Raw genomic sequence first — 72,089 nt, forward strand, 5'->3', positions numbered from 1 at the left:
TTCTCTGGAATACACAATACAGCTGTTTTTAAAGTAAAATATTAAAATAATTCATAATAAAAGTTTGTTTTTTTTCTTGTGGGATTTCAGTGACCATTATAGGTGTTTGTTTTCTGCTGTATGAGTTCACATTATTCAATGGCTGGACTTAATAGTTGGATTTTGAGTATGCAACATGTGCCACTGATGAGTTATTCAATAACTTTATTACTATAGCAAATATTTGCGTGCTTCTTTTCAGTGTTAGCAAAGATACAATACTGATTTTATGAGGTTTTGTTATGTGCTATAGTTAACGATCATACTGTATTGTGCGGCAGCTCACTTTACAATAATAACATTAACTACCCTTTAATCGACAGATGAATAATAATTAAATAATGCTTAATAATTTATATATATTTCATTATATATATTATAGGCATCTCTATGACCAATATCTTCAACACTAAAACAATCTAGCTGGATAAATAGCACAAAGAGTTAAACTATGTATTTTTGATTTTGGGGGTGAACTGTCCCTTCAACATCTCTGCTTTCCCTGAGAAAGTTTTGTTGGACACATCTCTCACCTACTTGTTTTCCACATCAGCACCAAATTTCCTTCTCAGTAGAAGGAGGTTTTTGCCACACGGCGTATCACTGTGGCCACTATACTGCACTGTGATATGTCTTCATACAAAAACTCCACCCTGCACATTGGCACATCACAACACACAAATCCTTTACCTTGAATTAGTTTTGATTTTAGTTCAGTCATCATGAGATCATGGGAAAGGAATCAGCAGGTGAAATATTTCCTGATGATTTATTCATTTTGTATATATTACTTAAAATAACTTCTTTATTACAAGAATAAAACAATATATACGCTGTGCAGTAACATAAATGACATCCACCTAATTTGAATGAGACAGAAAAGTACCGCAGCATAAAACAAGATCAGTAAATGCTGACTGGATGATTCATATTTCTTTCTTTTTTTCCAGGCATATTATCCAAAGGTTGGGTGACGACAGTAATATGTGAAGTGAACAAGTGAAATTACTGCATCAGAGATACAAACACACTCCTCATTTATACTGCATATCCAGACTTTTACTTTACTTGGACTGAGTGTACATGTGGACAGACATGCACCTTTCAGTTACAGTATACAGAGGTTGAGAGGTTTTTGTCACTGCAAGAATCACTGTGCCCACCCCACCCAGCTGTCACACAGTGAAACACCACAGTGCAAAAACCTATGTCACAGTGTAGCTGTCACACCCTTCTCTGCAATATACAATGGAACAGCTGTTCTAATTTAAATAAATCACAATCAGAATAACTGCAGGACTGTTATAAGGCAGGGATAATGATTTAATTTTGAATTTGCAGCATGTGTCAATGATGAAAGTCTTTGGATAAATTTCGAATTTTGTTTTCAACAAAGCGAGAGGGTTTTTTTATATATATACACTGTAGTAATCTATCGTACTGTATGGCATCATTTTACTGTGTGCTGAACTACTCTTCCACTGACAACTAAAATCACAACGGAAGAATTAATTTCCACAGCTTTTACATACTCATAGATGAGGTGTTTTGTTACATGAGCAGTTTGAAGAGATGGGGGAGTAATATTAAAGTAGAAACATCAAATCTTACACACATGCAGGGGGCAGGAAACACCTCTCAGTATAATGAAATACAAAGCTACCACTATTGTTTCATAAATTACCACAGAGTTGTCACAGAGTGAACAAACACTGCATTGCAGAGCAGTTGTATTGAATTGAGTTATATATTTTATAACTGACATATTGTCGGGGAGAGTCGGGGTTAAGAAGACAGATGAGGTTTTTGTTATGGTGTGTAACAATGTGTAATTCCAGCTACTAGCAGCTGCCACAGTGACACAAGCGCTTACCAAAACCTCACCACATTTGCCAAGAAACCACACGGCACAATGGAGTTTGCTGTTGTTTAGGTTTAGAGAAAAGAGAGGGATTGTTTCACAAAAGTAAAAAAAATAAAATAGAGCAATTCTACATGTATATTTTGAATTTCTTTTGAGCATGATATGACTATTAAAGCCTCTAATGAAGCAGGTTCCACTAAAAAAGTGAACACTAATTATGAGCTCAATTTGTAACATTTTATAACAAAGAGCAAACAGATGGTGGCAGTTTGGTCATTAGAATTAAGTTTTGACATTCACTGAGCTACTACTGCATTAGGCAGTTGGGACTCTGCATCCATGAGAATGCATTTGGCTGCAGACATGGGCCACATCAGTGCCATCTGCTCCCATGTCTTCTGGTGTTGGTGTTGTGTTTGTGCTTTTTAACATCATTGCTGGTATTATTTTATGGCAAAACCAAACAGATGCAGTAATAGATGACTCGCCATTTTAACAGATTTTTTTGGAATTCATTCATGTGTTTTGATTTTAGCAGCAGTATACATTTGACGACTACTACGAGCCTGGTGACCTCAGACAAACCTCGCCACAGCATTTGAGCTTTTTATGGATTAACTTCAATACAATACAATACAAATTTATTTATATAGCACATTTAAAAACAACTGCGTTGACCAAAGTGCTGTAAAACAAATATAATATACAAAAAGTCAATAAATAAAACACAAGAAAAGCAAACACAAAATAAGACTACAGGGGCTGAGAAGGCCGACGAAAACAAGTGGGTTTTTAAACAAGATTTAAAAACAGGGAGGGTATTGGCCAGTCTAACCTGGAGGGGCAGCTCATTCCAGAGTTTGGGGGCCACAATTGCAAAGGCTCTGTCTCCCCCCTGCACTAACCTTGTTCTTGGGACAACAAGAAGTGATCTGGCCGCCGATCTCAATGACCGTGATGAAACACATTTTTGCAAAAGAACGGAAAGGTAGGATGGGGCCAGCCCATTCAAAGCCTTAAAAGTAAACAATAAAATCTTAAACTGGATTCTAAAATATACAGGAAACCAGTGGAGGGACTACAATATGGGGGAAATGTGCTCTCGCCTGCGTGCTCCAGTTAATAGTCGAGCAGGAGAATTCTGGACTAACTGGAGATGAGAGAGGGAGGCCTGGGAAACACCAACATAAAGGGCATTGCAATAATCAAGTCGGATGGAGACAAAGGCATGAATAACCCTCTCAGAATTATTAAAAGAAAGGAAAGGCTTAACCTTTGATAAAATCCTTAACTGAAAGAAGCTGGATTTTACAACTGAATTACTCTGCTGATCCATTTTAAAACCATAATTGATTTTAACCCCGAGATTTGTCACAGTGGATTTGACCTAAGGAGCAAGAGGGGCTTTGGAGGCACCACTGGGTCCAAACATGATGACCTAAGTTTTACTGTCATTAAAATTTAAAAAGTTCAGAGCCATCCAAGCTTTAATGTCCTTCACATTTAATCTTGCATGGAAGAAAAGTATTGACTTGCATTGACCTCTATGGGCAGACAGGTTCAAGTGTTTTGCACTTGTAACCACTTCTACCACATCACACTGTACCACCCCCGGTCTACACAGTGTCAAATACTCCGACAAAAACCTCTGCCTGATACGGTGCGTAGTCAGTCTTCAATAATCAGTATGATATCAGTGCCTTTTTTACAGTAAAATTAAATTGTGAAAGAACATTGTGTTCAAATTTTACCCTTTGAAATCTAATTTGTGCTTTAATGCCTTTTTTTATTTTGTGGATATTTATATGATCCCCTTTGTCTTAAGGAAACTGTATCTATGACCCCCTTAACACCTTGCATTAAAACGCATGAAGTACTGGTGTAAATGCACCCAAAACGCATGGAGGATGGATTGTGATCCGATTGGCCAAACCACCTGCGGTGGTGGTCAGGGACGCATTGTGACTCAAGCAAAATTGCGTGTTCAGTCCACATACAACAAGCACGTGGCCAGAGATATGTAAGTGCATGCAACTGTCCCAAACCAGCACCAGACCCTGATTTTGCAGGGTGCACAGCGGTCTTTCTCTGATCTGATGCTCACTTACCTCCTAACTTACTGTGGTGTCTCCCTTCTCCATAATCGATTCTTTCTATTGATCACGGACTACAATAAGTTAGGCCTATTTCATCTTTGTCAACCTCGCTGCTGCATTTGAAATCTTCCGGACTGTCTCTGACGTACCAGCAAGGATTTTTAAAAATATGTTATATTTTCCACCAATATTGGTGATGAAAATACTAAAAAAATACTACAGTAAAATACCATAATAGTTGATGACAGGCGGGGTGGGGCCCATTTGGACTGCATTCGTCTGTTTGAGCTGGACGGATCTCAGTCAGATCTCAAAGGGGACACTGGTGACACTTACCTATACCAGGTGTAAATGTAATCAGATTATATTATATCGAGACACAGTGTGGATACGAGACTTTAATACAAGGTGTAAACAGGGTCACTTTTAAGCTAATGATGATTATATTGTAAGTTTTTATGAAACATCTTTGCACATTCAGGCAGCAGAAGGCAGTCTCACCTTTTGGCTTATTTTCTGTATCAGCAGCATACACAGCATTTCCTTCTCAGCGGGAGGAGGTTTTTGTCAAAGGATATATCACTGTGCTGCCATAGCTGACATAGCCGCTATAATAGTCTACACTGTGCTAAAACGCCATACAAAAACTCCACCCTGCACACTGGCTGTCACGGGACACAAATGCTGTTACTTAAACTATAATGTTTTTTTTAATGTTATTTAAAAAAAAAAAAAAGCTGCAGTGCAAATATTCTGTGATGATCTTTTTTAAATGATTATTTCTTCATTTTGTCATCTTGTACACACGTACAAGAAATAGATTCAAAATAGATTCAAAGTTATGATCATGTTACAATTAAAGAAACACATTACAAATGTTTTTTATCCACATTATGCGGTTAAACTATGGACAAATGACAGACGTGTAATTTAAATGAGAATCAAAACTACTGACGCATTAAAACAAAATCAGAAGGCTCTGACATGATGATACATAATCTACATATATCTATATCTATCTATCTATATCTATCTATCTATATATATATATATATATATATATATTTCTTTCACCATATCCGAAGGTTGGGTGGCCTAACACAAGGTTAGGTTTAACACTGTACGTGTCTCCGTAGGACTACATTTAAAATTGTCGGTTTCAAAAAAGCTTTTCTGAGGTGTTATTATTTTCCTGTGTTTTTAGGCTACAACTGAGATTAAATTCACCCCTCCACTATTCCACTGAAGTAACTTGGTGCTTTGGTTGAATGCAGGTCAGGTTTTTGTATTGGCACATATCACTGTGGTTGCCACTCCATGCACAGTGCCACATGCTCATACAAAAACCCGGTGTGGTGCATTGTTAGTTTTTGAATGCATCACTTTAAAGCCATGCTGTTCTGACACAACCCTTTGTGTAAGATCACATCGTCATCAGTCTTTGTATGTGTGTGCTTTCGTAAGGAAGTTTTGTCGGGCACGTTTTTTGTATTAACACCAGATTTCCTTCTCAGTGGAAGGAGGTTTTTGTCATTTGATGTATCACTGTGGCCGTCATACTGCACTGTGATATAGCTCCATACAAAAACTCCACCCTGCACACTGGCTTTCATGACACACAAATGAAATACAGAACAGTTGCAGTATACAGACCTTTGTGTCGCTCAAGAGGTTTTTGTAACTGCATGAATCACTGTGGCCACCCCAGTTATAACACAGTGAAACAACACAGTGCAAAAACCTATGTCACAGTGTAGCTGTCACATCCTTCTCTGCAATACACAATACAGCTGTTTTTAAAGTAAAATATTAAAATAATTCATAATAACAGTTTGTTTTTTTTCTTGTGGGATTTCAGTGACCATTATAGGTGATTGTTTTCTGCTGTATGAGTTCACATTATTCAATGGCTGGACTTAATAGTTGGATTTTGAGTATGCAACATGTGCCACTCATGAGTCATTCAATAACTTTATTATCACAGCAAATATTTGATGAGGTTTTATTAAGTTTTTTTTATGTGCTATAGTTAACGATCATACTGTATTGTGCGGCAGCTCACTTTACAATAATAACATTAACTACCCTTTAATCGACAGCTGAATAATAATTAAATAATGCTTAATAATTTATATATATTTCATTATATATATTATAGGCATCTCTATGACCAATATCTTCAACACTCTGCAACTAACACCAAAACAATCTAGCTGGATAAATAGCACAAAGAGTTAAACTATGTATTTTTGATTTGGGGGTGAACTGTCCCTTCAACATCTCTGCTTTCCCTGAGAAAGTTTTGTTGGACACATCTCTCACCTACTTGTTTTCCACATCAGCACCAAATTTCCTTCTCAGTGGAAGGAGGTTTTTGCCACACGGCGTATCACTGTGGCCGCTATACTGCACTGTGATATGTCTTCATACAAAAACTCCACCCTGCACATTGGCACATCACAACACACAAATCCTTTACCTTGAATTAGTTTTGATTTTAGTTCAGCCATAATGAGATCATGTGAAAGGAATCAGCAGGTGAAATATTTCCTGATGATTTATTCATTTTTTGTATATATTACTTAAAATAACTTCTTTATAACAAGAATAAAACAATATATATGTTGTGCAGTAACATAAATGACATCCACCTAATTTGAATGAGACAGAAAAATACCGCAGCATAAAACAAGATCAGTAAATGCTGACTGGATGATTCGTATTTCTTTCTTTTTTTCCAGGCATATTATCCAAAGGTTGGGTGACGACAGTAATATGTGAAGTGAACAAGTGAAATTACTGCATCAGAGATACAAACACACTCCTCATTTATACTGCATATCCAGACTTTTACTTTACTTGGACTGAGTGTACATGTGGACAGACATGCACCTTTCAGTTACAGTATACAGAGGTTGAGAGGTTTTTGTCACTGCATGAATCACTGTGCCCACCCCACCCCACCCAGCTGTCACACAGTGAAACACCACAGTGCAAAAACCTATGTCACAGTGTAGCTGTCACACCCTTCTCTGCAATATACAATGGAACAGCTGTTCTAATTTAAATAAATCACAATCAGAATAACTGCAGGACTGTTATAAGGCAGGGATAATGATTTAATTTTGAATTTGCAGCATGTGTCAATGATGAAAGTCTTTGGATAAATTTCGAATTTTGTTTTCAACAAAGCGAGAGGGTTTTTTTATATATATACACTGTAGTAATCTATCGTACTGTATGGCATCATTTTACTGTGTGCTGAACTACTCTTCCACTGACAACTAAAATCACAACGGAAGAATTAATTTCCACAGCTTTTACATACTCATAGATGAGGTGTTTTGTTACATGAGCAGTTTGAAGAGATGGGGGAGTAATATTAAAGTAGAAACATCAAATCTTACATACATGCAGGGGGCAGGAAACACCTCTCAGTATAATGAAATACAAAGCTACCACTATTGTTTCATAAATTACCACAGAGTTGTCACAGAGTGAACAAACACTGCATTGCAGAGCAGTTGTATTGAATTGAGTTATATATTTTATAACTGACATATTGTCGGGGAGAGTCGGGGTTAAGAAGACAGATGAGGTTTTTGTTATGGTGTGTAACAATGTGTAATTCCAGCTACTAGCAGCTGCCACAGTGACACAAGCGCTTACCAAAACCTCACCACATTTGCCAAGAAACCACACGGCACAATGGAGTTTGCTGTTGTTTAGGTTTAGAGAAAAGAGAGGGATTGTTTCACAAAAGTAAAAAAAATAAAATAGAGCAATTCTACATGTATATTTTGAATTTCTTTTGAGCATGATATGACTATTAAAGCCTCTAATGAAGCAGGTTCCACTAAAAAAGTGAACACTAACTATGAGCTCAATTTGTAACATTTTATAACAAAGAGCAAACAGATGGTGGCAGTTTGGTCATTAGAATTAAGTTTTGACATTCACTGAGCTACTACTGCATTAGGCAGTTGGGACTCTGCATCCATGAGAATGCATTTGGCTGCAGACATGGACCACATCAGTGCCATCTGCTCCCATGTCTTCTGGTGTTGGTGTTGTGTTTGTGCTTTTTAACATCATTGCTGGTATTATTTTATGGCAAAACCAAACAGATGCAGTAATAGATGACTCGCCATTTTAACAGATTTTTTTGGAATTCATTCATGTGTTTTGATTTTAGCAGCAGTATACATTTGACGACTACTACGAGCCTGGTGACCTCAGACAAACCTCGCCACAGCATTTGAGCTTTTTATGGATTAACTTCAATACAATACAATACAAATTTATTTATATAGCACATTTAAAAACAACTGCGTTGACCAAAGTGCTGTAAAACAAATATAATATACAAAAAGTCAATAAATAAAACACAAGAAAAGCAAACACAAAATAAGACTACAGGGGCTGAGAAGGCCGACGAAAACAAGTGGGTTTTTAAACAAGATTTAAAAACAGGGAGGGTATTGGCCAGTCTAACCTGGAGGGGCAGCTCATTCCAGAGTTTGGGGGCCACAATTGCAAAGGCTCTGTCTCCCCCCTGCACTAACCTTGTTCTTGGGACAACAAGAAGTGATCTGGCCGCCGATCTCAATGACCGTGATGAAACACATTTTTGCAAAAGAACGGAAAGGTAGGATGGGGCCAGCCCATTCAAAGCCTTAAAAGTAAACAATAAAATCTTAAACTGGATTCTAAAATATACAGGAAACCAGTGGAAGGACTACAATATGGGGGAAATGTGCTCTCGCCTGCGTGCTCCAGTTAATAGTCGAGCAGGAGAATTCTGGACTAACTGGAGATGAGAGAGGGAGGCCTGGGAAACACCAACATAAAGGGCATTGCAATAATCAAGTCGGATGGAGACAAAGGCATGAATAACCCTCTCAGAATTATTAAAAGAAAGGAAAGGCTTAACCTTTGATAAAATCCTTAACTGAAAGAAGCTGGATTTTACAACTGAATTACTCTGCTGATCCATTTTAAAACCATAATTGATTTTAACCCCGAGATTTGTCACAGTGGATTTGACCTAAGGAGCAAGAGGGGCTTTGGAGGCACCACTGGGTCCAAACATGATGACCTAAGTTTTACTGTCATTAAAATTTAAAAAGTTCAGAGCCATCCAAGCTTTAATGTCCTTCACATTTAATCTTGCATGGAAGAAAAGTATTGACTTGCATTGACCTCTATGGGCAGACAGGTTCAAGTGTTTTGCACTTGTAACCACTTCTACCACATCACACTGTACCACCCCCGGTCTACACAGTGTCAAATACTCCGACAAAAACCTCTGCCTGATACGGTGCGTAGTCAGTCTTCAATAATCAGTATGATATCAGTGCCTTTTTTACAGTAAAATTAAATTGTGAAAGAACATTGTGTTCAAATTTTACCCTTTGAAATCTAATTTGTGCTTTAATGCCTTTTTTTATTTTGTGGATATTTATATGATCCCCTTTGTCTTAAGGAAACTGTATCTATGACCCCCTTAACACCTTGCATTAAAACGCATGAAGTACTGGTGTAAATGCACCCAAAACGCATGGAGGATGGATTGTGATCCGATTGGCCAAACCACCTGCGGTGGTGGTCAGGGACGCATTGTGACTCAAGCAAAATTGCGTGTTCAGTCCACATACAACAAGCACGTGGCCAGAGATATGTAAGTGCATGCAACTGTCCCAAACCAGCACCAGACCCTGATTTTGCAGGGTGCACAGCGGTCTTTCTCTGATCTGATGCTCACTTACCTCCTAACTTACTGTGGTGTCTCCCTTCTCCATAATCGATTCTTTCTATTGATCACGGACTACAATAAGTTAGGCCTATTTCATCTTTGTCAACCTCGCTGCTGCATTTGAAATCTTCCGGACTGTCTCTGACGTACCAGCAAGGATTTTTAAAAATATGTTATATTTTCCACCAATATTGGCGATGAAAATACTAAAAAAATACTACAGTAAAATACCATAATAGTTGATGACAGGCGGGGTGGGGCCCATTTGGACTGCATTCGTCTGTTTGAGCTGGACGGATCTCAGTCAGATCTCAAAGGGGACACTGGTGACACATACCTATACCAGGTGTAAATGTAATCAGATTATATTATATTGAGACACAGTGTGGATACGAGACTTTAATACAAGGTGTAAACAGGGTCACTTTTAAGCTAATGATGATTATATTGTCAGTTTTTATGAAAGATCTTTGCACATTCAGGCAGCAGAAGGCAGTCTCACCTTTTGGCTTATTTTCTGTATCAGCAGCATACACAGCATTTCCTTCTCAGCGGGAGGAGGTTTTTGTCAAAGGATATATCACTGTGCTGCCATAGCTGACATAGCCGCTATAATAGTCTACACTGTGCTAAAACGCCATACAAAAACTCCACCCTGCACACTGGCTGTCACGGGACACAAATGCTGTTACTTAAACTATAATGTTTTTTTTAATGTTATTTAAAAAAAAAAAAAGCTGCAGTGCAAATATTCTGTGATGATCTTTTTTAAATGATTATTTCTTCATTTTGTCATCTTGTACACACGTACAAGAAATAGATTCAAAATAGATTCAAAGTTATGATCATGTTACAATTAAAGAAACACATTACAAATGTTTTTTATCCACATTATGCGGTTAAACTATGGACAAATGACAGACGTGTAATTTAAATGAGAATCAAAACTACTGACGCATTAAAACAAAATCAGAAGGCTCTGACATGATGATACATAATCTACATATATCTATATCTATCTATCTATATCTATCTATCTATATATATATATATATATATATATATATATATATATATTCTTTCACCATATCCGAAGGTTGGGTGGCCTAACACAAGGTTAGGTTTAACACTGTACGTGTCTCCGTAGGACTACATTTAAAATTGTCGGTTTCAAAAAAGCTTTTCTGAGGTGTTATTATTTTCCTGTGTTTTTAGGCTACAACTGAGATTAAATTCACCCCTCCACTATTCCACTGAAGTAACTTGGTGCTTTGGTTGAATGCAGGTCAGGTTTTTGTATTAGCACGTATCACTGTGGTTGCCACTCCATGCACAGTGCCACATGCTCATACAAAAACCCGGTGTGGTGCATTGTTAGTTTTTGAATGCATCACTTTAAAGCCATGCTGTTCTGACACAACCCTTTGTGTAAGATCACATCGTCATCAGTCTTTGTATGTGTGTGCTTTCGTAAGGAAGTTTTGTCGGGCACGTTTTTTGTATTAACACCAGATTTCCTTCTCAGTGGAAGGAGGTTTTTGTCATTTGATGTATCACTGTGGCTGTCATACTGCACTGTGATATAGCTCCATACAAAAACTCCACCCTGCACACTGGCTTTCATGACAAACAAATGAAATACAGAACAGTTGCAGTATACAGACCTTTGTGTCGCTCAAGAGGTTTTTGTAACTGCATGAATCACTGTGGCCACCCCAGTTATAACACAGTGAAACAACACAGTGCAAAAACCTATGTCACAGTGTAGCTGTCACATCCTTCTCTGCAATACACAATACAGCTGTTTTTAAAGTAAAATATTAAAATAATTCATAATAACAGTTTGTTTTTTTTCTTGTGGGATTTCAGTGACCATTATAGGTGATTGTTTTCTGCTGTATGAGTTCACATTATTCAATGGCTGGACTTAATAGTTGGATTTTGAGTATGCAACATGTGCCACTCATGAGTCATTCAATAACTTTATTATCACAGCAAATATTTGATGAGGTTTTATGAGGTTTTGTTATGTGCTATAGTTAACGATCATACTGTATTGTGCGGCAGCTCACTTTACAATAATAACATTAACTACCCTTTAATCGACAGCTGAATAATAATTAAATAATGCTTAATAATTTATATATATTTCATTATATATATTATAGGCATCTCTATGACCAATATCTTCAACACTCTGCAACTAACACCAAAACAATCTAGCTGGATAAATAGCACAAAGAGTTAAACTATGTATTTTTGATTTGGGGGTGAACTGTCCCTTCAACATCTCTGCTTTCCCTGAGAAAGTTTTGTTGGACACATCTCTCACCTACTTGTTTTCCACATCAGCACCAAATTTCCTTCTCAGTGGAAGGAGGTTTTTGCCACACGGCGTATCACTGTGGCCGCTATACTGCACTGTGATATGTCTTCATACAAAAACTCCACCCTGCACATTGGCACATCACAACACACAAATCCTTTACCTTGAATTAGTTTTGATTTTAGTTCAGCCATAATGAGATCATGTGAAAGGAATCAGCAGGTGAAATATTTCCTGATGATTTATTCATTTTTTGTATATATTACTTAAAATAACTTCTTTATAACAAGAATAAAACAATATATATGTTCTGCAGTAACATAAATGACATCCACCTAATTTGAATGAGACAGAAAAATACCGCAGCATAAAACAAGATCAGTAAATGCTGACTGGATGATTCGTATTTCTTTCTTTTTTTCCAGGCATATTATCCAAAGGTTGGGTGACGACAGTAATATGTGAAGTGAACAAGTGAAATTACTGCATCAGAGATACAAACACACTCCTCATTTATACTGCATATCCAGACTTTTACTTTACTTGGACTGAGTGTACATGTGGACAGACATGCACCTTTCAGTTACAGTATACAGAGGTTGAGAGGTTTTTGTCACTGCATGAATCACTGTGCCCACCCCACCCCACCCAGCTGTCACACAGTGAAACACCACAGTGCAAAAACCTATGTCACAGTGTAGCTGTCACACCCTTCTCTGCAATATACAATGGAACAGCTGTTCTAATTTAAATAAATCACAATCAGAATAACTGCAGGACTGTTATAAGGCAGGGCTAATGATTTAATTTTGAATTTGCAGCATGTGTCAATGATGAAAGTCTTTGGATAAATTTCGAATTTTGTTTTCAACAAAGCGAGAGGGTTTTATATATATATACACTGTAGTAATCTTTCGTACTGTATGGCATCATTTTACTGTGTGCTGAACTACTCTTCCACTGACAACTAAAATCACAACGGAAGAATTAATTTCCACAGCTTTTACACACTCATAGATGAGGTGTTTTGTTACATGAGCAGTTTGAAGAGATGGGGGAGTAATATTAAAGTAGAAACATCAAATCTTACATACATGCAGGGGGCAGGAAACACCTCTCAGTATAATGAAATACAAAGCTACCACTATTGTTTCATAAATTACCACAGAGATGGTTTAGAAGTGTCACAGAGTGAACAAACACTGCATTGCAGAGCAGTTGTATTGAATTGAGTTATATATTTTATAACTGACATATTGTCGGGGAGAGTCGGGGTTAAGAAAACAGATGAGGTTTTTGTTATGGTGTGTAACAATGTGTAATTCCAGCTACTAGCAGCTGCCACAGTGACACAAGCGCTTACCAAAACCTCACCACATTGGCCAAGAAACCACACGGCACAATGGAGTTTGCTGTTGTTTAGGTTTAGAGAAAAGAGAGAGATTGTTTCACAAAAGTAAAAAAATAAAATATACCAATTCTACATGTATATTTTGATTTTTTTTTTTTTTTGAGCATGATATGACTATTAAAGCCTCTAATGAAGCAGGTTCCACTAAAAAAGTGAACACTAACTATGAGCTCAATTTGTAACATTTTATAACAAAGAGCAAACAGATGGTGGCAGTGTGGTCATTAGAATTAAGTTTTGACATTCACTGAGCTACTACTGCATTAGGCAGTTGGGACTCTGCATCCATGAGAATGCATTTGGCTGCAGACATGGGCCACATCAGTGCCATCTGCTCCCATGTCTTCTGGTGTTGGTGTTGTGTTTGTGCTTTTTAACATCATTACTGGTATTATTTTATGGCAAAACCAAACAGATGCAGTAGTAGATGACTCGCCATTTTAACAGATTTTTTTTAAATTCATTCATGTGTTTTGATTTTAGCAGCAGTATACATTTGAAGACTACTACGAGCCTGGTGACCTCAGACAAACCTCGCCACAGCATTTGAGCTTTTTAAGGATGAACTTCACATTCAGTCTTGCATGGAAGAAAAGTACTGACTTGCATTGACCTCTATGGGCAGCAAGGTTCAAGTGTTTTGCACTTGTAACCACATCTACCACATCACACTGTACCTAACAAAGTCAGCCTGTAGATGGCAGCAGAACATTATTTTCAACTTGTATAGTTCATCTTTGGAATCACCTTTGCTACAGGATGAACCTCCAGGGCAGTGCAGACATTTGGTTGCATGTTACCAGCTGCTGCTTTAATGTACATTAGTCACTGAGCTTATGCAGCTTTAATTCTGATAGAGTATTTAAACAAAACTGAGCAACTACAATACGTGTATATTCTGACTATTTAGGGTTTTGCTGTGTTTTACTATTGAATGAAAGAATCATGATAAAGTTTGGCTGCAAGTAAAGAAGCAAAAAAAAGTCATCTTGATCATGTCCTTCCCATGACCAAGTGAGAGAGGCCACTAGATGGCAGTCAGCACTCACTTTTCTGACCTCTATTAACCAGCTGGTGTGTAAGTCAGAGTGTCCCACTGACACTTAAACAGTATTAAATAAAGAAATATCTTTTGTAATGAATCTGAAGGACATACTGGTTGAATTATGTTTCTGAATTAATCAATGGCAGCACCAGATGTTTCTTTTGTGTTATTAATAACTGACAAACGAACAATGAAAAAGAATGAATAAATAAATACATTTATTGAGTTAATTTAGGAGAAGTAGGTCATTTATCAGACCCTGGTAGTTCCAGCCGCACAAAACTCAGTTCACTTGTACACTTAAAATATATGCATATTTTGGTATGTTTTAAATCTTTGCAAAGGCAGAAGGTTGGATAATTTGTGAGATTAACCTCTCAAAATCACTGTGGTTGAAATGTGTGATTAGAGCAGCAAAAAAGGTTCAAATATATAGTGGAATATATCTTTTGTGAACTAATAATTTAGATAAAGATGATACAGTAAATGCTCTTAATTGCTGTTCTTTTGCAATGAGGGTTCCTTTAAATCAGCGGTATCAAACTCATTTTAGCTCATGGGCCCAATTTGATCTCAACTGGGCCAGACCAGTATAACCACTGCATAATAATAATCTATAAATAACAACCCCTTCAAATTTTTCCCCTGTACATTCTTAAACGTTCATCCCTTTACAAAACAAATGATGAACAGCCCACGATATTCTAAGAAAAATATGTGCAAATTCAACAGTATGTCTCAGTCTACCACTCACTTTGATTACATGTGCATTTCTTTCATAATTTTCCACTCCCACTAAAGTGGACAGTACTGGGGAAGCAGGTTAAGTCATCCCCTGCCTCACAAACCATTTACAATGTAAAGTTATGTCAGTGCCTCAGCAGCAGGGCTCCACCCATACTGTTTAAAGATAGAAGTCAGATACAGAATCTTTTGTACTGACGCTGCCAGTTGATAATGTTTTGCACAATGTTCAGTATCTTTAAATATGGCCACAGGAAATATTCATTGTTATTTCAGAGAGCTGTATTCTGGTGAGGGTGAAACGCCTCTTAGGCAGCATTTTACATCAAGTATCTACTCACTGTTTAAATTGCTCCTGAAACCTGACACTTCTTAGCCTTCACAAGTACATCAATATCAGGTGTGCAAAGTCATCTAGTGAGCCTCAGGCCGTATGTTCAACACCCCTGCTTTAAATGTGTCATTCTTGTTACTGTCCATAAATGCAGCTGCTTTTTCCCCCAGTACAGCTGTATCTTCATTCAGTTTGCTAAATTATACCCACAATTGTGAGCATGTAAAGCTGCCTTTAGTAACCGCCTAACACGTGCAACAAATCAGGGAGCAGCAAAAAACATAGTGGGAAAAATATACACTTTGAAGTCACCTATGTTAGAATTAATTGAAGTGTTCAGATACTAAGAGCAGCACCAACAGGTATCCATATTTTGGTCAGCAGCACTCCTTCCTAATCTGCTGAGGGTGCTATAAATCCCCCTTTGATAATGGGGAACTGCCACAGACTCTGCGTCTTCTTCTAATATCCAGCTCAGTCAGGCAGTGGCAGTGAGAGACACCTTCTAGACAAAACTAAAAGGAACTAGTTACAATGCCACACTCGTCATCACACAAGATCTCAAAGACGTACAGCTCCTGCTGTGTGCAACCATGATGCTCCAGATACTCAGAAGAACACTGAAGTGAAACTACCTATCTCTATAGTCATCATGAACTTACAATCATACAGCAAAGAAACAACAGGATACACAAATATACTTGTACTGTGTCTGGTATTTTCTGCACTCTGCACGTCCTATGTTGCTGTCCTGTTGTTTGATGAGTTCATAAAATCCTGTGTATTTGATTACTCTGTTCATTTATCCTGCCTCCTCGTGGTATTTCATAGATTTCTTGTGCTGTCTCTGTCCGTGAGGACGTGTGTCTGCTTTATGCATGCTCGCCGTTTCACGCCTGGGTACAGGCCGACATGCAAATATGTGCAGTTAAAGATGGGTCTCTTGTTTCAAGGAAGTTTATTTGTAGCTCTGATGGTTTCCACAAAGTTTCACTAGTACAGGTGTGGTCCCAGAGGTGCAGAGAGAGGGGGAAGTGACTCTCTAAAGATGATATGTTTAGAAACACCAGGAAACTGAAAAACCTTCAGAGCTTAACTGATAACAGAAGTTTGTGGTATGTTGTCTTGCTGCGGTGTTATTACAGATGTTCTTAGATCCCTGTTGTGACTCTCAGTGATGACAAAATCCTCAAAAGCTTTCTATCACTCATAGTCATACTCCCTTTAATTTAATTATGCAGCTATGTAATTCTTATTTATGATAAATAAATGAAAGCAAATATAATCAACAAAGTCACTGAATATTAAAAGTAAAATTTATATTTAATCTACCAAATGAAAAACCAGATACAGAATATATCTATTTCTACTACTGTGCAATTGAATTATGTGTAAATGAAAAGTTAATACTAAACACAAACACATTTCAGTGACATTACGTGTTTAAGAAAAGTGATCAATAATTTCTGTAATCATAACAGCAGGAACCAACACAGAAAGATGTTTAAGATTTGCAATTGTATTTTTATTTTTATCCAGGTTACAGAGAAATACATTGATATAACACAGTTAATCATAGTTAATCATTACATATAACAACCATTTAATTCAGCAACTTTATGTTAGATTATTGATTTTGTACATGTTTTCAAAACTCAAAACTCCTTTATATTAAAAAAAAAAAAAAAAGTGAATGAAGACCTGCAGTCGTCTGTGCTGTACATCCATCTCATCCTTTATCACTTTATCTGCAAAAACAAAAAATAAATAGTGTTAAATAGTGGTAAGGTTTGACTGGTCACTTTAGACTACTACTAGATAGTTGTGGCCAACTGGTTTTCTATAACAGTTATATTAACTGATGGATTGGATAAACATTTAATTTAATTACAATTTTTGACAACTTGCATAAAAAAGATTTATCCTCATACACCAGGACATGACTGGCTACCTGTGATTCATTACACCAAGGTGGCATCTCTAATGTGTTTGATTCAATAAACTGGTATATGTCAGTATGTGTCGTGGAGCATTGAATACACACAAATCAGAATATTTTATGTGCTGGCTGCAAGCAGCAATCACCAGGGATGAAAAATGCAATGCAGAAGTAGACCCCCATGTTAAAATGCCAAACTTTATAGCAGAAGCAAACATGTATACAGCCTGGTACAAAAAACAGTTTCGGTGTAAACAGATAATTTCACCCTTCATGACAACTGCACGGGAGCTGAATTTCTATATAACTCACCTGTTATGATTTTATTAAGGCTTAAGATAAGAGAAGATGCCGTCAGTCAATACCAAGGCAGCAACGTTAGTTAGGTAATGTAACCATGGCGTAACCCCAGATTCAAAGATGGTGTAGTCATAAGTGTTGCTAATTCAGTGTGTTTTCAGTTTAGGAAAGTTCAATGCAACATTTTGGTTGCCTAAAAAGTCTTCTTCAGCATTCTGGTATTTTGTTTTAATAGTTTTAAGCCTGTTTTTCACCAGTGATCATTAGCATTAGCATTATCACAGTTAAACAGAGACTGTAAGGGCAACATGCTAACCAAGCTAGCAGCTAGAGTAAGGACAAGGCTATCTCCACTCTTTCGTCCAAATATGAATCTAAGATCAAAGAACATCTAAGACACCGACCACCAAAATGTCAAACTCAAGGCTTTAAAACAGGACTTCACAAACCAATGGGTGATGTCATGGTGGCTACATCCAGTATTTACACAGCCAGATAGAGAAATTCAACAGCCATAAAGACTGATCTGGGGCCAATTAACTTTTCAGACCTGATAATCAAGTACATGTTTGATTTTTTTGTCCCTTTTGTCTAATTATATTAAGCTAAATGGATGCATTCACTTGGTTTACAATGGTCTCCTTTTTCAGGACCATCATCATGACTTTCACATTAGTATCTCTCTTGTCTTTTCTTCCTCTGCACATTCTTGTCTGTGAAGATGAGTTGGCTTTATTTCATAACTTGAATCCAGCATTATATCTTACACAGTCTTTAGTCCTCAGTACATATGAAATGCAGAGAAAGCCTGCATGTTTACCTTGACCAGGCTGATTATGGTGCTATAGAGGAGAGAGCATATGAAGAGGAATATGAAGGAAGAGGTTGTGGACCAAAGGCTGCTGTACTCATCCTCCTCAACGGCACCGTCAGTGCAGCTCAGAGCAAAATCCAGGTTTGACTTTGGATTAAAATCTAAGAAGAGGAAGGTATAGGTGGTTAGATGTGTCCGTGTGTGTGTGTGTGTGTGTGTGTGTGTGTGTGTGTTTGTGTGTCGAGCATTATTCACTTTGAACTTGAGTCCAGTTGAGCAGTGGACCAGTGCAGTACTACGTGAGGTATCACTTAAAACTTGTTTCAATGTATTGAAGTCATTCATTCAACAACAGTGTCTCCATGCAACATTTATTAGAAACAGCACACTTCTCAAGCTGTTCGACAGTGTGACAGAGACAGATTGAAACACAACATTATGACAAACCAAAGTAAACTGACATGTTGACTGTGAATTGTACAATCACAAAGACAGGCTCTCATGGCAGAGAGCACACACAGAGACAGACATGAGCACAGAGTGCCACATTTAAAGCTGAGTCTGCTATTTCTTACATTCAACAGAGTTACTCAGGGCGTAAGACACGTCTCGGGATTTCATTGACTTGTTCCCACCAGCTGGCCAGACGTTGCAGGAGAACTTGGTTGTGTTCCACTTGTCCTTGGTGGTGATGTAAATACTTGTAACTAAGTATCCATTTTGGATCTTCTGTGGGGGGAAGTTAATGCCATCGCTATAGGTGCCGGTATTTTGTCCAGCATCTTCTCTCCAGGCGATGTAGTAATCCTGCTGCGCACGACTGAAGACCAGACACACCAGAGTGACCTCTGACCCCTGAGCTGGTTTGTCGATGTCCTCCGATGGGAGAATGTGGACTATCACTTTTGGATCACTCCCATCTGTAAAAGATTTGGTTTACTAAGGAGGTTCATACATAAACTTTACATTTGCTTTAAATACAGTAGATTATGACATGGGACATAAGGATGTGGTCTTAACACTGGTGCAATCATGCTGATAGGGGTTAGGGTCAGCCTACTTTTCTGTGCTGCACAGACTGTTGAGATTACTATATGCACATTTAACATTACAAAGCTTTCAGTGAACATTCATTTTGTTTAAAACACTTCCGAACATCACTCTTAAGCCTGACCTCCATCCTGCCTGTAACTATGTGTGATGTCTGATTGAACGTTATCTGCAGCAGTGCTCGTCTATCATTTTTGCTCTATAGCTCTGTGCAGATATTCCAAGAAAGTCCTGTCCAAAAAATGTAAACCTGAATTTACATTCATCCCCAGAAAGTTAGCTGCCTCCTCAGACTCTCAGAGTACTTTTCTATCACTCAGCAGCATACCTCCTTTCTGGATGGTCAGTTCCTGAATAACTGGTGTCATATTGTCTCTTATGGCAGAACAGCGCACTTTGTTGATACTCTGCCAATCAGTGTGAGCACGAGTCATCGTGCTGATTTTCTTGATTCCAGGTTTTGTTTCAATGTTGTCGGTCACATTTTGTCCATCGACTTGCCAGATGATCTGAAAGTCATTTATAACGCTCTGGTCCGGTCCAGTAATGACACACTCAAATTTTGCCTGGTTGTTGCTGAATATTTCTTTGGGACTTGATTGGGTCAGTGTCACTGTGATAGGAACTACATAAACGAGAGCAACAGAGAAAACCAGTTTAGTACAGCAGTAAAAACTATGTTTGAGCATACTGTGACAGTTAACTCTGACTTACAGTACAACACTGTTATGTACTGTAAGTCAGAGTTAACTGTCACAGTCACAGTCACAGTCACAGTCAGTGAAGCTAGTAACAGAGTTAGCATTCTTTTTCCATTTGACTGACAATTGATTTGAGGGAAGATCCTCAATCATACACACCAGGGTCTGAGTGTCTCCTGCTGGCACTGCTACCAAAGTTACCTTAGGAGGTGGTGGAGGAGGAGGCTCTAATCATGTGGAAGAAAAAGACACAAGTAAAGATTTTAATTGACATCAGTCATTAATTATTCATTTTAGAATTCTGAATGTAAAATACAGGACAGATGAAGGTAAACATTAGAAACAGAAGTGATTACTGAACATTTTCAGATAAAAACCAGATTAAGAAGGTGATGCATGTGGGCTCATGAACGTAAGCAAGCCATAGTAATAACTTAAAAATCACTTACTTTGCAATGTCACGTTTTTGGAGCCTCCAGGGTGAGTCACTGAGCAACTAAAACTCCTCCTTGAATCCCAGTCAGACTTTGACACATCTAGCACACTGACTCCTGTATATTTGTTGTCTTTCACAGCCGTAGGATATTGTTTAAAAATCTGCGTGTTCCCGCTGGCATCGGTCCACTGGAAAGTGAGACTCTCTGGGAAGAAGTCTTGTGCAATACAGCCAACAGTGACTGTACCTGCAGTCCCAGAGTTACACTGAACCAAAGGAAACAGAGCCGGGGCCGCAGCTGTTTCTGTGAAAGAGTTTTACAAGTGTCAAAACATGTAAATACCAATACAGGCCAATGAAAGAACACAGGTGATCAACAGCCTGTCTAAAAATGAATCATAAATATAGTGCATTGACTGATCTAACTGAAGACAGAGACACCTGCCCAAAAATCATTTTAATGAATAAATACGTTATTATTATTATCACTGATAAACAGTTTAATCTGAGTTTATACAACAGCAAAACCACACTGTTGTGTCAAAAAGAATTAGTCAGTTTAAAACCTTTTTTGCCGTGTCGGGCATCGATCTTGTGGAATTCGAGTCATTAGAGTATTTTTTTTTTTTGTTTTCATTTCAAGTTAAAAACAATAGGTCGGTACAGTTCATTTCAAAGTGTAACTTTAAAATATAAAGTCATATGAATTATAACAGCTAATCAATTGTCTGACAATATGACATAAAAATCATAAAAATAAATACAATATATTGATATACATATATAAAATATAAATACATATATACTATGCGATGTAACCATAAATTGTGAACTAATTCAATAAATATAATCTTGATACTTTCTTCAAATGTCCTATTCATTTATTTAATATCAAACACTTTGGGTCTAATATATGGTGAATAAAAATAATTAATTAATTTTTCCAAAAAACATTTTTTTTGTTATCTTTATAACCACCTGTAACTCAATTTACAATCAGGGAGATTGTAAATATAAAATGCTACTAGTTGTCGGAGGATTTGAACATTTCACAAACTGAAATCCTAAATTGTTCTTACGTGCCTGGTTTATCTCAACAATCTTTTTAAATTATGTATTTAATATTAACTAATAAAGGAATAAATAATGACATATAATCCATATTCTAATAATGTTAACATAACGGATATAATCAACAAGTTAATACACGAACAACTTTGACTTTGACACAAGATAAACGTATGTACTTGATTATGTCTTTCTTCAGTGTTTAGATATTTAACACACACACACACACACACACACACACACACACACACACACACACACACACTGACCTGGTATTAATCTCACAAATAAAATATATGTTTAGCTTTACGCTAACTTCTTATTAAAACAAATCCAGGTACGGCGTGGTTTATAATTAATATCCATGATAATACAAAATCACTCATCAGCAAATTATAATCGAGCTGAATAAATTCTACGAACATCTCAAACCTGCATTTAGTGATGATGCCAAAGAAAATGTTTTCAAAGCTTTCTAAGAAACAGCTGCGTTACAAACATCTGTCTGCTCTGTTTCACATCAGTATAAACCTAAATAAGGCCATTAGATAAACTTCTCTACCATCAAGAAACACACTAAAAACACACAAAAAAGACAAAAAGACTTCGTACTAAAAATTAAAAGTTTAAATGTGACTTACGTGAAGATACTGTGACATCAGTCCCCTGGCCCCAGTAGTCGAAAGCATCACAGTGCTACATCTGCATTCAGTGCCTAAACAAAAACCTCATGTACCAGAAAAGTGCCCGAAGACGTTGTTATGTGACTGAAATAAACATAAATCCTGGTCAGTATTATACCCTGGTGTCATCCTATGATCATGTGTTTTGTGCTGATTCTTAATCAGTTCTTAAAATAAAGATTTACTGGAAGATAACATTTACATCTGCGCACTAACTGTGACTTTAAACGATTGATTAACTAACTTTTAATGACTAATCTGCTCATTAAAAATGATAAACACAGTGTTACCTCATATTCCAATGAGAAATATTTCATCCTGTCCTTTTTCTCTGTCACAAGAATGGGAGAGTGTTGCAGATTGTTGCTGTTAGGTTTTTGTATGGCTCTATATCTCTGTGCTGCCCCGTACACTGTGATAAACCCTCATACAGAAACCTGACACTGTTTCCTGCACTCGAGGAACAGGGACATGTACTGTCAGCAGTGGGTAAGAATATCACAAAACTTCTATTCTAATTAACAAAGCCATATTAAATGTTAGCATTTTGCATTGTACATGTTTTAATCAGTTTATTGGGATTTCTTTTAAATTCAGTGTTGTTTTTTCCTGTCATTGTCATTAATGTACCGTGACATGGCTTATGGTCACATTTGAATCTGAAAAACTTAACTTAAAAATGACTCCAAGGTCATCTTTTCAACATTAAAAAACAACTTTTAATATATTGATGTAACACCAACCCACTGTATTGTGGTCAACAGCATCCTTTATTCAGACTGTAAAGCTGGATGCAGTGCTCGGAAACTGTAGCAACATAGTCTGCTTTAGAAATTATATTTTATTTAATAAGTAAAATACTATTTTCTATTCAATATATATATATATATATATATATATGTGTTTATAAAAGAAATAAAGGAGCTTTCAAACTCAGCTTGTTAAGGGACTTGAAGAACACTGAACAAAATGCATTCAGATGAAAATAAATGTGAGATTATATAATTGGTAACATTTTTAAATGCTTTTGTAAATTTGTAGAATAAAAATTAAAACATCAAAGCAACTGAGAATGTTTAAATTTAATTAGAGCTTCATTTCATTTGGGCTTTTTGGCAGACATCAGTAGATGAGAGGGTAATAAAACGGGTCCATGTCATTGGTTCGACATCCCATTAGTTCGACGGTCCGTGGTGATGAACAGCTCCTGGCGGGCGTATTTCTGCCTTGATGGTGCGCCGCGACCGGTCAGCTTGGAAAGGCTTGAGGCGAAGCAGGTTCACGGCTTATGTGTTTGTCACTTTCTTTTTCATTTTAACCCACACCATGATCTTTTCCTAACCCTAACCAAGTGGTTTTTGTGCCTAAACCTAACCAGACCTTAACCACAGGGCATCATGATGATTTTGGAACGGACTTCGGAACAATGGGTTTAATATGGTCGGAACAATGGGATGTCGAACCAATGGGCTGTTCCCAATACAACAAAATAAAGATTATTCTTCTGTAATTGGTTTTAAAGATGAGGAGAAGGTCAGCCTGATGTGTGTAAACTCCACTCTTTGTTGCTGTTGTAGACAAGTTGTGAATGAAGCATACTGCAGGGGAACGCTTAGGATAGACATGAATTAGGGGTCTGTTTAAAAACATCTTGCATGGGGTGGTTTTACAGCACTTTCTATTAGTGACTGTCACAGTGGCATTTTCAGTGGTTTGTGTACAGCTCTGTGGCTTCCTGTGTCACTGTGGCTCTCGAGCGCAATAATAAACAGCAGAATCTTCAGCCGTCAAGCTGTTCATCTGCAGATACACCTGGTCCACGTTGTTGTCTCTGGAAGTGGTGAAGCGATTCTTGACTGACGTGGAATAAGCTGGCTTGTAAACTATACCAGTTGTTTAGTCACGAAGGTGCATCTCACACAAAGAGAAGGTGGAACTGGAATTTCTGACAAAATTTCTGATTGTCAATGAAAACAAACTTTTCTCTAGTTTGACTATTTAACATCACCATGAAGTTGGCTCAAGACTATAATGTAGCCAGTCACAAATGCAGTTATGCTTCAGATAAGAACTGCATTTTTTGTTTGTTTGTTTTAATAACAATTTTATGGAAGATTAAAAAGAAGAGATTTATTTAAGAACCATTAAAGACTGTTTCTCTCTGTACTATAACAATGAGCTGGTGTTGAAATCATTAGTGGTCTGAGGGCTCCTCCTCTGGTGGCTTCATGTTACAAGTGTTCAGGCACTGAGGGGTTTTTGTTCAGGTCTACTGATGCTTTGTGTCACTGTGGCTCTCTGGCACAGTAATACACAGCAGTGTCTTCAGGCTGCACATTCTGTCCGTTTAGAGTCACTGTTTTGCTGGAAGAGTCTAAGCTGATACTGAACTTGTTCTTCAGTGAATCTTTGTAGTATGTGCTGTATCCAACATGTGCACTTGCAATCCACTCCAGTCCTTTCCCTGCAGGCTGTCTGATCCAGTGTGTTCGATAGCTGCTCACAGAATAAGAGACCTGACAGGTGATGGTCAGACGTTGACCTGGCTGCACAGTCACAGAGGCTGGCTGTGTCAACTGTTGACACTTCACACCTGTGGAGGAAAACATGTTGAATATTGAATGAGTGTAATAAGAGTGAACAGTCAGTGTGCTGTGATCATACTGTCAGTGTCTCTGCCTCAGTGAGACTCACAGGATCCAGCAGCCAGCAGCAGCAGCAGAGCTACAGAGAACATGGTTGGTATTGAAGGTGATCTGATGGGAGCTTCTCTTCTTCTGCAGCAGCTGACAGCATGATATCAAGTCTTTATAGCAGACTGTGAGGAAGTTCACTTTGCATAGAGAAGGACACTGACAGGCTATAAAAGAAGGATGAACTGTCCTGTCACATGTAGTCAGAGCTCTGAATTGGTTGTGAACATTTATTTTGATACACATGAAAGAAAACACATTTATGATGATGATAATATGAGTCAGATTAAAAACATTTACAGTCAGATCAACCGACTGTTTAATGTCTGCCTCAACACAAATGATAAATGTAAATTAAATATGCTGTCATCACTCATCTTCACTTTATAGATCACTGCTGTCGTCTCTCAGAAATTATTTTAATCAAACTTCAGAAATGTACCTATTGATGTAGAATAGAGAAATATGAACTCTCCATGGTTTGAGTATCAGTCAGTTAAGGTCGGTGAGAACAGCAGATCTGAGTGTCTCCTTTAAGTCACAGAAGAGACAGAAACTTGACACTGACTGCCCTCTGGTGATTTTATGAAGGAAAAGCAACATTATTTTTCATTCATATTATGACTCAATGTAGATTCCACATAACTTACAAACATTAGTGTGTCTTCATTTGTAGAAGTGTAAAGTGTTTGTCGTGGTTTAATTTCAGTCATCATGTTGTTGTGCTGTCTTTGGTCCTTTTATTAACAAGTGGCTTTTGAGTTTTTATGTGTGTTTAATGTTTAGAGTAAATTTTCCTCAGGAACAGTTTTCAGGACTTTATGTATTGCAGGGACAAAGGTAATGTGTTCTTATATTTGTGATGTAAACAACATGTACAAAAAATGATTCAGAAAAAAAAGTATAATATTTAAGCCATATCACACGAGAGGGAGTGATGTTATACTCGTATATCGTCAGGGCTGCGGCCTCGTGCCAAAGACAATCACAGCCGTGACGATATACGAGTATAACATCACGAGCTCAAGTGTGATATTGCTTTTATACAACAGTACAACAGTTAAATAAGCAAGGCTTATTTGTCTTCCGCCAACAAAAATAGTTCCCTCAGGACTCCGCTGCCACCGTTGCTATGTAACGCAGACATGGTGCGCCAGGCACTTACTCTTTATACACATTTATCTGCACATTTCCATTAATTGTGCAGCCAGTGAAATAAGTCTCTGCTGACTGCATGGTGGACTGTCGCTTCACAGGCTCCAAGAGTGGGGAAAACACATGGACATGATCAGAAGAGGACAAGAGTCAGCTGTGAAAGCAGCGACCAAAGCTGCGATGGAGATAAGTAAATTGAAATTTGAGTGTGACAAAGCTGAGCAAACTACTTGCAAGACAAACATTATCATTAGAGGAATCCCGTTAACAAACGGTGAGAACACATAGAAAGTAGTAGTTGATCTGGCAGCCGAGATGGGAGTGGAGATGAAAGAGCAGGACATCAGCGTAAGTTACCGTCTGCTAGGGAAACGTGGAAGAGTGCACGAGGCTGAAGATCAACACCGCAGCAGAAACATTTTTGTCAAGTTTGTCAGGTATGAAACCAAACTTCAAATTATGAGAAACAAAAAACGTCTAAGGAGTATTGATGGGAAAAACAGAGTCTTTATTGAGGAAGACCTTACGCCTTTGAGAGGAAAGATCCTGAGACAAGTGAGGATGGATCCAGAGATTAAAAGAGCCTGGACAATGGACGGTAACATCTGTTGCATCATTAAGGACAACGATCAAGAGGTGAAGAAAACCATCTACTCCGGTGATGAGCTAATGTCCAAACTGGGATGGTCTGCAGAAAAAGCCCAAAGTGTCGGGATTTATGTAGACCTCCCCTAGGCCAGCGCTGACCCCTCACTACATGCAGCTTGTATCAAGGATGCAACTTGTAAAAATTCTTCCGGTCGATTTAAGACTAAACAGGAGACAGATATCAAATTCCTTGGACTAAATGTGTGTGGATAACGTGCTAAATTTCAACTTGGGATTCTTACAGAATACATTAAAGACTATGACTTTATTTGTTTAACAGAGACCAAAACAGATAATATCTGTAAATCAGACAGTGATGGATTTACTCCTTTCGTGCTAGAAAAGAAGAAATCAAGTTATAAACATGGTGGTATACATGGGATATGTCTATTAGTTAAAAATGAGTTTGCAAATTATGTTCAGGAGATAAAAGACACTACTTCTGACGCCATCCTGTGGACTAAAGTGGCCAAAGCAGCTTTTGGGTTTGAATTCATCTTGGGAACAGTTTATGTGCCACATGAAGGATCTGTTTGTTTTTTTTCAACAAGGACTATTTTGGAAATGTTTCCCAAGATATTTCATTTATGAACAGTAAATACAGTTTACCAGTAGTGATGTTGGGTGATTTCAATTCAAGAACTGGTACTCTACATTTAAGTGACTCTTTAAATGTAGGTGGGAACGAATATTAGAAATGGGCTGTCTTTTGATGGCGAAATGCTTTTAAACAGTGACATAAATGATTTTTCTTTGATGGATCTACAGAGGGTCAGTGAAGATTTAATGACTAATAATAACGGTCACAGCCTAATTGACTTATGTCAAAGTTCAGAGTTGAAGATTGTAAATGGAAGATTTGGGTCTGATAAAGGCATTGGGCGTTACACCTGTTTTAACTATAATGGTAACAGCGTTATTGACTATGCCATAGTGTCAGCTTGTTTGTTAGTACAGATTATCTATTTTTGTGTTGATCCCTTGGACAAATGTTTGTCAGATGTCCACTGCCCTATTAGTTTAACTATAAGAGCTTATAACTTGGGCACTCATAAGTGTGAAACTCTTACAGATACTGCTTATTATGATCCCGAAAAAGAGAATAGATACATGGCCCATTTAATGTTTAAACACCGATGGAAATCTGAGCTAAAAGCCACATACCAAGAATCCTTTAATTTAGAAGTTATAAAAATGTATGATTCAATGATTGATGCGATTAATATTTCCAATACAAATCTGGTTGAAATAAATAACATTAGTAAAGGTATATGTGACATTATGGTAGATCCTGCTAAAAGTTTGGGTTTATGTAAGGCATATGGTCAGGATCTGTACAAATATGGTAGAACGTCAAAAAAACTACAGAAGAGAAAACCCTGGTTTAATGCTGAATGTGTTGAGGCCCGTAGAAAATATTTTAAATCCATGAATATATTTAAATTTAACCGCTCTGCTCAATGTAAAGTTGAAATAAAATGTATAGCTAGAAAGTATAAATCCATCATAAGGAAATGTTCAAGGCAGTTCTATGATTCTTTACATAGGAAACTCTGTACACTTAAGAAATCTAATAGTAATGAATATTGGTCTATTCTAAATGCAGGTAAACCATCTGGAAGATTAGGAAATGTATCTATAGAAACCTTTAGAAACCCACTGACTGGTGTTTAGGAGTGATAAAACCATTATAAAAAAACAAGGGACCAGTAGATGATCCTGAAAATTACAGAGGTATTACTTTACTTAGTTGTATTGGTAAGCTTTTTATGGCTGTAATAAATTACAGACTAACTGCTTATATAGAGTCTGAAAGAATTCTTGGAGAAGAGCAGGCAGGGTTTAGGAAAGGCTTTTCAACCCTTGACCATATTTTTGTTCTTCACTCACTGGTTGAATGGTACTTGTATAAGAAAAAAAGACTGTATTGTGCGTTTGTTGATTATAAAAAAGCGTTTGATTTGGTAGATAGGTCATCACTATGGTTTAAATTAGTTGCACTTGGTGAGAAGAGAGATGAGAATGCCAAATCTTGTGTTAGAGCTGGTTATGATTTATCTGAACAATTTGTATGTAATGTAGGAGTGCGTCAGGGGGATAATTTATCACCACTATTGTTTGCACTATATTTAAATGACTTTGAAAAATATGTGAGTCAATGGTACAACGGACTTCAACTTTTTTCAACTTAATGCCGCAATGTGATGAATGGTGAAATAGGGATATATTTGAAATTATATGTCCTGCTTTATGCGAATGATACGATTGTACTGGCAGAGACTCCTTCAGAATTACAGGCCGCATTAAATGCAGTTGCTTCTTATTGTAAAAACTGGTATTTAACTGTCAACACAGACAAAACAGAGGTTGTTATTTTCTCTAGGGGGAAATTACGGATACTCCCAGAATTTAAGTTTGGTTCAGATAAATTAGAAGTTACTTTTGAGTATGACTATCTTGCAACATTATTTAATTTTAATGGACGATTTGATAAAGCAATAGCTAAGCAAGTTAAACTAGCTAAAAGAGCTTTATTCTCCTTGGAAAACAGAGTTAGTAGATTACAGTTACCTGTTGATATACAATGTGAGTTATTTGACCAGCTTATAGTGCCTATTTTTTTATATGGAAGTGAAGTCTGGGGATTTCATAAACTTGACCAAATTGAAATGCTTCACAGATCTTTCTTGAAACGTTTACTTAATGTTAATAAATGCACAGCAAATTGTATTATTTATGGAGAGTTTGGTCGAAATAGTTTAGATTTAAAGGTAAACATGAGAATGATTAACTTTTGGGTACATTTAATTAGTCATAATACAGCAAAAATCTCTTTGACTGTGTTTATTGTTTTCAAGACTTTGTATGATGACAATATTTTTCAGTGTAAATGGATTTCCAAAGTTAAAAATATTCTTGATGATTGTGGTTTATCGTACTTATGGCATGACACTGGACGGATGAACCCTAAAGATTTAAAATTAATGATTGAACGTAGATTATCTGATATGGAACTACAGAGATGGCATGAGAAATTACAAAGTAACCCTTTATGTGATAGTTATAAATTGTTTAAAACTGATTTCACTTTTGAACCTTATCTGATTATGTTAAGACCTGCCGAAAGAGTTTGTTTGTCTAAGTTTCGGTGTGGATATCATAAGTTACGTATCTCTGAGCGCAGGTAATCGAGGAGACGAATATCATTTTGTACTTGTGTGTTCTTTTTTTGATAAAGAGAGTTGGGTGGACATTTCTATAGAGCAAATCCAAGTATTTATAAGTTTCAAAAGTTAATGTCATCTCGAAAAGTAAAGGTCTTGTCAAATTTGTTGAAACTTCTAAAGAAAATCTTGAATAGTTTCTCTTGATTTGCTTTGACTTGTATGTATGTACACAAATTCTGTTTTATTTATTTTGCTGTGCATTGGCTGCCGCCTGTCCTGATTTGTTAATGTTATTTTTTGTTGTTTGCCCCTTATACCCCGGGGAGGGGTCAAAAGGAATAAATGAAATGAAATGAAATGAAATGAGGCACAGCTGACTCTGCCTTCTGATCTGACAGTATGTTGCTCCATCGTTTCCTGCTCTCCATGGATGGCTTCCAGTAGCTTTTTAACGAGTTCTCAGACCTGCAAGACAAAAGGTATATTTTAGGGGCCGACTCCTAATTAGAAGAATAACTTTACATATAGGCTGCGTTAAAACAACATCATACCTGTGCCCACTCACTGTCATGATCTCCCTAGCTTCAAGACCCGCATCTGACCGCTTCTGTATGACAGTCGCCCTGAAACTGTGATTGGTGTAGATAGCTGTTGTTCCCGCCTCTTTACACATCTTCGGCAGCATCTGTGCGAGTGAGTTTATTCCCAGCGGAGCTTTAGTGTACCAGATATTGTCTGTGTGAGCTGCTGTCATCCTGGGCTTCAGATAAAGGGCATTTGCATCTGGTGGAAGTTTGTTTAAATACTTTTCCAGCGATGCAACGCAACTGCTGACCTAACTGACACTAACTGTCAGTTTTGATTTGATTGTTGATTGCAATCAGCTGTGAGGCGGAGTGATATATACACAGTTAAATTACCTTGATGCTGTACTCCAATATCGTCACGGTTTTACTGTCTCTCGACCAATCAGATTGCAGGGCCGGAACTAACTGTTAAGATATATACTACAAAAGTATTTCATGCTTGGGCTCTGCCAGCCTAAAAGAAGTTGTGTAGGTTTTTGTACAGCTGCTCAACCAACTCCAGTCACTGTGGCTGTCGAGCACAATAATAAACAGCAGAATCTTCAGTCTTCAGACTGTTCATCTGCAGATAAACTTGATCGACGTTGTTGTCTCTGGAGATGGTAAACCGGCCTCAAACTGACTGAGAGTAGTATTTGCTCTTACTGTCATGAGTGACAGTAGCAACCCACTCCAGTCCTTTTCCAGGAGCCTGTCTGATCCAGGCCATCCAGTAGTTATCAAAGTGCAATCCAGAGGCTGTACAGGTCAGTCTGTGAGATTCTTCAGGCCTTTTAATCACTGGTTCAGCAAGAAAACCATGACATGAAACAAATTTACAACCTAAAAGAAAACCTAATATAGTAATCAACAAAAATCTTCACCTGCCCAGCAGATAGTTAAAAGCAGCAGTCCTGTCCTATAGTCCATCATGTTAAACTGTGTGTCCACTGTTCTTTGTCCTCCTCTCTGCAGTCAGATAAGTAGAGGTGGAAGATATCTGAGTTTTGCATTGACTCCTCCTCACAGGGAGGAAACAGCTGATTGATCTTTTTCTTTGATGAAACTGGACAGAATGTTTAGTGACCAAGAAATGTCCACATAAGTTTGTACATTAAAATTGTTTTTTGTGTGTTTGAAATGGAGTAACTTGATCATCAACATTACCACAACAATAATGTAAAAACAACCATTAGTGAAGCAGTGATGCACAACACGCCTGGATTTGGCATTGTGACAGATTTATGGTTATTTCATGGCAGAAAGGTTGGTAACAGGTGATCATTAGGAGGAGGACATTAATATCTGGCACATTAAGAGCTGAAAACAATTAAGTAAAAACAATCACTTCTTTCCTTCTGTCATTTCTTCCTCTTTATAGATGTCACTAGGATCAGTGTTAAAGCCAGATCTTGTCTGCACTCTAGAGTTTTTAAACAGGGACGGTAGATACTTTTAACATTCAAGAAAGATTACACACTTGTGACACCCAAAAATATAGAGATTTGTTTAAAGTCAGAGAGGACTAACATTTGAATTATTCTTCATCATTATACAGCTCTGAACTTCTTTTATTAGCTTTGGATATTTGAAAATAAAAAACATCAAGCATTTTATTCTTGTTTATTTACACCTCTTTTTATGTGAGGTAGTTGTTGTCTATCAGCAGCAGACAAACAGAAGCTGCCTGAAGTCAACAGAATAACATGAGCCAGCCTACCTCGACAAAGAGCAAAGCCACACCAGGCAAAGGCTACAAATAATAAACTCCAGGCAAATATAGTGAGGCAAATAGGTTCGTAAAACTATATCAGTTGTTCAGTTACAAATTAGGAGAGTTGCTGATGGTGTCATTGAACTGAGGGAAGAAGAGTTCCTATAGGTTTAACCCTATGGACCCGAAGAACGCATAGTGCGTCCAAATTCACACCTGTTCTTCTCTATTGATTTTCTCCATGGCCGTGCATCATAGTGAGAAGCCACGCATATCACGTGAAACAGCGGAACTGTAGCTTTCCGACAAGACCAAGCACTTGTCGGGAGTCCAATATTTTCACAGCGAAAAAGAAAATGATAAAGTTACACTAAAATTATGTATAACAGAGCTTTCATACAGCTTTGTACTTGCGAATGCAGGCTCGCACAGAAATGCCATGCATATCACATGAAAGCGCAGGACTAGAGCTTTCCAGTGATACCACACACATCATTGTGCTGTCATCCCATCACGCTATAAATCCAGATCAACTGTCTACAAAATAAAAACCTGACGAATTTCTTTACAATCATACAAACATTATACAGATGTTGTTATCAGTCACTTCATATAGTGAGGAATATCGTATCTTACCACGTCTTAGGCTTGCGTGTGTTTCTCCCTGTCTATCCACATTTGTAGTCCAGCTTTCAAGATGCAAATATTTCCATATTGTCCAGTTGACACATCAAACTTTGAATGACAAGACCAGCCACTTCACCTTTGCGCACCATGCAGCCTAATTATGCATGCATGTCAGGGCCGTAGTCACCACATATATTGAGGGGGACACGTGCTACCCCCCCCCCCCCCAAAAAAAAACATAGAATATCTTTTCTACCACAGCTGGCAAAATGTGAAACACTAAGCTACTGAAAACTTTCCTAACACAGTCATGATTAGTTTTTTAGAGGGAACCTTTTTTTAAACTTACTTTATTTACTGTACTTTTGTTTATTAAAATACTACTTCTACTTCTCATTATTATAAGTTGTTGTTTTTGTATGTATCACTTTACACCAATAAAAGAAGAGCATGTATACACATTTTAAAGTAAATTTTTTCAGGGAAAAACTGACAGTAATGGCCTTTATTTATATCTCTCATTATCAGCATTGTGTGTGCTTGAGTCACATGGTTGCTGGGTATTTGTACAGGTCTGTTGGTGGTTTGTATCACTGTGTAGCTCACACGCACACAGTAATACACAGCTGTGTCCTCAGGCTGCAGATTCTGTCCTGTTAATGTCACTGAGCTTGTTGAAGTGCGTGTGTGGTAAAGGAACTTGTTTTTCAGAGCATTATTTTGGTAAACGCTTCCTCCACCCCACCGATGTATAATCCAGTCCATTGGTTTTCCTTCACACTGTCTGATCCAACCTGTTGCATAGCTGTTATCAGTCAAAGAATAACCAGAGACCTGACAGGTGATGGTCAAAGACTGTCCAGGCTGCACAACCATTGAGTCTGGCTGGATGAGATCAATACTGTTCACACCTGTGGAAACACAAATCAACATTATCTCCATCATTCATCTGACTATTCAGTGTTTCTAATGTGTTTATTAGTGTGAATCCACTGAAAGCTCCTCACAGGATCCAGCTGCCAGCAGCAGTATCAGAGCTACAGAGAACATGGTTGATGTTGAAGCTGAACTGATGTGAGCTCTTCTGTCCTCTCACTGACACACACACACTTCACTTCCTTATGAGGCAACACACAAGGAGGCTGATTTACATATAGTAGTGATGATAGTAAATCAGCTGACTGGAGGTGTTGACAAGAAAAATGGAATACACTGTAATTTTTTTCACAGTGTGTAGCTGAATAAACACAAACAATCCCATTTTGTTCACAGCATAGAAATGAAATATTTCTATGTTTCATAGTCTCAGTGAGTGAAAGGAGAACATTTGTATAATGTTTTGTACACAGACAGTTTATAGAGATACATATACAGTCAATGGTTTTGTCATCACATCACTGTGAGTTATATCATTCTTTTACATCATGATCATATATATTTTTAATAATGCAGATTCTTTTCAAGTTATTCAACTGTAACTTTTATTTATATTCAGATTAGAGGTATTTATCATTCTCTTTGGCAGCATTTGTTTAACCATCCATATCCTGGATATATTGTCCAAATATATTCTCAGCACTGTTAAAAATCAATAATGGGAACATTATTAACAATTACATTGAAAGACACGATGTAACAAACCACAACATCTGCTGTGTCTTTCATAGTGTCTTAGTTTGTGTTGTACCAAGTCTTATCTTCGACTGCCACCTGTAGGTCTTTGTGTGAAAAAAAAAGTCTGTGGAGTTTTTGTACAGCCTCTCTGCTTCTTTGAACCACTGTGTGTGTTTGGCACAGTAATACACAGCAGAGTCCTCTGGCTTTAAGTTGGACAGTCTCAGATACACCATGCTGTTGCTATCATCTCTACTGACTTCTGCACGGCCTCTTACACTGCTGGCATAAGTGTTTCTGCTGGCATCGGAGAAGGTGCTTCCTATCCATTCCAGTGCTTTTCCTGCAGGTTGTCTGATCCAGCTCATAACACAACAGCTAAATGTGAAGCCAGATCCCCTGCAGGAGAGATTGAGAGTCTCACCAGAAGGAATGGACTCCATACTCTGACCTGTACAACCTGAGGAGATGAAAGGAGAGAGGAACCACAGAAGAAAGTGAAACAGTCACTTGGGAAGTTTTCTGCTGTCACTGACTGACCATCAGTCCATGTTGTCTGATAAAAGATGAAGCAGCAAGAAGCAGGAGAACTCACAGGGCAGAGAGAGAGCAACCAGCAGAAGAGTGAGTGTGTTCATCATCCTGAGGCTGGAGATGTGACCTCTGATGCTCCACACAAAGTACAAGAGCAGTCAGCAGGACAGAAGTACACTGCACACACTGAAGATTTGCATCAGGATATCATGGAGAGGGAGTGGCTCCTCAACTGGCACTCTGTTATAGTTACACTTAGTTGTATCTTCCATCATTTTGTGTTTCTGATTTTATATTAAAGTGTCTTGTGAAGTACAACATTACACCCAGAGACAGGAGCAGTATTTTGTAGTGTTGTTTCATAAATAGAAAGAAAGATTGTCTGAATGGCACATGTGAAGTTGCAGAAAAGAAATAATGATATCATGGAAAATGTGTGGTGTGGGGAGATGAAGAACGAGCTGATCCTTGTAGTTTGATGGTAGTGCTGTCTGCATTTGAAACACGCAGGGTCATTCCCCTTCAGTTTTCATCTAACCGACCCAATGAAAATTTTTGTGCTTTTATGAAGAGATAACGCTTCTGTTTAAGTTAACAGTAACACAAAATTGCTGAGAAATTATGTAAGTACAGTGCATTTTTATCAAATTCAGTCACAGTCTTTATGAATGTTAACATATAGAACATGTGTGTGTGGTTGAGTCACATGGTTACTGGGTATTTGTACAGGTCTGTTTGTGGTTCGTATCACTGGGGTAACGCACACACACACTTGCTGAGACATCACTCTGCTTTGTCTGTGTCTGTCTCTAACTGAAGTGGCGGCTGGTTTGATCATGGAGGAGTGAGTGACAGCTAACTTGACTCAGTCTTTTTCTCGGTCAGCCAAACTGTGTCAAATTCTGTTCTCTTGTGCTTCTTGGGTCGTCCACAGGCAGCGTCTGATGTTTCTGCATCAAGCTAGCTGTCACTGGCATCTCTGTGGACAAACCAGCTGCCTCTGTAACCTGACCTGTAAATGCATCAAAACAGCCCATGCAGCATACACATATGACAAGGCCCACTTTTTTAAATAAGCTAACACAGTGTAAATACATTTATGGAAGTCAGATTAAACAGATTGGACACTTTGCATTGTTGATGAAAACAAACTTTTCTGTAATTTGACTACTGAGTTGTCTAAAGACTATTGATGTAGTCACTGATGCAGTTATGATTCTAAAAATAACTGCATGTGTTATTTTTGTTTGTTTGTGTCATAAATAATGATGATGGGAAGTATAAACTGTGTTTGAGAATTCATCTCTACAGTAGATAGATGACAAACTTTTAAAAGTTACCAGCTGATTTATTCCATCACTGGTGATGTCAGAGTATTTAGATTAATGAAAACAGCTGCTGTTACAGGTAATGAAGAAGGATTTATAAAGTCTGTTCCTCTCTGTACTGTAACAGTGAGCTGGTGTTGAAATCATTAGTGGTCTGAGGGCTCCTCCTCTGGTGGCTTCATGTTACAAGTGTTCAGGCACTGAGGGGTTTTTGTTCAGGTCTACTGATGCTTTGTGTCACTGTGGCTCTCTGGCACAGTAATACACAGCAGTGTCTTCAGGCTGCACATTCTGTCCGTTTAGAGTCACTGTGTTGCTGGAAGAGTCTAAGCTGATACTGAACTTGTTCTTCAGTGAATCTTTGTAGCGTGTGGTGTATCCAGAAGCTGCCATTCCAATCCACTCCAGTCCTTTCCCTACAGGCTGTCTGATCCAAGCTGTGTAGTAGCTGCCCACAGAATAAGAGACAGGTGATGGTCAGACGTTGACCTGGCTGCACAGTCACAGAGGCTGGCTGTGTCAGCTGTTCACACTTCACACCTGTTAAAAACAAAAAAAAAATGTTATAAGTTATAGAGAAAAAGAAGAACTGTTGACTTTGACAAATCCATAGAGACTCACATCCAGCTGCCAACAGCAGCAGCAGAGCTACAGAGAACATGGTTTATGTTGAAACTGACGTGCTGTGAACTCCACTGACAGCCTGATGTGATGTTTTTATAGCTGAGTAACAAGGAAGCTCACTGAGTTTGCATAGAATCAAACATATGAAGCATCAATGTTGGTCTAACTGGAGCCAATAGAAGAGTCTGTTCAGTGTTATTATATCTGCAGAGTGACAACAAATCACCTCTGCTTTACATTTGATCCATTTTGCATGCAACCATTGCTAACTTTGTTTTACTGTCAATATTTTGTATTATCTACTTACTGCATTTATTAATTCATTTACTGGTTCACTTACTGTACTGACATGATTACTGTATTTGCTGTACACAGACATAAAGTGACAGCAGCCAGAATCATGTCAATTAAATAGAAAATATAAAATTAAATATAAAAACTTCAGTCTGATGCGGCTGATTTGAATAAATTCTTTTTAACAGTTTCAGTGTTTGTAGTTGTTGGAAAACAGCTGCTCAGGAACTGAAATGTTTCACAAACTGCAGTAAAATAAATATTTCAATGGCGGTGAAAACTTTGGTAGTTTTTACATTTCTGAGTTACTTTTTGTGTTAATCAACACTGATTACCTTCATCTGTGTGGTTGTGTCACAAAAATATGCACATTCCTTTATTGCAACAAACTGTCAGTATTGTCTCACATCTTTTCTGGATATTTCTCTGCAGACACAATAATAATTCTTTGATTATTATATTAATACAATTTGAATATGAAAAACCTCTCTATATCTTTTATGTTGAGAAATAATATCCCTCAGTTTTCAGGACTTCATAATGCAGGGACAAAGATGAATTCATGGTTTCATAAAGGAAATGTTTCTAATGGAAACTATAGGATATCAAAAGACATATAATACAGAATATAAGAATTAAAAACATGATGTAATGTATTTTAATGTAAATAACATTGATACTAATGATATAAACAAATACATCATAAATTCTCAATGCTTGTGCAGCCTGGAAGATACTGTAGGTTTTTGTACAGCTGCTCAACCAACTCCAGTCACTGTGTCTCTCGAGCACAATAATAAACAGCAAAATCTTCAGTCTTCAGACTGTTCATCTGCAGATACACCTGCTGTCTGCTGTTGTCTCTGGAGATGGTGAACCGACCTTTGACTGACTGAGAGTAGTAGATGTGGGCACTGCCATCACTGATATAAGCGACCCACTCCAGTCCTTTTCCAGGAGCCTGTCTGACCCAGTGCATCCAGTAGCTACTAAGCGAAAATCCGGAGACTGTACAGGTCAGTCTGTGAGATTCTCCAGGCCTTTTAACCACTGGTTGAGACTGAGTCAGAGTCTGACCATCAACACCTGTTAAGACAAAAAAGATATGCATGCCATGGGTAACGTTGGTAGCACAAATAGTAATATGCCAGATTAACATCAGGTAAAATCTTCACCTGCCCAGCAGATAGTTAAAAGCAGCAGTCCTGTCCTATAGTCCATCATGTTAAACTGTGTGTCCACTGTTCTCTGTCCTCCTCTCTGCAGTCAGATAAGTAGAGGTGGAAGATATCTGAGTTTTGCATTGACTCCTCCTCACAGAGAGGATGCAGCCAGATTGGACCTGATATTAAGTTTTTGTTTGATGAAAATGTAATGTCAGTGAGCCCAGTAATTGAGACAAGGTCAGGAGTTCCCCGCCTCTCACCCAGTGTCACCTGGGATTAGCTCCAGCACCCCACAACCCCCAAGAATAAGTGGGTTTTGCTAATGGATGGATGGCTGCAATATTAATTTTACAGTCCCCTAAACTGGCATGCCTAAGACTTGTCTGACATATTTCAATTAAATTTGTCTTAAATGCTCTATATTTAGATCCCCAACCCTGTTTCTTCAGAGAAGAAATCATACTTTAGGTTTCCTTACTCCCTCTCACTATATCAGTTACCCAAATCCTCTCTTCACATCACCTGTACTGCCCTCTCCTCACTTGAGTCATATCTCACAGACAGACAGACAGACAGACAGACAGACAGACAGACAGCAATTCATCAGCATTAACAGCTGCATCATTACCATGGCTATTCTGTCCCGAGGTGTCCCTCAGGGCTCTGTGTTGGTCCTTTCCTGCTCATCCTCTACATGTTTTCCCCTCTATAATACCATCTGTCTTCATGGTGTCCACTTAAACTTCACTGCTTATAATGTCACACTCTACATATGTACTATATCCATCATCACTGCAACTCTCTGCACCCTGACCAACTGCCTCACCAAAATCAAGTGATGGATGCAGGCCATATTTATTTATTGTTGTCTTGTTTCCTCTTCAACACATACACTATATACATGCCACAACAATAACTGAAAAATAAAACAATAAAATGAATATTGTATAAAGTATTTTTTTTACACATTAAATAATTTTTTTAAAGAAACTGAATTACTTACAGTAGACCATATACCTTAAAAAAACTCAAAAGTCCACATTTAGAGAATAAAATCAGAGCTGTTGTAGCAACTCACAATGTAATAATGGCTCATAATGTAATAACGGCTCATAATGTAATAACTTAAATGTAATAAAAGTTCATTATATATTAATCAGCTCATAATGTAATAAAATCATGAGCACATAACATAATAATGGTTTTGTGCATAATGTAATAATGTAATAACTTATTATTATCATTATTTTTACCTCTTAAAGGTGCAAATAAAGCAACCAGCATGGGTTTCAGCGCAGTATTAAACAAAATTTGTGAAAGCAAGAATTATTTAATATTAATTACACTCTCACATTTTATTATGTAAGATGTATAAAGTTGAGCCACTAGGTGGCACCCATGCTAGTTATTTTGGTGACATATGGTGATCATTTGACTCTACAAAGAGCATCTACCATATTCAATGTGCAGTTTATGATTGTATCAACACTGGGTGTGGATGCAACAGCAATAGTATCCCCACATGGTCACTATGATAAAAGTCTGCCATTGCTGATTCTAGGCCATTTTGCTGAAGGTCATGGGGACCATTATGTTAGCCTTGATGGATCAGTCAGACCATTCATTCAAAGAATTCAGGCACCTTCAACAGAGTTTCCAACTTGTTCAGAGAGCTAACCCTGCCATTCCTACCAAGAATTTATATTTGTGATACTTTGGTGGAAAGTTTAAATATTGTGATGGATGAAGACTGCTGCATAAGTATTAGCAGGTTATACAGAGCGGCTGGACGCAATAGTGGCCTTGTGTCAAATATCAGGGAGCTCTTCAGCCAAATGCCAGGTGGATTACAGCCTGGATCGTGATTCAACATATATCCTTCAGATGGTTCCATATTAAAGACATTTATTGGAAGAAGTAAAGTTTTCTTTTTTTTTTTTTTTTTAAATTCACTCATTAAGCCTCATTAAGCCTTGATCTGAGTGAACACTGACACAGTCATTGACAAATGGAGCCCCCTGGACTTTTGTTGGCAACTATAATTTATGGTCATGTATTATTTATGCATATTGTTTAGTTAAATTTATTTGCACTTATGTTTTTACTTGTGTGTCCTGACAGGCTGTGTTTACATTTTAAGAACTTTTCAGCTGGTTCATTGTTATTACATGGTTCTAAAACGCTCTTTTCATTCTTGCACAAGTTCCAAAATAAAGTAAATTGAATGACTATGTCATGCTGCTATCATGTATTTAACGTAAGTAGTAGGAAAACAATGCTTAAAAGTCTTTATTAAATTGGCATTAAGACCAACAATAAAATAACAGCAACTGGAAGGTCTTCATCAGGTTGTATAAAAGGAAAGAGTGTTCACTTATTATTGTGTCCTGCATTTATTGTAGCAACAGTAAACAAAAGAAAATGTTCTTTTAAGCTAAATGAACTGCAGTCCCCCTCCTTCCCTAATCCACCCGCTTCTCCTGCTGGCTTTTGAGTTGGTTACTGACGTGCCACCTATGTACAAATCATAGTCAAACACAGACCTCTTCCCTTAGTGCATTCTCTTTGTCAGTGTGTGCAATTTTGACCTTTAAACAATTAGGCTTCTCTTCCTGTTTACATATGTGGCCCGCCGCATATTGGGGGTGGAGGTATATGGCATCTAAGTTGGCCATTGCTCCACTACGTTTTGCAGAAATTGTGTGATCCTGCTGACGGACAGACAGAGAGACACAGAGGTGAAAGCATTTCCTTCCACCCCTGCAGGAATGGCAGAATGATGATAATGCAACACTTTTCTCACAATATGAGCCATTATTACATTATGAGCTGTTATTACATTATGAACTGTTATTACATTATGCGTGGCACCAGTAAGGCTCATAATGTAATAAGTTATTACATTATTACGTTATGAGCTCAAGATTTTATTACATTATGAGCCAATTATTACATTATGACATTATGAGTTGCTACACCTCTTGTGATCACTATCATTTGGTCTAAAAGGACATATTGTGTCAAGATCTTGTTTCAGTTTTAAGTGCATATTAAAATATCTCAGATCAGTTCACAGATGTTCACAATGGTTTTACATAGTTTCTCATGACTGTGCTAAAGGTTTCAGTTCCTGAGTCTATTAATAACAGACTTGAGAGCTAACCGACTGTGAAATCACCAAATTTACATAACTGAATCAAACATGGGCTGTTGATTCCAGGTGCTGGGGAGATGACAAACATAACAACATATAACATAATTAATTAATTTTCAAAAATGTAAAATGTTTGGGGGAAAGGTACAGTTGTGAGTATTGGGTGTTAAATGTTTATAGCCTGTGGTGAAACTTCAGCCAGTATGAACAATATCAAAATAATAAAGAGGAGGAGCAACATGAGTCATTATCTTTAAAAAAGTATTTTCAAAAAGACACAAATCTCTTATAATTAAAATGAAAAAGGACGATTGTAATTACTTCCATAATACTTTGAATAGACCTGTACTTGTACAGCACCTTCCTAGTCTTCTCTCAAAGCACTTAAACACTACATGACACATTCACCCATTCACACACTAGTGGCCGAGGCTATCATACATCAAACACATGACCACACTCCTCCAAGCACATAGTTGAACAGACAAATGATCTTGATTTACAAGAGGAGCCCACACTTCACTACCATACAGTAATGTCAGTTTGATTATAGATGTGAATATTGTGAGCCAGATTCTAACAGGTATATCTATGTTTGAAGACTTCTTTATAGCATAGGGCTCTCTGGGCTCAGTTCAGCTGTGTGTGGGTGGAGGGCTCAGTGGAAAAAAGGCTTCCAGACAGCAAGAGAAAAGACAAACAGCCACAGAGAGGGAGAGCAGTTGATGAGTGTGCACAGCAGCAGATATGAATCTGTTCTCAGTGGTTATTTGAACTCATAAAAAAACTGTTGACAGCCCATCAACACTTCCTCTCCTGCAGCAGACGGGCTGTGTGGGTTTCTGCTCAGCAGCCTTTCTCACAGTAAGAACACAATGACAGTTACAACCATCCACTCTGCTTAAATCCAGATTCCAGGAACTTCAGTCACTCACTACAGTGTTCACATGGGAATAAGAACTAAACTACAGTTCAAAACAGCAGCATGTTCACAGTCACAGCACACCAAGAAATCAGCTCAACTTTTCTTAAATGCTGTTTCTGAAATCTTCTCAGAAATTTCTCTGTAAAATACAATTTCAGGCAAGTTTGAAGTTTCAGAGTTTTTAAATCAGCATGAGAGGATTTTAAGCACTGACTCCTCCACCGCAACATTTCCAAAAATAAGTGTTACATCTGTTATCATTGATCAGAGCCACAGAACACAAACCACTCAGACAGAAACACAAACCACGGAGACAAACAAGTCATCTTGTTGTTTCACCCCCTCAAAAAAACATCTCTATCTGTTTCTGAAGCAGACCTAAAGCGGCCATGTTGGTTCACCTCAGGATCATAGTGTGCATACATTTTTAACACGTCAGTGCAAAAACAAGTTCAAATTCATCTCTTCATTATCTGATAAATTCTCTTCATACATGACTTCATCACAAATATGTTTTCTGCATGTCTAACTTTTGTATTTCTTTGTGAAGCATTTTGTGATTCTGTCTTGAAATGTGTTCATAAATATAAATCTTAATTCCAGTCTAATCAGTAACTATACCAATCCATTTCATCTTGATGAAACTGTAATAGTTAAGTGACATTTTATTGATTAATAAAAACAAACAGCTCCATTATTTCAGCAACATTCAGACTTGAGGCCGACTGATGAAGCTGCTGTGTAATCATTTTATAGCAGTCGTAGTTTCAAAGCAGCTCGCTCTGCTGTTTGTTCATGTGTGTAAACAGTGTCATCAGCGTGAAGTTTTACATCCACACTGACACAATTATAAAAGGGGCTCAGCACTGAACCTGGTGGAACACCCACACCTACTGACTTGTAGGTGTCAACATACACGGCCAATGAAGCCGATTCTGTTTCTGATTATTTGCTATGAAGCCAAACTGGAATCCATAAAAACAAAGAGGTTTATAAAACACAGACACTTTGATTTTTCAGTTTATTGAGAATGTGACACTGAAAGAATTTGACAAACCTGCCACACTCTGCAGAATGTATTAAAAAGAAACACAAGAACAGAAGAAATACTACAAACAATAAAATATCTGACAGACAGCTCATGATTCAGATTCAATTTCTGTCATTATACAAGTCAAATTTAAAAGTGGAAACAAACTGAAGTATTAAAATAACAACACAGAATTTATGCTTGCAAATATATATGTGTGTGTGTGTGTGTGTGTGTGTGTGTGTGTGTGTGTGTATGTTTTTATATGTTGAGGATGACTCTATCTAACTTGTGCATAAAAAGATAAAATTTACAACCAAGCACAAGACGTCATAAGTGATATTTGTGAACACTGATCAAAGTGATAAATGAGATGAATTGATGAGATTTGATGGTGAGAAAAGGCGAGCAGAAAACAGTCAGTCAGCATGTGTGCAGTTGGTGGACGGTCCCTTGTTTCTGAGGATCATCAGCAGAGAGAGTCCACAGCAGTACGCCAGACTCTTCACTATCAGCACTGTGTACAGCACACAGAGCAGCTTCACCCTGCACTGAGACTGGAAGGACACTGACACTGACACTGACACTGACACTGACACTGACACTGACACACACACACACACACAGATGTTGATCAGTATAACTTGGACTTTTCCAGACGGGACAACCAGCTTTACATGAAGACAGGGGTCAGCTACAATTTGAATGAAAGCTCAAAGGCCCTTATCAAATCCAACAAGTCAGGGCCCCAGCAAGCTTTTTAGGTGTGGAGCCAGGACAGTGACTTTAAATGTTGAAGTGAAAAAGGAAAGATTGGCATTGAAGGAGAGGCAGCAGGTGATCTTACAGTCAGCTTGCTGCAGAGCTGGCAGGTCTGTTGGCTCTCTCTCTGGAGGACAGGAGGCTGCTGGAGCTGGAACCTCTGAAAAAGAAAAGGAGTGAAATGTTTGGTGTCAGTGAGAAATGTCAGTCCTCTGCTCCTCTGCTCTCTTTGACAGCGTCTCCACATGAAGCTGAATCACTGCTGAACACAGTCACCAAGCCTTCATTACCTTGTTCTGTTTGGGCCTCCACTGTGCCCCCATGGTGCTGGACGGAGCAGCGGTATTTATATGTGCTGTTCTCTTGCTGACTGAACAGCAAGATGGCGGCGGTGTGTCCCAACTCTCTGAGCACCAGCTGCTCTCCCTCAGCAGGGAGCAGAGGTCCATTCTCCGCTTGTCTTTTCCAGGAGAAGCGGACCCGAGGAGGAAACATGCCTGAGGCCAGACACAGCAGGGAGCTCTTCCCCTCCAGGTGGGCTCTGGATGCTGCTGGGTACACGCTCACCGCGGGCTTCACTACCTGCTCATCTGAAGTTTGACAGCAGCAACAAGCAGCACAGACACACATTCACACAGTCAGCAGCAGCTTACAGCACTGCACTGCATTCAGTCTGATCCTGGAAACTACATGGACTCTGATCACTAAACTACTCATCAATACAGCACAAAGTTCACTACATATACTGGATTCACCTTCATATCAAACACACTGAGCAGCTACTGTCAGCATGTCTTCTATGGACACTGAAGAAACTATTCTTTATTTTAATGGACAAACTTCAGTCACTCTAATTTAACAAGAATTGTTATTACATAAAAAATTGTCACTTTTACTTTTAGTTTTCCTGTATTTTAAATAACTGACAGGTACATGAATACACATATTATACTTTACTACATATTTACCTTCACGTAAAACAAGAAACAATACATTTACCACCTTATACTTTACTCTGACCAATTTAAAAAATTGATATATAAATAATATATTTTTCCACAATTCATATTAATTTTCAACAATTTTAACAACACACAATCACTTGTGAAATACGAATAAAAAATGCTATGAAATGAAAATTAAGATGAAAACATACTGATCCTAAACGGAGTAACTTACAATATAATAAAGTATAAAAAATATGATATAATATGATATGATATGATTTCATATGGTATGATAATATAATATAATATAATATAATATAATATAGTAAAGACATTTTCCTTCACAGAATTTACAGTTTTATTCTTCTATATTAAATATTTTATAAACAGTTAACAATTATTTATCTTCACATAAAATACAAATTTCCCTTTATTGATTACAATATAAACACAACAGGTTTCACATTTATCAACATATAACAACTTTTAAATGTCAGTTTTTAGCTTCTTGTTAATATACAATTAACACAGCACGTCAGCGTGCACAGCGTCTTTAAAAATAATACTCATTATGATATTATATAATATAGTTTTTTCCTTTTGAAATTCAATCAGCTGTATTTACTTATGCATACAATCTGCCAACATTTACCCTCCAAAGAATATTTGCTGTCATATATTTAAGATGACACTGGACATAATATATAGTTTTGATTTTGTGTGTATTTGTCTGTGTGTTTATGATCATATATCATCACAGATCAAATATCATTTAAATATTAAAACCACACTGTTGTGTCAAAAAGAATTAGTCAGTTTAAAACTTTTTTTGCCGTGTCGGGCATCGACCTTGTGGAATTTTTTTTTTTTTTCATTATAGTAATTTGTTTTTTTGTTGTTGTTTTTTTTCATTTCAAATTAAAAACAATAGGTCGGTACAGTTCATTTCAAAGTGTAACTTTAAAATATAAATACAGAGTCATATGAATTATAACAGCTAATCAATTGGCTGACAATATGACATAAAAATCATAAAAATAAATACAATATATTGATATACATATATAAAATATAAATACATATATACTATGCGATGTAACCATAAATTGTAAATTACTGTAGCTTAATAAATGTCATGTCTTGATGCTTTCTTTAAATGCCCTATTCATTTATTTAATATCAAATACTTTGGGTCTAATATATGATGAATAAAAATAATTAATTAATTTTTCCCAAAAATATTTTTGTTATCTTTATAACCACCTGTAACTCTTAAATCAGGGTGATTGTAAATATAAAATGCTACTAGTTGTTGGAGGATTTGAACATTTCACACACTGAAATCCTAAATTGTTCTTACGTGCCTGGTTTATCTCAACAATCTTTTTAAATTATGTATTTAATATTAACTAATAAAGGAATAAATAATGACATATAATCCATATTCTAATAATGTTAACATAACGGATATAATCAACAAGTTAATACACGAACAACTTTGACTTTGATACAAGATAAATGTATGTACTTGATTATGTCTTTCTTCAGTGTTTAGTTATTTAAGCGAAACACACACTGACCTGGTATTAATCTCACAAATACAATATATGTTTAGATTTATGCTAACTTCTTATTAAAACAAATCCAGGTACGGCATGGTTCATAATTAATATCCACGATAATCATTCATCAGCAAATTATAATCGAGCTGAATAAATTCTAAGAACATCTCAAACCCTGCATTTAGTGATGATGCCAAAGAAAATGTTTTCAAAGCTTTCTAAGAAACAGCTGCGTTACAAGCATCTGTCTGCTCTGTTTCACATCAGTATAAACCTAAATAAGGCCATTAGATAAACTTCTCTACCATCAAGAAACACACTAAAAACACACAAAAGACAAAAAGACTTCGTACTAAAAATTAAAAGTTTAAATGTGACTTACGTGAAGATACTGTGACATCAGTCCCCCGGCCCCAGTAGTCGAAAGCATCACAGTGCTACATCTGCATTCAGTGCCTAAACAAAAACCTCATGTACCAGAAAAATGCACAAAAACGTCATTATGTGACTGAAATAAACATAAATCCTGGTCAGTATTATACCCTGGTGTCATCCTATGATCATGTGTTTTGTGCTGATTCTTAATCAGTTCTTAAAGTAAAGATTTACTGGAAGATAACATTTACAGCTGCGCACTAACTGTGACTTTAAACGATTGATTAGCTAACTTTTAACTACTAATCTGCTCATTAAAAATGATAAACACAGTGTTACCTCGTATTCCAATGAGAAATATTTCATCCTGTCCTTTTTCTCTGTCACAAGAATGGGAGAGTGTTGCAGATTGTTGCTGTTAGGTTTTTGTATGGCTCTATATCTCTGTGCTGCCCCAACCCACCCCAAAGGACACTGTGATAAACCCTCATACAAAAACCTGACACTGTTTCCTGCACTCGAGGAACAGGGACCTGTACTGTCAGCAGTGGGTAAGAATATCACAAAACTTCTATTCTAATTGACAAAACTATTTATAAATGTTACACACTTCCTATTTAGCATTTTGCATTGTACATGTTTTAATCAGTTTACTGGGATTTCTTTTAAATTCAGTGTTGTTTTTTCCTGTCATTGTCATTAATGTACCGTGACATGGCTTATGGTCACATTTGAATCTGAAAAACTTGACTTAAAAATGACTCCAAGGTCATCTTTTCAACATTAAAAAACAACTTTTAAGATATTGATGTAACATCAACCCACTGTATTGTGGTCAACAGCATCCTTTATCCAGACTGTAAAGCTGGATACAGTGCTCGGAAACTGTATCAACATAGTCTGCTTTAGAAATTATATTTTATTTAATAAGTAAAATACTATTTTCTATTAAAAAATATTAAAACAAAATAAGAAATAAAGGAGCTATCAAACTCAGCTTGTTAAAGTGATAGTTCAGGTTTTTGGACATGAAGTTGTGTGAAACGCTGACCATCTGTAGCTCTGATGTGACGGTGTCACTACTGTCAACGAACCTCCTGCTCTGAGAAATTGCCCGTAGCTTACCGGAGAAAAAGTAGTTCTGAAGATGTACGGGGGACACGTAACCAAAAGGTTTTAAGCTACAAAGAAGTATGCATGTGTTTTGTTAGACTATTTCAACAATCTTAAAACATCCCCGCATTATGTCAGACCTTGCTATCAATTGGGACTATTTTCTGGCCAGTATCACTCCGCCGTGCAGGCCCGCAAGACAGCACGCCAACAGAAATCCATTAGACAGTTCATCACCATGCTGTGCAGGTGCGCAGGATAGCAACGGCTAACGAAAACTTCACCGGCTGTTTCCAACAGAGAACCAGTAGGCTATTATTAGTGAGGAAATATATGTACTAGCCCTATATATACACCTACTACTACAGCGTGAACACCGGCTCAGGCTCACGACACACCCTCGTCAGCTGCAGGTAAACAGAGGAATACCAAAATGGTGCGAAGTTGTGATTTCTCTAGCTGTGGGAATAAAAACATCGCCGGCTCCCAATTCCATCGGTTTCCTGTTACTGATGTAGCCCGTAGGCAACTTTGGCTAACCCACCACCAGAACAAAGCAGAGACTGGTAGTAATCACATATGAAGTCACATTTCTATGTGATTGAATACTCATGTCATGGATTTAGCAGTTCGCCTAATATAATAAACTAAATACTGACGGTAAAACGAGGCCGCGTATAATGTACTCTCCACAACACAACAGGCTATTAGTTCAATCAAACATTTTGTTTTACAGACAATCAGTTACAGACATCGTTATATGGACTGGTATTAGGTAATATAGTATCTCTCTTTGGGCACAGCAGTGCGGAAATTGCGTTTTCTCTGTCCATCGGGATCTGTGGGCAGCTGAGGTGAGCTTGACATACGCGCAGCTGCCTCACCCTCGCCGGCTTGGTAGCGAGGAAACCGATGGAATTGTGAGCCGGCAATGTTTTTATTCTCACAGCTGGAGAAATCACAAGTTTGCACCATTTTGGTATTCCTCTGTTTACCTGCAGCTGACGAGGGTGTGTCGTGAGCCTGAGCCGGTGCTCGCGCTGTAGTAGTAGGTGTATATATAGGGCTAGTACATCTTTTTCCTCACTAATAATAGCCTACTGGTTCCCTGTTGGAAACAGCTGATGAAGTTTTCATTAGCCGTTGCTATCCTGCGCACCTGCACGGCGTGGTGATGAACTGTCTGATTGATGTCTGTTGGCGTGCTGTCTTGCGGGCCTGCACGGCGGAGTGATACTGGCCAGAAAATAGTCCCAATTGATAGCAAGGTCTGACGTAATGCGGGGATGTTTTAAAATTGTTGAAATAGTCTAACAAAACACATGCATACTTTTTTGTAGCTTAAAAGCTTTTGGTTACGTGTCCCCCGTACATCTTCAGAACTACTTTTTCTCCGGTAAGCTACGGGTGATTTCTCAGAGCAGGAGGTTCATTGAGAGTAGTGACACCGTCACATCAGAGCTACAGATGGTCAGCGTTTCACACAACTTCATGTCCAAAAACCTGAACTATCACTTTAAGGGACTTGAAGAACACTGAACAAAATGCATTCAGATGAAAATAAATGTGAGATTATATAATTGGTAACAATCTTAAATGCTGTTGTAAATTTGTAGAATAAAAATTAAAACATCAAAGCAATTGAGAATGTTTAAATTTGATCAGAGCTTCATTTCATTTGGTCTTTTTGGCGGACATCAGTAGATGAGAGGGTAATAAAACGGGTCCATGTCATTGGTTTGACATCCCATTAGTCCGACGGTCCGTGGTGATGAACGGCTCCTGGCGGGCGTATTTCTGCCTTGATGGTGCGCCGCGACCGGTCAGCTGGGAAAGGCTTGAGGCGAAGCAGGCTCACAGCTTATGTGTTTGTCACTTTCTTTTTCATTTTAACCCACACCATGATCTTTTCCTGACCCTAACCAAGTGGTTTTTGTGCCTAAACCTAACCAGACCTTAACCACAGGGCGTGATGATTTCGGAACGGACTTCGGAACAATGGGTTTAATATGGTCGGAACAATGGGCTGTTCCCAATAAAACAAAATAAAGATTACTCGTACTCGTCTCGTACTCGTCGTCCTCCGCTTATCCGGGTCCGGGTCGCGGGGGCAGCAGCCTCAGCAAAGAAGCCCAGACAGTCCTCTCCCCAGCCACTTCCGTCAGCTCTTCTGCAGGAACCCCGAGGCGTTCCCAGGCCAGCCGGGTGATGTAGTCCCTCCAGTGTGTTCTGGGGCGGCCCTGATGTCTCCTCCCGGTTGGACATGCCCGAAACACCTCCCAAGGGAGGCGTCCGGAAGGCATCCTTACCAGATGCCCGAACCACCTCAACTGGCTCCTCTCGATGGGGAGGAGCAGTGGCTCTACTCCGAGTATCTCCCGGATGTCTGAGCTCCTCACCCTATCCCTAAGGCTGAGCCCAGCCACCCTGCGGAGGAAACTCATTTCGGCCGCTTGTACTCGCGATCTCATTCTTTCGGTCACTACCTAGAGCTTGTGACCATAGGTGAGGGTTGGAACGTAGATCGACCAGTAAATTGAGAGCTTCGCTTTCTGGCTAAGTTCCCTCTTCACCACAACGGACCGGTTAAGTGCCTGCATCACTGCTGACGCCTCCCCAATCCGCCTGTCAATCTCCCGCTCCATCCTACCCTCACTCGTGAACAAGATCCCGAGATACTTAAACTCCTCCACCTGAGGAAGGACCTCCCCCCTGACCTGGAGTGGGCAATCCACCCTTTTCCGGCTGAGGACCATGGCCTCAGACTTGGAGGTGCTGATTCTCATCCCAGCCGCTTCACACTCAGCTGCGAACCGCCCCAGCGAGAGCTGGAGGTCACTGTTCGATGGAGCTAGGAGGACCACGTCATCCGCAAAAAGCAGGGGCGAGACCCTCCCATCACCGAACCTGACACCCTCCACCACTCGGCTGTGCCTAGAAATTCTGTCCATAAAAGTTATGAACAGAACCGGTGACAAAGGGCAGCCCTGGCGGAGTCCAACCCTCACCGGGAACAGGTCCGACTTACTGCCAGCCACACGAACCAGACTCATGCTCCTTCGGTACAGGGACTGGATGGCCCTTAGCAAGGGGCCACCAACCCCATACTCCCGGAGCACCCCCCACAGGATGCCCCTGGGGACACGGTCGTAAGCCTTCTCCAAATCCACAAAACACATGTTGACTGGTTGGGCAAACTCCCATGCCCCCTCCAGCACCCTGGCGAGGGTAAAGAGCTGGTCCACGGTTCCGCGTCCGGGATGAAAACCACATTGCTCCTCCTCAATCTGAGGTTCAACTATCGACCGGACCCTCTCCTCCAGCACCCTGGAGTAGACCTTACCGGGTAGGCTGAGGTTCCCTTTCTTGAAAATGGGGACCACCACCCAGGTCTGCCACTCCAGAGGTACTGCCCCCGATGTCCATGCAATGTTGCAGAGGCGTGTCAGCCAGGACAGCCCTACAACATCCAGAGCCTTGAGATATCCAGGACGAATCTCATCCACCCCCGGGGCTCCGCCGCCTCAGAGTTGTTTCACTACCTCAGCAACTTCTGCCCCAGAAATTGGACGACCTGCCCCCTAGACCCCCGTCTCTGTTTCCTCACTGGAATACGTGTTGGTGGGATTGAGGAGCTCCTCAAAGTATTCCTTCCACCGCCCGACAATGTCCCCAGTTGACGTCAGCAGCTCCCCGCCCCCACTGTAAACAGTGTGAGCAAGTTGCCACCTTCCCCCCCGAGGCGCCGGACGGTTTGCCACAACCTCTTTGGAGCCGATCGATAGTCTTCCTCCATGGCCTCACCGAACTCCTCCCACGCCTGAGTTTTTACCTCCATGACTGCCGCCGCTGCGCTCCGCTTGGCCCGCCGGTACCCGTCAGCTGCTTCTGGAGACCCACAGACCAACCATGCCCTGTAGGCCTCCTTCTTCAGCCTGACGGCTCCCCTCACCTCTGGTGTCCACCAACGGGTTTGGGGATTACCGCCGCGACTGGCCCCAGCGGCCTTGCGGCCACAGCTCGCAACCACCGCCTCGACAATGGCAGAGCGGAACAAGGCCCATTCGGACTCAATGTCCCCCTCTGCCCTCGGGACGCAGTCGAAGCTCTCCCGGAGGTGGGAGTTGAAGATCATCTGGCCAGGTTCTTCCGCCAGGCGTTCCCAGCAGACCCTCACTGTTCGTTTGGGCCTGCCAGGTCTGCGTGGCATCTTCCCCCACCATCTGATCCAACTCACCACCAGGTGGTGATCAGTTGACAGCTCTGCTGCTCTCTTCACCCGAGTGTCCAGAACATATGGCCGCAGGTCAAATGATACGACTACAAAGTCGATCATTGACCTGCGACCTAGGCTGTCCTGGTGCCACGTGCACCGATGTACATCCTTATGTTTGAACATGGTGTTAGTTATGGCCAAACTGCAACCCGCACAGAAGTCCAATAACTGAACACCACTCGGGTTCAGATCGGGCAGGCCGTTCCTCCCAGTCACGCCCCTCCAGGTCCCGCTGTCATTGCCCACGTGAGCGTTGAAGTCCCCCAGCAGAACAATGGAGTCCCCGGTCGGGGCACTGTCCAGCACCCGTCCCAGGAACTCCAAAAAGGGTGGGTACTCTGAACTGTTGTTCGGTGCATAAGCACAGACAACAGTCAGGACCCGTTCCCCCACCCGAAGGCGCAGGGAAGCAACCCTTTTGTCTACCGAGGTAAACCCCAACGTACAGGCAGAGAGTCTGGGGGCTATCAGAAAGCCCACCCCGGCCCTCCGCCTCTCACGGAGCAACTCCAGCGAAGGAGAGAGTCCAACCCCTCTCAAGGACTAGGGTTCCAGAGCCGGAACTATGTGTTGAGGTGAGGCTGACTATATCTAGCCGGTAACGCTCAACCTCTTCCACAAGCTCCGGCTCCTTTCCCTGCCAGAGAGGTGACATTCCATGTCCCAAGAGCCAACTTCTGTAACCAAGGATCGGACCGCCAAGGCCCCCGCCTTGGTCTGCTGCCCAATCCACATTGCACTGAACCCTTCTGGATCCCTCTGCGGGTGGTGGGCCTGCAGGGGGACGAGCCCATGTAGCCGGTTTGGGCTGGGCCCGGCCGGACCCCATGGGCGAAGGCCCGACCACCAGGCGCTTGCCCACGGGCCCCAACCCCAGGCCTGGCTCCAGGGCGGGGCCCCAGTAACCCTCCGGGCCGGGTACATGTGTCCTTGTTTGTATCCATCATGAAGGGTCTTTTGAACCGTTCTTCGTCTGACTCTTCGCCCAGAACCAACCTGCCATGGGAAACCCTACCAGGGGCAAAATGCCCCCGACAGCATAGCTCCTAGGGTCATTAGGGCACTCAAACTCCTCCACCATGAGTTTTTTTGAGTTTTTATGTGTGTTTAATGTTTAGAGTAAATTTTCCTGAGGAACAGTTTTTAGGACTTTCTGTGTTGCAGGGACAAAGGTAATGTGTTCTTATATTTGTGATGTAAACAACATGTACAAAAAATGATTAACCCTTTATGACCTACTAAAGAACAAGTCCGCCAGAGCATATCTTTACAATTTATGTATATGCTATACATCAATACAACCCTTAAATCCCAAATTTTAATAATATGTGTGGACATATGTCCATACTAATGAAAGAAATTGCTAAAAAGTGCAATAAACCACTAAAAAAATGAAAATTGTTTTTGTTTTTACACATATTTTTCTAAATACAGAAATATCATGGCTGTATCCCTCAAAATTGTAAATATAAAAAGTTGCACAAAATCCTTTCAAACCTCTGAAAATTTATTTTGAGTGTTTTCACAAGTTAATTTTTGAGATACACTCATTTTTATAAAATGTGACAAAAACGAAAGTTAAATGCACATTGTGCACAATTAGCAAAAATACAACATGTACATCAAAATAAACTATTTACAATAGAACAACCAAAGTTCAAAGTTCAAAGTCAAACATTACTTTTCAATAGCACCAGGGGAGCTGTGATAGGTCTTGTGACAGTTCCTGTCCACGATGAGCAATATTTTTGCTGCATTTTTATTGGTGTTGGCACACAGTGTTTTGATGGCAGCCCGGTGAAAGTACATCCTGAACAGCTCAGATGGAGAGGGATTGTCCACATACTGTGATAGAGGTGGCTGCACATCTGGCCTCCTTTTGGGCAGAAAATGTGGTAGGGGATGTGGCAAGATGTCAGGCTCCTTTTTGGTTCTCCAGCCAGCTGCATCACCAGGGAGTGTCTCTGACCTGGAGCCTCTGTTTGCTGGAGACTGACTCCTTCCTCCCCCTCTGCCTCCCTCCGGGGTGCAGGGCAAGGAGACCCCCCAACTTCCTCCTCGTCATCATCGTCAACTCTGCATACAGATGTTACATAGTGTGTTAGATGTGTTCAACATGCGAGTAATACAATAATGGTGCGTATTTAGTGCAAAATGCTTTCAGTTGTGTTACATATATATTTTCTTTACTTTACTCTAACTCAAAAACAAACAATATTTCATGAATATATACATACATGTCATAGGAGGGATCTCTCCCTTGGATGAGGTCTGCGTCATCGCCACTGTCGGCAGAATCCGGACCAGATGAGTGGAGTGAATCTTCATCCGACGCTGTAATTAGCTTGAAAGCTTCGCGCCGGGAGAAAAGCAGTTTCGCGCGTCCGGGTTGCTGCGGTTCCATAAATACATGTGTGCGAGTGTGTGGTGAGTGTCTGGTGTGTGTGTGTGTGTGTGTGTGTGTGTGTCTAAGTGTTGTTGTGAAAGAGTAAAATACAAAACGAGAGCGAGAGTGAGTGTGTGACTGCAAGCTGAGAGAAATATTTACCGCGGAAGAAAGAGAGGAATTTCCCGGGAAATGACGTCATTCCTTGTTGCCGCGGGTAGTGTCGCGAGAAAGACACGCAAGAAAATAACGTGACAGTTCATGCTCACAATGTGATGACGTTTAGTCCAACACAGGAAGTGCTGTGAATACCCGCAATCAGGATTATAATGTTTTTGTTCTTTTTAATAATGTTATATGTTTATAATGTTTTTTTGCGCTTTTTACTGTTTTTCTACAAACCTGTCAGTGCAAGGAAACAGCACTCTGGGACATGATGAATGCATGGTAAGTTCGAGTAACTCCTCCGGTTTTAAATGCAAAAAGAATTATTGCTCTATCTTATTTGGTTGCAATTCTACCGGCATTTAAAAATCAATATGCAAATGGGATCGCGGGCGCTCCCGCCGGTTTTAAAGGGTTAAGAAAAGAAATGTATAATATTTAAGCAATATCACACGAGAGGGAGTGATGTCATACTCGTATATCGTCACGGCTGCGGCCACGTGCTGAAGACAATCACAGCCATGACGATACGAGTATAACATCACGAGCTCAAGTGTGATACTGCTTTTATACAACAGTTCAACAGTTAAATAAGCAAGGCTGATTAAGAAATGTTGAAAAATGAGGACAAACTAGATAATTTAAGCATTTTATTTGTCTTCCGCCAAAAAAAATAGTTTCCTCAGGACTCTGCTGTCACCGTTGCTATGTAACGCAGACATGGTGCGCCAGGCACTTACTCTTTATACACATTTATCTGCACATTTCCAGTCACCAGTCTCTGGTGACTGCATGGTGGACTGTCGCTTCACAGGCACAGCCAACAGTGCCTTCTGATCTGACAGTATGTTGCTCCATCGTTTCCTGCTCTCCATGGATGGCTTTCAGTAGCATTTTAATGAGCTCTCAGACCTGCAAGACAAAAGGTATATTTTAGGGGCCGACTCCTAATTAGAAGAATAACTTTACATATAGGCTGCGTTAAAACATCATACCTGTGCCCACTCACTGTCATGATCTCCCTAGCTTCAAGACCCGCATCTGACCGCTTCTGTATGACAGTCGCCCTGAAACTGTGATTGGTGTAGATAGCTGTTGTTCCCGCCTCTTTACACATCTTCGGCAGCATCTGTGCGAGTGAGTTTATTCCCAGCGGAGCTTTAGTGTACCAGATATTGTCTGTGTGAGCTGCTGTCATCCTGGGCTTCAGATAAAGGGCATTTGCATCTGGCGGAAGTTTGTTTAAATACTTTTCCAGGGATGCAACGCAACTGCTGACCTAACTGACACTAACCGTCAGTTTTGATTTGATTGTTGATTGCAATCAGCTGTGAGGCGGAGTGATACATACACAGTGAAATAACCGTGATGCTGTACTCCAATATCGTCACGGTTTTACTGTCTCTCGACCAATCAGATTGCAGGCCCGGAACTAACTGTTGTATAATTAAGATACATACTACAAAAGCATTTCATGCTTGGGCTCTGCCAGCCTAAAAGAAGTTGTGTAGGTTTTTGTACAGCTGCTCAACCAACTCCAGTCACTGTGGCTGTCGAGCACAATAATAAACAGCAGAATCTTCAGTCTTCAGACTGTTCATCTGCAGATACACTTGATCGACGTTGTTGTTTCTGGAGATGGTGAACCGACCTTTAACTGACTGAGAGTAGTATTTTCTCTTACTGTCATGAGTGACAGTAGCAACCCACTCCAGTCCTTTTCCAGGAGCCTGTCTGATCCAGGCCATCCAGTAGTTATCAAAGTGCAATCCAGAGGCTGTACAGGTCAGTCTGTGAGATTCTCCAGGCCTTTTAATCACTGGTTCAGATTCTGTCAGAGCCTGACCATCAACACCTGTCAAGACAGCATGACATGAAATAAATTTACAACCACTAATCAACAAAAATCTTTACCTGCCCAGCAGATAGTTAAAAGCAGCAGTCCTGTCCTATAGTCCATCATGTTAAACTGTGTGTCCACTGTCCTCTGTCCTCCTCTCTGCAGTCAGATAAGTAGAGGTGGAAGATATTTGAGTTTTGCATTGACTCCTCCTCACAGGGAGGAAACAACTGATTGATCTTTTTCTTTGGTGAAACTGGACAGAATGTTTAGTGACCAAGAAATGTTCGCATAAGTTTGTACATTAAAATTGTTTTTTGTGTTTGAAATGGAGTAACTTGATCATCAACATTACCACAACAATAATGTAAAAGCAACCATTATTGAAGCAGTGATGCACAGCACACCTGGATCTGGCATTGTGACAGATTTATGGTTATTTCATGGCAGAAAGGTTGGTAACAGGTGATCATTAGGAGGAGGACATTAATATCTGGCACATTAAGAGCTGAAAACAATTAAGTAAAAACAATCACTTCTTTCCTTCTCTGTCATTTCTTCCTCTTTATAGATGTCACTAGGATAAGTGTTAAAGCCAGATCTTGTCTGCACTCTAGAGTTTTAAAACAGGGATGGTAGATACTTTTAACATTCAAGAAAGATTACACACTTGTGACACCCAAAAATATAGAGATTTGTTTAAAGTCAGAGAGGACTAACATTTGAATTATTCTTCATCATTACAGCTCTGAACTTCTTTTATTAGCTTTGGATATTTGAAAATAAAAAACATCAAGCATTTTATTCTTGTTTATTTACACCTCTTTTTATGTGAGGTAGTTGTTGTCTATCAGCAGCAGACAAACAGAAGCTGCCTGAAGTCAACAGAATAACATGAGCCAGCCTACCTCGACAAAGAGCAAAGCCACACCAGGCAAAGGCTACAAATAATAAACTCCAGGCAAATATAGTGAGGCAAATAGGTGCGTAAAACTATATCAGTTGTTCACTTACAAATAAGGAGAGTTGCTGATGGTGTCATTGAACTGAGGGAAGAAGAGTTCCTATAGGTTTAACCCTATGGACCCGAAGAACGCATAGTGCGTCCAAATTCACACCTGTTCTTCTCTATTGATTTTCTCCATGGCCGTGCATCATAGTGAGAAGCCACGCATATCACGTGAAACAGCGGAACTGTAGCTTTCCGACAAGACCAAGCACTTGTCGGGAGTCCAATGTTTTCACAGCGAAAAAGAAAATGATAAAGTTACACTAAAATTATGTATAACAGAGCTTTCATACAGCTTTGCACTCGCGAATGCAGGCTCGCACAGAAATGCCACGCATATCACATGAAAGCGTAGGGCAGAGCTTTCCAGTGATGCCACACACATCATTGTGCTGTCATCCCATCACGCTATAAATACAGATCAACTGTCTACAAAATAAAAACCTGGCGAATTTCTTTACAGTCCATTATACAGATGTTGTTATCAGTCACTTCATATAGTGAGGAATATCGTATCTTACCACGTCTTAGGCTTGCATGTGTTTCTCCCTGTCTATCCACATTTGTAGTCCAGCTTTCAAGACGCAAATATTTCCATATTGTCCAGTTGACACTCCATCAAACTTTGTATGACAAGACCAGCCACTTCACCTTTGCGCACCCAGACAACTGCAGCCTAATTATACATGCTGACAGGGCCGTAGTCACCATATACATTCCAGCATCATGGTTCTTATATTGCCAGATTCCGGAGAGTCTCCCCTCTTCAGATATGGCAGAATATGTCATTTTCCAACTTGCTATGGTGAGATACATGTAAAAATGTAAGAATTTAGTAACACAGATTTGTTTTTTTCATTGATATAAAAATTAATATAAAATACAGGCACACAGGAGGACATGAAATGATGGCAAATCTGGATAACCCAGATTGTCCCGAAAAAAAAAACAAGATATAGCATGTGTATGTAGCCTTTATAATGACTGTGATATGAGCTTAAAAGTAAAGGCAGGGAAATTACCCCTAAAAAGGCCTAGGGCCCATAAAAGAACATGGAACACTGATGTGTTTTAAAATAGAATATCTTTTCTACCAGAGCTGGCAAAATCTGAAACACTAAGCTACTGAAAACTTTCCTAACACAGTCATGATTAGTTTTTTAGAGGGAACCTTTTTTTAAACTTACTTTATTTACTGTACTTTTGTTTATTAAAATACTACTTCTACTTATCATTATTATAAGTTGTTGTTTTTGTATGTATCACTTTACACCAATAAAAGAAGAGCATGTATACACATTTTAAAGTAAATTATTTCAGGGAAAAACTGACAGTAATGGCCTTTATTTATATCTCTCATTATCAGCATTGTGTGTGCTTGAGTCACATGGTTGCTGGGTATTTGTACAGGTCTGTTGGTGGTTTGTATCACTGTGTAGCTCACACGCACACAGTAATACACAGCTGTGTCCTCAGGCTGCAGATTCTGTCCTGTTAATGTCACTGAGCTTGTTGAAGTGCGTGTGTGGTAAAGGAACTTGTTTTTCAGAGCATTATTTTGGTAAACGCTTCCTCCACCCCACCGATGTATAATCCAGTCCATTGGTTTTCCTTCACGCTGTCTGATCCAACCTGTTGCATAGCTGTTATCAGTCAAAGAATAACCAGAGACCTGACAGGTGATGGTCAAAGACTGTCCAGGCTGCACAACCATTGAGTCTGGCTGGATGAGATCAATACTGTTCACACCTGTGGAAACACAAATCAACATTATCTCCATCATTCATCTGACTATTCAGTGTTTCTAATGTGTTTATTAGTGTGAATCCACTGAAAGCTCCTCACAGGATCCAGCTGCCAGCAGCAGTATCAGAGCTACAGAGAACATGGTTGATGTTGAAGCTGAACTGATGTGAGCTCTTCTGTCCTCTCACTGACACACACACACTTCACTTCTTTATGAGGCAACACACAAGGAGGCTGATTTACATACAGTAGTGATGATAGTAAATCAGCTGACTGGAGGTGTTCTTCATCTCTAAGGCCATGTGATTCTTGTGATTCAGAAAACATGGATGGAATAATTTGATAATCAAAATGGAATCCACTGTAAAACGCAGCATGTCGTGGAGTTTTTTCAAAATGTGAATGCAGTTTCTAAAAGTCACTGGTTTCCCCACCATTATAAGCATTTTCCCAACATTGTGTAGCTGAAAAAACAGTTTATAGAGATACATATACAGTCAATGGTTTTGTCATCACATCACTGTGAGTTATATCATTCTTTTACATCATGATCATATATATTTTTAATAATGCAGATTCTTTTCAAGTTCTTCAACTGTAACTTTTATTTATATTCAGATTAGAGGTATTTATCATTCTCTTTGGCAGCATTTGTTTAACCATCCATATCCTGGATATATTGTCCAAATATCTTCTCAACACTGTTAAAAATCAATAATGGGAACATTATTAACAATTACATTGAAAAACAGGATGTAACAAACCACAACATCTGCTGTGTCTTTCATAGTGTCTTAGTTTGTGTTGTACCAAGTCTTATCTTCGACTGCCACCTGTAGGTCTTTGTGAAAAAAATGTCTGTGGAGTTTTTGTACAGCTGACAGGGCCGTAGTCACCATATACATTCCAGCATCATGGTTCTTATATTGCCAGATTCCGGAGAGTCTCCCCTCTTCAGATATGGCAGAATATGTCATTTTCCAACTTGCTATGGTGAGATACATGTAAAAATGTAAGAATTTAGTAACACAGATTTGTTTTTTTCATTGATATAAAAATTAATATAAAATACAGGCACATAGGAGGACATGAAATGATGGCAAATCTGGATAACCCAGATTGTCCCGAAAAAAAAAAACAAGATATAGCATGTGTATGTAGCCTTTATAATGACTGTGATATGAGCTTAAAAGTAAAGGCAGGGAAATTACCCCTGAAAAGGCCCAGGGCCCATAAAGGAACATGGAACACTGATGTGTTTTAAAATAGAATATCTTTTCTACCAGAGCTGGCAAAATCTGAAACACTAAGCTACTGAAAACTTTCCTAACACAGTCATGATTAGTTTTTTAGAGGGAACCTTTTTTTAAACTTACTTTATTTACTGTACTTTTGTTTATTAAAATACTACTTCTACTTATCATTATTATAAGTTGTTGTTTTTGTATGTATCACTTTACACCAATAAAAGAAGAGCATGTATACACATTTTAAAGTAAATTATTTCAGGGAAAAACTGACAGTAATGGCCTTTATTTATATCTCTCATTATCAGCATTGTGTGTGCTTGAGTCACATGGTTGCTGGGTATTTGTACAGGTCTGTTGGTGGTTTGTATCACTGTGTAGCTCACACGCACACAGTAATACACAGCTGTGTCCTCAGGCTGCAGATTCTGTCCTGTTAATGTCACTGAGCTTGTTGAAGTGCGTGTGTGGTAAAGGAACTTGTTTTTCAGAGCATTATTTTGGTAAACGCTTCCTCCACCCCACCGATGTATAATCCAGTCCATTGGTTTTCCTTCACGCTGTCTGATCCAACCTGTTGCATAGCTGTTATCAGTCAAAGAATAACCAGAGACCTGACAGGTGATGGTCAAAGACTGTCCAGGCTGCACAACCATTGAGTCTGGCTGGATGAGATCAATACTGTTCACACCTGTGGAAACACAAATCAACATTATCTCCATCATTCATCTGACTATTCAGTGTTTCTAATGTGTTTATTAGTGTGAATCCACTGAAAGCTCCTCACAGGATCCAGCTGCCAGCAGCAGTATCAGAGCTACAGAGAACATGGTTGATGTTGAAGCTGAACTGATGTGAGCTCTTCTGTCCTCTCACTGACACACACACACTTCACTTCTTTATGAGGCAACACACAAGGAGGCTGATTTACATACAGTAGTGATGATAGTAAATCAGCTGACTGGAGGTGTTCTTCATCTCTAAGGCCATGTGATTCTTGTGATTCAGAAAACATGGATGGAATAATTTGATAATCAAAATGGAATCCACTGTAAAACGCAGCATGTCGTGGAGTTTTTTCAAAATGTGAATGCAGTTTCTAAAAGTCACTGGTTTCCCCACCATTATAAGCATTTTCCCAACATTGTGTAGCTGAAAAAACAGTTTATAGAGATACATATACAGTCAATGGTTTTGTCATCACATCACTGTGAGTTATATCATTCTTTTACATCATGATCATATATATTTTTAATAATGCAGATTCTTTTCAAGTTCTTCAACTGTAACTTTTATTTATATTCAGATTAGAGGTATTTATCATTCTCTTTGGCAGCATTTGTTTAACCATCCATATCCTGGATATATTGTCCAAATATCTTCTCAACACTGTTAAAAATCAATAATGGGAACATTATTAACAATTACATTGAAAAACAGGATGTAACAAACCACAACATCTGCTGTGTCTTTCATAGTGTCTTAGTTTGTGTTGTACCAAGTCTTATCTTCGACTGCCACCTGTAGGTCTTTGTGAAAAAAATGTCTGTGGAGTTTTTGTACAGCTGACAGGGCCGTAGTCACCATATACATTCCAGCATCATGGTTCTTATATTGCCAGATTCCGGAGAGTCTCCCCTCTTCAGATATGGCAGAATATGTCATTTTCCAACTTGCTATGGTGAGATACATGTAAAAATGTAAGAATTTAGTAACACAGATTTGTTTTTTTCATTGATATAAAAATTAATATAAAATACAGGCACATAGGAGGACATGAAATGATGGCAAATCTGGATAACCCAGATTGTCCCGAAAAAAAAAAACAAGATATAGCATGTGTATGTAGCCTTTATAATGACTGTGATATGAGCTTAAAAGTAAAGGCAGGGAAATTACCCCTGAAAAGGCCCAGGGCCCATAAAGGAACATGGAACACTGATGTGTTTTAAAATAGAATATCTTTTCTACCAGAGCTGGCAAAATCTGAAACACTAAGCAACTGAAAACTTTCCTAACACAGTCATGATTAGTTTTTTAGAGGGAACCTTTTTTTAAACTTACTTTATTTACTGTACTTTTGTTTATTAAAATACTACTTCTACTTATCATTATTATAAGTTGTTGTTTTTGTATGTATCACTTTACACCAATAAAAGAAGAGCATGTATACACATTTTAAAGTAAATTATTTCAGGGAAAAACTGACAGTAATGGCCTTTATTTATATCTCTCATTATCAGCATTGTGTGTGCTTGAGTCACATGGTTGCTGGGTATTTGTACAGGTCTGTTGGTGGTTTGTATCACTGTGTAGCTCACACGCACACAGTAATACACAGCTGTGTCCTCAGGCTGCAGATTCTGTCCTGTTAATGTCACTGAGCTTGTTGAAGTGCGTGTGTGGTAAAGGAACTTGTTTTTCAGAGCATTATTTTGGTAAACGCTTCCTCCACCCCACCGATGTATAATCCAGTCCATTGGTTTTCCTTCACGCTGTCTGATCCAACCTGTTGCATAGCTGTTATCAGTCAAAGAATAACCAGAGACCTGACAGGTGATGGTCAAAGACTGTCCAGGCTGCACAACCATTGAGTCTGGCTGGATGAGATCAATACTGTTCACACCTGTGGAAACACAAATCAACATTATCTCCATCATTCATCTGACTATTCAGTGTTTCTAATGTGTTTATTAGTGTGAATCCACTGAAAGCTCCTCACAGGATCCAGCTGCCAGCAGCAGTATCAGAGCTACAGAGAACATGGTTGATGTTGAAGCTGAACTGATGTGAGCTCTTCTGTCCTCTCACTGACACACACACACTTCACTTCTTTATGAGGCAACACACAAGGAGGCTGATTTACATACAGTAGTGATGATAGTAAATCAGCTGACTGGAGGTGTTCTTCATCTCTAAGGCCATGTGATTCTTGTGATTCAGAAAACATGGATGGAATAATTTGATAATCAAAATGGAATCCACTGTAAAACGCAGCATGTCGTGGAGTTTTTTCAAAATGTGAATGCAGTTTCTAAAAGTCACTGGTTTCCCCACCATTATAAGCATTTTCCCAACATTGTGTAGCTGAAAAAACAGTTTATAGAGATACATATACAGTCAATGGTTTTGTCATCACATCACTGTGAGTTATATCATTCTTTTACATCATGATCATATATATTTTTAATAATGCAGATTCTTTTCAAGTTCTTCAACTGTAACTTTTATTTATATTCAGATTAGAGGTATTTATCATTCTCTTTGGCAGCATTTGTTTAACCATCCATATCCTGGATATATTGTCCAAATATATTCTCAACACTGTTAAAAATCAATAATGGGAACATTATTAACAATTACATTGAAAAACAGGATGTAACAAACCACAACATCTGCTGTGTCTTTCATAGTGTCTTAGTTTGTGTTGTACCAAGTCTTATCTTCGACTGCCACCTGTAGGTCTTTGTGAAAAAAATGTCTGTGGAGTTTTTGTACAGCTGACAGGGCCGTAGTCACCATATACATTCCAGCATCATGGTTCTTATATTGCCAGATTCCGGAGAGTCTCCCCTCTTCAGATATGGCAGAATATGTCATTTTCCAACTTGCTATGGTGAGATACATGTAAAAATGTAAGAATTTAGTAACACAGATTTGTTTTTTTCATTGATATAAAAATTAATATAAAATACAGGCACATAGGAGGACATGAAATGATGGCAAATCTGGATAACCCAGATTGTCCCGAAAAAAAAAAACAAGATATAGCATGTGTATGTAGCCTTTATAATGACTGTGATATGAGCTTAAAAGTAAAGGCAGGGAAATTACCCCTAAAAAGGCCTAGGGCCCATAAAGGAACATGGAACACTGATGTGTTTTAAAATAGAATATCTTTTCTACCAGAGCTGGCAAAATCTGAAACACTAAGCTACTGAAAACTTTCCTAACACAGTCATGATTAGTTTTTTAGAGGGAACCTTTTTTTAAACTTACTTTATTTACTGTACTTTTGTTTATTAAAATACTACTTCTACTTATCATTATTATAAGTTGTTGTTTTTGTATGTATCACTTTACACCAATAAAAGAAGAGCATGTATACACATTTTAAAGTAAATTATTTCAGGGAAAAACTAACAGTAATGGCCTTTATTTATATCTCTCATTATCAGCATTGTGTGTGCTTGAGTCACATGGTTGCTGGGTATTTGTACAGGTCTGTTGGTGGTTTGTATCACTGTGTAGCTCACACGCACACAGTAATACACAGCTGTGTCCTCAGGCTGCAGATTCTGTCCTGTTAATGTCACTGAGCTTGTTGAAGTGCGTGTGTGGTAAAGGAACTTGTTTTTCAGAGCATTATTTTGGTAAACGCTTCCTCCACCCCACCGATGTATAATCCAGTCCATTGGTTTTCCTTCACGCTGTCTGATCCAACCTGTTGCATAGCTGTTATCAGTCAAAGAATAACCAGAGACCTGACAGGTGATGGTCAAAGACTGTCCAGGCTGCACAACCATTGAGTCTGGCTGGATGAGATCAATACTGTTCACACCTGTGGAAAGACAAATCAACATTATCTCCATCATTCATCTGACTATTCAGTGTTTCTAATGTGTTTATTAGTGTGAATCCACTGAAAGCTCCTCACAGGATCCAGCTGCCAGCAGCAGTATCAGAGCTACAGAGAACATGGTTGATGTTGAAGCTGAACTGATGTGAGCTCTTCTGTCCTCTCACTGACACACACACACTTCACTTCTTTATGAGGCAACACACAAGGAGGCTGATTTACATATAGCAGTGATGATAGTAAATCAGCTGACTGGAGGTGTTCTTCATCTCTAAGGCCATGTGATTCTTGTGATTCAGAAAACATGGACGGAATAATTTGATAATCAAAATGGAAACCACTGTAAAACGCAGCATGTCGTGGAGTTTTTTCAAAATGTGAATGCAGTTTCTAAAAGTCACTGGTTTCCCCACCATTATAAGCATTTTCCCAACATTGTGTAGCTGAAAAAACAGTTTATAGAGATACATATACAGTCAATGGTTTTGTCATCACATCACTGTGAGTTATATCATTCTTTTACATCATGATCATATATATTTTTAATAATGCAGATTCTTTTCAAGTTCTTCAACTGTAGCTTTTATTCATATTCAGATTAGAGGTATTTATCATTCTCTTTGGCAGCATTTGTTTAACCATCCATATCCTGGATATATTGTCCAAATATCTTCTCAACACTGTTAAAAATCAATAATGGGAACATTATTAACAATTACATTGAAAAACAGGATGTAACAAACCACAACATCTGCTGTGTCTTTCATAGTGTCTTAGTTTGTGTTGTACCAAGTCTTATCTTCGACTGCCACCTGTAGGTCTTTGTGAAAAAAATGTCTGTGGAGTTTTTGTACAGCTGACAGGGCCGTAGTCACCATATACATTCCAGCATCATGGTTCTTATATTGCCAGATTCCGGAGAGTCTCCCCTCTTCAGATATGGCAGAATATGTCATTTTCCAACTTGCTATGGTGAGATACATGTAAAAATGTAAGAATTTAGTAACACAGATTTGTTTTTTTCATTGATATAAAAATTAATATAAAATACAGGCACATAGGAGGACATGAAATGATGGCAAATCTGGATAACCCAGATTGTCCCGAAAAAAAAAAACAAGATATAGCATGTGTATGTAGCCTTTATAATGACTGTGATATGAGCTTAAAAGTAAAGGCAGGGAAATTACCCCTGAAAAGGCCCAGGGCCCATAAAGGAACATGGAACACTGATGTGTTTTAAAATAGAATATCTTTTCTACCAGAGCTGGCAAAATCTGAAACACTAAGCTACTGAAAACTTTCCTAACACAGTCATGATTAGTTTTTTAGAGGGAACCTTTTTTTAAACTTACTTTATTTACTGTACTTTTGTTTATTAAAATACTACTTCTACTTATCATTATTATAAGTTGTTGTTTTTGTATGTATCACTTTACACCAATAAAAGAAGAGCATGTATACACATTTTAAAGTAAATTATTTCAGGGAAAAACTGACAGTAATGGCCTTTATTTATATCTCTCATTATCAGCATTGTGTGTGCTTGAGTCACATGGTTGCTGGGTATTTGTACAGGTCTGTTGGTGGTTTGTATCACTGTGTAGCTCACACGCACACAGTAATACACAGCTGTGTCCTCAGGCTGCAGATTCTGTCCTGTTAATGTCACTGAGCTTGTTGAAGTGCGTGTGTGGTAAAGGAACTTGTTTTTCAGAGCATTATTTTGGTAAACGCTTCCTCCACCCCACCGATGTATAATCCAGTCCATTGGTTTTCCTTCACGCTGTCTGATCCAACCTGTTGCATAGCTGTTATCAGTCAAAGAATAACCAGAGACCTGACAGGTGATGGTCAAAGACTGTCCAGGCTGCACAACCATTGAGTCTGGCTGGATGAGATCAATACTGTTCACACCTGTGGAAACACAAATCAACATTATCTCCATCATTCATCTGACTATTCAGTGTTTCTAATGTGTTTATTAGTGTGAATCCACTGAAAGCTCCTCACAGGATCCAGCTGCCAGCAGCAGTATCAGAGCTACAGAGAACATGGTTGATGTTGAAGCTGAACTGATGTGAGCTCTTCTGTCCTCTCACTGACACACACACACTTCACTTCTTTATGAGGCAACACACAAGGAGGCTGATTTACATACAGTAGTGATGATAGTAAATCAGCTGACTGGAGGTGTTCTTCATCTCTAAGGCCATGTGATTCTTGTGATTCAGAAAACATGGATGGAATAATTTGATAATCAAAATGGAATCCACTGTAAAACGCAGCATGTCGTGGAGTTTTTTCAAAATGTGAATGCAGTTTCTAAAAGTCACTGGTTTCCCCACCATTATAAGCATTTTCCCAACATTGTGTAGCTGAAAAAACAGTTTATAGAGATACATATACAGTCAATGGTTTTGTCATCACATCACTGTGAGTTATATCATTCTTTTACATCATGATCATATATATTTTTAATAATGCAGATTCTTTTCAAGTTCTTCAACTGTAACTTTTATTTATATTCAGATTAGAGGTATTTATCATTCTCTTTGGCAGCATTTGTTTAACCATCCATATCCTGGATATATTGTCCAAATATCTTCTCAACACTGTTAAAAATCAATAATGGGAACATTATTAACAATTACATTGAAAAACAGGATGTAACAAACCACAACATCTGCTGTGTCTTTCATAGTGTCTTAGTTTGTGTTGTACCAAGTCTTATCTTCGACTGCCACCTGTAGGTCTTTGTGAAAAAAATGTCTGTGGAGTTTTTGTACAGCTGACAGGGCCGTAGTCACCATATACATTCCAGCATCATGGTTCTTATATTGCCAGATTCCGGAGAGTCTCCCCTCTTCAGATATGGCAGAATATGTCATTTTCCAACTTGCTATGGTGAGATACATGTAAAAATGTAAGAATTTAGTAACACAGATTTGTTTTTTTCATTGATATAAAAATTAATATAAAATACAGGCACATAGGAGGACATGAAATGATGGCAAATCTGGATAACCCAGATTGTCCCGAAAAAAAAAAACAAGATATAGCATGTGTATGTAGCCTTTATAATGACTGTGATATGAGCTTAAAAGTAAAGGCAGGGAAATTACCCCTGAAAAGGCCCAGGGCCCATAAAGGAACATGGAACACTGATGTGTTTTAAAATAGAATATCTTTTCTACCAGAGCTGGCAAAATCTGAAACACTAAGCAACTGAAAACTTTCCTAACACAGTCATGATTAGTTTTTTAGAGGGAACCTTTTTTTAAACTTACTTTATTTACTGTACTTTTGTTTATTAAAATACTACTTCTACTTATCATTATTATAAGTTGTTGTTTTTGTATGTATCACTTTACACCAATAAAAGAAGAGCATGTATACACATTTTAAAGTAAATTATTTCAGGGAAAAACTGACAGTAATGGCCTTTATTTATATCTCTCATTATCAGCATTGTGTGTGCTTGAGTCACATGGTTGCTGGGTATTTGTACAGGTCTGTTGGTGGTTTGTATCACTGTGTAGCTCACACGCACACAGTAATACACAGCTGTGTCCTCAGGCTGCAGATTCTGTCCTGTTAATGTCACTGAGCTTGTTGAAGTGCGTGTGTGGTAAAGGAACTTGTTTTTCAGAGCATTATTTTGGTAAACGCTTCCTCCACCCCACCGATGTATAATCCAGTCCATTGGTTTTCCTTCACGCTGTCTGATCCAACCTGTTGCATAGCTGTTATCAGTCAAAGAATAACCAGAGACCTGACAGGTGATGGTCAAAGACTGTCCAGGCTGCACAACCATTGAGTCTGGCTGGATGAGATCAATACTGTTCACACCTGTGGAAACACAAATCAACATTATCTCCATCATTCATCTGACTATTCAGTGTTTCTAATGTGTTTATTAGTGTGAATCCACTGAAAGCTCCTCACAGGATCCAGCTGCCAGCAGCAGTATCAGAGCTACAGAGAACATGGTTGATGTTGAAGCTGAACTGATGTGAGCTCTTCTGTCCTCTCACTGACACACACACACTTCACTTCTTTATGAGGCAACACACAAGGAGGCTGATTTACATACAGTAGTGATGATAGTAAATCAGCTGACTGGAGGTGTTCTTCATCTCTAAGGCCATGTGATTCTTGTGATTCAGAAAACATGGATGGAATAATTTGATAATCAAAATGGAATCCACTGTAAAACGCAGCATGTCGTGGAGTTTTTTCAAAATGTGAATGCAGTTTCTAAAAGTCACTGGTTTCCCCACCATTATAAGCATTTTCCCAACATTGTGTAGCTGAAAAAACAGTTTATAGAGATACATATACAGTCAATGGTTTTGTCATCACATCACTGTGAGTTATATCATTCTTTTACATCATGATCATATATATTTTTAATAATGCAGATTCTTTTCAAGTTCTTCAACTGTAACTTTTATTTATATTCAGATTAGAGGTATTTATCATTCTCTTTGGCAGCATTTGTTTAACCATCCATATCCTGGATATATTGTCCAAATATATTCTCAACACTGTTAAAAATCAATAATGGGAACATTATTAACAATTACATTGAAAAACAGGATGTAACAAACCACAACATCTGCTGTGTCTTTCATAGTGTCTTAGTTTGTGTTGTACCAAGTCTTATCTTCGACTGCCACCTGTAGGTCTTTGTGAAAAAAATGTCTGTGGAGTTTTTGTACAGCTGACAGGGCCGTAGTCACCATATACATTCCAGCATCATGGTTCTTATATTGCCAGATTCCGGAGAGTCTCCCCTCTTCAGATATGGCAGAATATGTCATTTTCCAACTTGCTATGGTGAGATACATGTAAAAATGTAAGAATTTAGTAACACAGATTTGTTTTTTTCATTGATATAAAAATTAATATAAAATACAGGCACATAGGAGGACATGAAATGATGGCAAATCTGGATAACCCAGATTGTCCCGAAAAAAAAAAACAAGATATAGCATGTGTATGTAGCCTTTATAATGACTGTGATATGAGCTTAAAAGTAAAGGCAGGGAAATTACCCCTAAAAAGGCCTAGGGCCCATAAAGGAACATGGAACACTGATGTGTTTTAAAATAGAATATCTTTTCTACCAGAGCTGGCAAAATCTGAAACACTAAGCTACTGAAAACTTTCCTAACACAGTCATGATTAGTTTTTTAGAGGGAACCTTTTTTTAAACTTACTTTATTTACTGTACTTTTGTTTATTAAAATACTACTTCTACTTATCATTATTATAAGTTGTTGTTTTTGTATGTATCACTTTACACCAATAAAAGAAGAGCATGTATACACATTTTAAAGTAAATTATTTCAGGGAAAAACTAACAGTAATGGCCTTTATTTATATCTCTCATTATCAGCATTGTGTGTGCTTGAGTCACATGGTTGCTGGGTATTTGTACAGGTCTGTTGGTGGTTTGTATCACTGTGTAGCTCACACGCACACAGTAATACACAGCTGTGTCCTCAGGCTGCAGATTCTGTCCTGTTAATGTCACTGAGCTTGTTGAAGTGCGTGTGTGGTAAAGGAACTTGTTTTTCAGAGCATTATTTTGGTAAACGCTTCCTCCACCCCACCGATGTATAATCCAGTCCATTGGTTTTCCTTCACGCTGTCTGATCCAACCTGTTGCATAGCTGTTATCAGTCAAAGAATAACCAGAGACCTGACAGGTGATGGTCAAAGACTGTCCAGGCTGCACAACCATTGAGTCTGGCTGGATGAGATCAATACTGTTCACACCTGTGGAAAGACAAATCAACATTATCTCCATCATTCATCTGACTATTCAGTGTTTCTAATGTGTTTATTAGTGTGAATCCACTGAAAGCTCCTCACAGGATCCAGCTGCCAGCAGCAGTATCAGAGCTACAGAGAACATGGTTGATGTTGAAGCTGAACTGATGTGAGCTCTTCTGTCCTCTCACTGACACACACACACTTCACTTCTTTATGAGGCAACACACAAGGAGGCTGATTTACATATAGCAGTGATGATAGTAAATCAGCTGACTGGAGGTGTTCTTCATCTCTAAGGCCATGTGATTCTTGTGATTCAGAAAACATGGACGGAATAATTTGATAATCAAAATGGAAACCACTGTAAAACGCAGCATGTCGTGGAGTTTTTTCAAAATGTGAATGCAGTTTCTAAAAGTCACTGGTTTCCCCACCATTATAAGCATTTTCCCAA

At 38.7% G+C, this 72,089-nt stretch overlaps 1 protein-coding gene and 1 gene segment (V, D, J or C); both read right to left on the reverse strand.

The window, feature by feature from the left end:
- Nucleotides 1-17,225: 17,225 nt before the first annotated feature.
- On the reverse strand, nucleotides 17,226-56,628 carry LOC144458666 (immunoglobulin heavy constant gamma 2B-like). The segment is given in 10 exon segments: nucleotides 17,226-17,362; nucleotides 18,674-18,828; nucleotides 19,243-19,587; nucleotides 20,046-20,342; nucleotides 20,475-20,645; nucleotides 20,868-21,158; nucleotides 47,498-47,552; nucleotides 47,830-47,870; nucleotides 54,726-54,955; nucleotides 56,426-56,628. Coding segments are annotated over 10 exon segments (1,797 nt in total).
- On the reverse strand, nucleotides 43,827-45,529 carry LOC144458651 (uncharacterized). Of its 4 annotated transcripts, none has more exons than XM_078161583.1 (3): nucleotides 44,897-45,529; nucleotides 44,692-44,766; nucleotides 43,827-44,430 (listed from the first exon to the last, which is right to left on the reverse strand). In XM_078161583.1, exons 1-3 carry the CDS (start codon nucleotides 45,234-45,236, stop codon nucleotides 44,264-44,266), a joined length of 582 nt encoding a protein of 193 aa, XP_078017709.1. In that variant the 5' UTR covers nucleotides 45,237-45,529; the 3' UTR covers nucleotides 43,827-44,263. The 4 variants fall into 4 exon arrangements, with proteins under 4 accessions (XP_078017709.1, XP_078017710.1, XP_078017708.1 ...); XM_078161584.1 differs by having other exon boundaries at nucleotides 43,827-44,424; nucleotides 44,897-45,524; XM_078161582.1 differs by having other exon boundaries at nucleotides 43,827-44,442; nucleotides 44,897-45,524.
- Nucleotides 56,629-72,089: the final 15,461 nt, after the last annotated feature.

The sequence above is a fragment of the Epinephelus lanceolatus genome, chromosome 18, assembly GCF_041903045.1.
Source record: "Epinephelus lanceolatus isolate andai-2023 chromosome 18, ASM4190304v1, whole genome shotgun sequence".
Classification (NCBI taxonomy): Eukaryota; Metazoa; Chordata; class Actinopteri; order Perciformes; family Serranidae; genus Epinephelus; species Epinephelus lanceolatus.

Bases quoted from the DNA above. Each gene is read 5' to 3' on its own strand.
- LOC144458651 (XM_078161581.1), bottom strand. From the start codon at position 45,236: ATGTGTGTCTGTGCTGCTTGTTGCTGCTGTCAAACTTCAGATGAGCAG. The intron at 44,767-44,896 runs GTAATGAAGGCT...TTTCTTTTTCAG, and splicing joins GGAGGCCCAAACAGAACAAG to AGGTTCCAGCTCCAGCAGCC. The intron at 44,449-44,691 runs GTAAGATCACCT...TGTGTGTGTCAG, and splicing joins AGCTCTGCAGCAAGCTGACT to TGTCAGTGTCAGTGTCAGTG.